Source organism: Chiroxiphia lanceolata, chromosome 13, assembly GCF_009829145.1.
Source record: "Chiroxiphia lanceolata isolate bChiLan1 chromosome 13, bChiLan1.pri, whole genome shotgun sequence".
Lineage (NCBI taxonomy): Eukaryota > Metazoa > Chordata > Aves > Passeriformes > Pipridae > Chiroxiphia > Chiroxiphia lanceolata.
Window position 1 is genome coordinate 18,241,506 of NC_045649.1, and position 72,089 is coordinate 18,313,594.

The 72,089-nt window shown below is 44.6% G+C and overlaps 1 protein-coding gene across 1 annotated transcript; it reads right to left on the reverse strand.

Annotated features, from left to right (window-relative positions):
• Positions 1-6,892: 6,892 nt before the first annotated feature.
• SLC7A10 (solute carrier family 7 member 10) lies at positions 6,893-48,361 on the reverse strand. Its single transcript, XM_032701549.1, is given in 15 exon segments — positions 6,893-7,195; positions 8,043-8,220; positions 8,571-8,720; positions 11,639-11,735; positions 12,745-12,848; positions 12,945-13,068; positions 14,675-14,765; positions 14,768-14,827; positions 15,766-15,891; positions 16,615-16,766; positions 22,810-22,828; positions 22,831-22,860; positions 22,863-22,920; positions 22,922-23,010; positions 48,208-48,361. Coding segments are annotated over 15 exon segments (1,500 nt in total). The 5' UTR covers positions 48,302-48,361; the 3' UTR covers positions 6,893-7,067.
• Between the last annotated feature and the right edge of the window lie 23,728 nt (positions 48,362-72,089).

Here is a 72,089-nt window from a genome sequence, read left to right on the forward strand (position 1 = left end):
AAGGAATAGGACTTTGGCTTTACTGAAATGTAACACAGAAGAATTAAATGGAAATTAAATAGAACTGGTTATTTTTTTTAATCTCTTCAGTGGCAAATTGGTTTTGTACTGTGCATTCCTGAGGCAGAAGATTCAAATTCATTAAGGGCATTAGTAGCAGGAAGGGCTTGTGACAAAATGTGTGATAAGCAAGAGTCATAGTTGCAATAAATAGATACTGCTCACTCACATTTTCCAAGGGCTTCTGTGATCAGAATTCATTTCATCAAAGAAAATGTCATTTTGAAAGAGATCTTGCTTTCAAAGCATTTGTAAAGATTTTGGGTACATTCTACCTTTGCAAGGCTATGTACTGTAGTCATTGCACTGCCAGGGTGGTTGGTTGCATCAAAAGCTACAGGTTTTAGTATCTTTTTTTTTTAATTGTCTAAAGGCAATTTTAAATAGATAGACTTGTATGTGTAAGGTTGTAAACTATAGCTGGGAGAAAGATTAAATTTCAGAGCTTATATTGTGTAGATACGAAGGATCTTAGAAATAAGTGCATATTTAATCCTGTTACAGAAAAGTAACATGCCTTAAACCATCACCCCCATAAGGCTCCTAAAGTTGAGATATGTACTTCAGAATACTGCTGTATTTTGGGAACAACACTGAACAGCTAACACAAAGAGTCTCAAATTTACTATTAATTTTGCACAAATAGGTGTGTTGCAGGAATGTCAGTACCTGGGTAAATCCCATAGTCTGCCTTAGCATGTGTCTGCCCTTCCTCCAGCTCTTGTAAAACAGGGAAACAACTGTCCTGGAAGGCACCTCGGTTCTGTTTCATACAAACTGCCTCCTTGTATTCAGAACTTCTTAAAATTATAAAAAAAGTTTGTAAAAAAAAGGTGCAAATATAACACTTTATTTACTATACAACCTAAAGTTAATCAGCTAGTAAACTTGTTAATGCTTTTATTTTAATAATGCTTTTCTGCACTCTGTTAAGATTTTTGTAGACGGATGGGAAGCAAAGTTGGTTTTGTTCAGTTTTGGTTTTCTTAAGATACAAAACTCCCCTGTCCAACCAGCCAAAAAAAGTCCTCCCTAAAAAACCCCTCTGACTAGAGAAGAATACCTACTGGTTTAAAAAGAATGCAAGCTCAGAGGCAGCATAAAGGGAAAAGTGACCCCCTTATGTTTTCTCTGACTGCTATTAAAACAAAGGGAATATTTCTGTTAGAAAGTCTGGCACCTTTCAGCTTGTCTATGACTCTGTAACATGCCTTGTACTTGTTTTCATGTTCTGTTCTCTGTGGCTGTTTTGTTTGTTTGTTTTTAATTCACGTGTTCTATATCTTAATTTGGTAATAAGATTTTACCAGGCCGTGTACAGGTTCAGGTATGGCCTCGTGTTTGCCAGTGTCTGCTGCTGCTTCCTGGACTGAGCAAGATGCTAAGCAAGGAGGATGCTGGGCATCATCATACTTTGCTCTTGCTTTGGATCCCTTAATTTTTAATAAAATTTCACGTGCCCAGAGCCTGTGGGTTTCTGACTGTCACTCCAACACCAGAGCTTGGGGATTCCTAAACTGTATTCCCACAGTCTTTTGCCAACCTGTGGCTCCATGTGTTCACATGAATGTGAAGGGGAATGGGTGTGGTTTGATTTGGTTTTGTACCTTTGGGTTTTGGTTTTTTTTTTTCTTAATCATCTGCTTTTTCTTGTAGCTGAATCTGGTGGAGGGGATGTCACTGTTTTAAATAACACATGTGAAATCTTAGCACTAGCAATTTGCTGTTGTATTTACTGCCCTTAAAATGTGTCTGTGCATATACCCCCGGTAACAAAAAGAAGCCCTGAAGTGGTATGACTTTTAGGGTGGTTAAAAAAAATAATTTCTGTAAGTGCAGCCTCTCCTTCCTGTTCCTGAGGGCAGTGCTTGTTTTGCTGATGCTCCTCCTTCCCCACCTCCTTGGAGGTACTGCTCTTTTTCAGGAGCAGGTGGAGGCTGACAGAGATTTTATGTTGACAGAGGTTTACCCTACAGACTTGGATCTTCATCTGCATTGAAGAGAACTGGACAGACTTCATGGCTACAGATAAATCTGGGATGACCCTAAAGTGTGGAAGGACACAGCTGGGTGCAGAGGGATGACACCTTCCAGCCTGGCTGCAGTGCTGTTCAGCTACAACAACAGTGGCAAAGCACTAAAGCTTCAAGCCACACCACCATCCCCTGATGGAATGAGGCTGAAATGGGAATAATCCATAAAATGGAAACGGAGTAATAAATGATACCCGTGTGTTTGCAGGTTTGTTGACAACCTGTGCAGTGCAATAGATGTGTCTTACAACAAACCAAGGGGCAAACACGAGAAGCCAGGAGGGAATTAAGTACTTTTTAATCAGATGTTTCTCTGAGAGGAAAAACTGCTTTGGTTATTTAAGATCTGTGGTCTTGGCAGGAAATTGATTTTTAATCTCCAGGTAGGTGCTGGGATTTAAAATCCAATTATTACAAACAGCTGTCTGAACCTTGTGTCCTGTCCTTTGTCAGTCTGTTGCCCTTGCAAACTCTTCAGTGGGCCATCCTTCCCTTTTCAGAGTCTGACTCTTGTGTTCTTGGCTACAGGAGTTGAATGGTAATTAAGGCTGAGGTGAGTGGTGGAGGTTTGTTTTATTCCCTCTTCATTTTATGTTTCCTGCTTTATGATGCCTTCTAGATCCCTTTTATCACTGTCTTACTGTAGGATGTTAGGGCAAGTTTGGTTTTGTCCTCTCAGCATCTTTGGTTTGTTTCCTAATCCTTTTCCTTTGATTTTCCTTTTGTTTGTCCAAGCGCAGAAGTTCCTCGTTGAAGACAGAGCACAGGTGAGAGGTGTCAAGGACCAAGGAGAGGAGGTTTCGAAACCAAAGAGTTTGGTTTGCCTGTGCTCACAACTGGAGTTGGAGACAGGACACAACTGCCTGAACTCTGAAGCCTTAGGAAAAGACAAATTCCAAGCAACATTTACCCTCTGTTTTTCTTTCAATTTTCTCTTAAGACATGTACTTCAATATCTGTCTTAAAACTCCTCAGCAGCGGCGTGACTGCTAACAACTCATTCGGTCCTTGGCACCAAGGGGCTGGAAAGGAAACATTTCAAAGTTTTCAAAGTTTTGAGAACTCACAGTAAGGGAGTGAAAGAGTGTCCAAAGGAGGGACACGGAGATGGGGAAGGGCCTTGATTTGAAACCATGTGAGGACACTGAGGGCACTTGGTGTGTTCAGCTGGAGCAGAGGAGACTGAGGGGAGACCTCAGTGCAGTTCCAACTGCCTGGGCAGGGGCAGAGGAGGGGCAGGGACTGAGCTCTGCTCTGGGGGGACCAGGGACAGCAGCCAGGGAATGGCTGGAGCTGTGTCAGGGCAGGCTCAGGTTGGATCTCAGCAAAAGGTTCTTCCCCCAGAGGCTGGTTGGGCACTGCCCAGGCTGCCCAGGGCAGTGGGCACAGCCCCAAGGCTGCCAGAGCTCCAGGAGGGTTTGGCTGATCCTCTGGGGCACAGGGGGTGACTCTTGGGGCTGGGCCTGTGCAGGGCTGAGGGTTGAACTCGATCTTTGAGGATCCCTTCTGACTCAGCACGTTCTGGGATTCTGTGAAATAACCTTGACAAACCCCTCTGAATGTGAAGCACGGGACAGCATGTTTGCTGGACATTGGTTGTTCATTTGTTGGTTTTCCCTCAAAGCTGAATTATTTATTTAGCTTCAGTTCTCCCACCATTGGGTTGTTCAGGGGAGAGCCATGGGCTTCCCAACCCACCCCAGCACCTCGCCAGGTGATGGTGCTGCACCTCTGGAGCCACCAGCTTCAGTCCTGGGGTGAAAAGCTGCATCAGGGGTTGTGTTTCAGAAGTGAGTGAGTGTGACTGAGGAAACCTTGTCTGCATATTTTTGGGTACATGCTTTGTAAAGATGCTTCCAAGACAAATGTATTATTAAATGCACAGTGACTCATCTGTCCTTCTTGAGGTGGATGAAAGCTCTGAACTGAAACAAGTCTCTTCCCTTGACCCTGCTGAGATCAAGCTCCTCTGGTTTATGTACTAAGGTGAATGGAAAACATCTGATTCCTTTATCAAGTTTTTGAAAGCACCTGGGAGTGGCCAGGCCAGCAGCAGTGCCTCTGCTTCCCACTGGTGCCCACTCAGCTCCTATTTCCTGTGGAATTTATCTTTCTGTCTTGCAAAGCCTGTGGCACAGTGATGACATGATCTGTTGCTGCTTTTCTCAATCCTGTGATAATGCAGATAACAATAATCCAATCCATCTTTTATTGACTTTTCCTTAGGCTGACTTACAGGTGATGCTCTGCAGGCTATTTTTCTGCATTACAGCCCCTAATATTTTATGCTATATAAATATAATAGCATATATATATATATAAATATATAGGCTTATGTAGTATTTCATTGCTATTGAAGCTTTATTTAAACTCCTTTCTTTTGGAAACAATTTACTTTTCCATAACAAGTGTTACAATATTCTCAGCATGCTGGTACTGTCAGCTGTCTCAAGGTTTTTCTTTTGTTCATTGGGATTTAAAATGCTACCAATTAAGTCTCCTTTGGGGCTAGTTGCTTTGTCTCTTGGAAAAATCCCTCTTATATGTGTTGGGCATGGTGCTAAATTTCATTTAGCATGTCAGTTTATCTCTCTAATTCCATACATTGATTGCTATGATTACAAATTCTATGCATTAGGCATTAAACTTTGCAAAGCCTTTAATGTCTGTGCTGTTGGGAGCAGAGATGAAGCTCTTCCTAAAAATGAAACACCGTGGAACACCTTTTGGGGCTTGGCAAGTAATTCAAAGATGAGCTCTAGTAAACAATCCTGTTCTAAATTCAGCCTTCTGATTTAAGGCCGAATACTGGTTGTTTTAAAGCATGGCAGTACAATCAGGGAAAAACTGAGTCAAATCCAGTTAACAACTCTGAGGCAATTGGTTCTTTAATTTTGCTTTTTATTTCCCTAAAGAACAGCCAGGCAAAGCCTTGGTAGCAGCTGCAGGACTATTGTTATTATTATTATTATTATTATTATTGTTGTTGTTGTTGTTGTTACCTTTCTCTTTGCCATACAGACTTGGCTCAAGAGCTGTAACGTTTCCATGCTGGCTGATCTCCATACCTTAATTGTTTAAACAAACAAAAACAAACCCACACTGAAACTTAGCAGTTCTGAAAGCGACCATTATTGCTGGTACTGTAATACATTTAATTTTTCCACTAGATAATGAAGGTATTGAAAAAATTATTCTGTTGGAAATTATACCATGGAAAGTGGATTTTGAGCTGTGGAAAATGAGACTCAGCCATGAGAGTCTCCAGCATGAGTTAAGGGTTCAGGTTTAGCCACAGGGCAGGTCTGCTGTGAATTTCTTTTTAAACAGCAAGCTGAATAGATATGATTTTCATTAGCAAGCTGTATGTTCATACCATTATTTAGAATGTGGAATCCATCTTTACATATGCACACAAAACCACACCTTTTTTTCCAGCTAAATATACATTTCAATCTCTTCTGATTAACAGCTTTATACAAAGAGAAGAATGCCAGTTGTGTTCCCTTCTAGTATCTACCATCTGAAAGTTCAGAGAGAGATGGATAGATATTTAATATATGGACAGATGTTTGAAATATAGATATTATTACTATAGATATTTTAAAATAAAAATATTTCTTAATAATTAATTGTGTTGGAAAGAGACATTCCTTGAACTCGCTCCTTATTTTGAGTCTATTCTTAAATCTTTTTAAAGTGTGTGGCATTTGACAAATTAAGAGATAATGAAATCCTTACTTTTTGTGCCAGGGCCTGTAACACACAGAAAGATACTTTTAAAATTAAATTCACATGGCTGTTACCAAGGCTACTGAACATGATGGTTTTTGTTTTCAAAAACTGCCAAAGAGCAGTAGCTCAGAGCTGTTCTCGCATTTTGCATTTTCAAGAGATTCTCTGGTGTGAAAGTGGCCATATTGCTGCAGCAGCAGATCTCTATATATTAATTAAAGTACATGAACGAGATTTTTTTTTTCCCTGGTGTATGCCACAAATAAAATATGCAAAACACTTTCTTAAGGAGCATCTGATGTGTGAATGGCTCGGGCTTGTTACCTGGGGAGTTGGTCTCTGAAGCAACGTGGCCCAAGCCAGCAGACAGGAGGAACATCGGGCTCCTTTCCCGTGTGTCCCTTGAGCCCCCACTGCTGAGCCTGCTGCAAACCCCTCCACGTCTCCTGTGGGCACCTGGGTCGTGCAGAGCTTCATGCAAGAGTTCCTGGATGGTGCCGGGAGCTCCATCCCCTCCGGGATGCAGGAACCCCGCTCCACCTCTGAACAATGCACTGAGATATGTGGCATTTATAGCACTGCTGCTGTGTATTTTTTCCCGTGTCACCACATGATGCCTGAACAGTCCAGCCTGCTGTTGGTGGTGAAGCTTTTGCTCCGAGGTCCCCCAGGGCAGGTTCATGCTCAGCACAGTGCCCCTGCCCCGCTGTGGCAGTGCTGGGCTGGCAGCAGGTGTGGGAAGGGATGATCCTTTGGACTGTAACTCTGATGCCTCGTGTGTTATGTGGGGGTTCACCCCACCCAGGTACAGTGACAGCAACAGGTCTCCTCACTTTCTCTTGATTTCTCCATTTTGATTTTGTGTGGGGAACTGCCCTACTTTTGAAATGCCTAAATTTGTATGTCTCTGGTGGACCCTCATGGCAACTAAAATCAGTATTCCAGAGCTGTGTCTGTGCTGCTTTCCAAAGCTGAGCAAATATGCTGCCAGAAAAAGAAAAACAACCAAACAACCAGCGCCTTATTTTATATTTTATTTCTTTTTTTTTTCCTCTTTTTTTTTCTTAGGGAAAAACTAAAAGCTACAGATGCCACGAAGGGTGTAGCTCATTTTACGGGCTTCGCTATTGGAGCTCTAAAAACATATATATCTTTTTTTTTTTTTCAGAAAAACTTTTTTTTTTTTTTTCTTCAAAAATCAGCATGTAAACAAGAAGCCAACTTCAGCCTCAGAGGTTGTTATTTCCTCGCTGCTCTTTCGCTCACCGGCCGCCAAGAGTGGGCCGAGGAGCCCTCCTCCTCCTCAGCAGCTCCACACTGAGGGTACACCACGAAACACAGCTTCTGCCCCCAGCACGTCAGGGACTCTGCGAGGAGCAAAGCACGGGGGGTTAACGGGGGTGTTTGAGCCCTCCCAAACAAAAGTGTGGTGCTGGGGGGATGCTGCACCCCCACAGCCCCTCCAACCCTTCCCAGCTGCAGCTCAGTGACCGGGGTTGTGAAGCCGGGGCAGATTAAATGGGGCAGATTTCGGGGCACCTTTCCCCAGCCCCTCACAGAGCTGCCCATGGCAGGGTTGGGATGGCACGGGATGGCTGCCAGCCCTGCGGGCACTGTGCCAGCCCTGCTGCAGTGGCCACTGGCCCCGGGGAGCTGCTGGAAACCCTCTGGGCAGAGCAGGGGCTGCAGTGTGCTTGTCTGAACGTCCTTGCCCTGCAGCAAAGCGATTACAAGTCAAACACAACCAAAACGTACCAGGCTTAGGTGCAGTTTTAGTTTTATATGTGAGGCTTTCTTATCTTTGGAGTTCATCACGTTCCCCTGGGGGGATGTGCTGGGGGCACAGCAGAGGAAGGCAGGGCAAGGGGGAGACAAACCTGCATCCCAGTCCCTTTGTGAGGGCTCATTTGGCCTTCATGTGCCTGAGGTGACACCCCTGTCCCTCTGCCCTGGGACAGGCTGCTGAGAGCGAGCTGACAGGGTGGGTAATAATTGCACAGGGGCACGAGAGGAGGCAGATGCACCCAGCAGTGAGCAAAGAGCTGCCCAGAGGGAAGTGCTGCCGGCCCACTTTGTGCCTGTGGCCGAGAGGGGTGGCCAGGCTCGGGCAGGCAGGTCCCTGGCTGTTTTAGTGCTGCTATGTCAGGGGTTCAGCAGACCCCAAGCACAGTCAGTGGCCCTGAGAGGGCAGTGAGGCACACAGTGCTGGCTTACCTATTAGCCTATTTACACACTTTGGTTTATTTCTCCAGTAGACTCCAAGGAAAAACACTGGCACTCCGGTTAAAATGATAATGAGTCCAACCCCACAGACAACAGGCTCCGAGTATAAGCTGAAGATCAGCAGAAATGCCCAAAACGCCAGGTAAGTGATGGGGATGAGGAGGTTCACCTACCAGGAGAGAGCAGAGCAGAGCACGACTGTGCAGAGCAACAGCAGTGGCTGACTGGTTGTGGGGGGCTGCAGGCAGTGCTGTGGCTTCAGGACCCCCCCACAGGTTGTGCCCCCATTCCCTCTACCACTGTTTTCCTCTCTGCCCATCCTGACAAGTTCACAAGAACTTGTGCATCCCACTTCTGCACCAATGGCACTCTGGGACATGCTTTGGGACCTTAAAACATTCATACTACTTCAAAATAAAATAAACTGTTATTCAAAACAGGACAGTGGAGGGTTTGGTGTTCCCATCCCACCCTTTGCATCACTACTGCAACCAAGAAATTTAGCTTTAACAGTGTCACCTTGATAGGTCTGAAGATTTTGGGTTTCCTCCAGCGTAAGACAATCAGGCCTATAATTGTCACTCCATAGCAGAGGTAGTTAATAAAGGACACGTAGTTGATTAGTGTGTATGTGTCTCCAACAAGCATGATGATAAGAGTGGCCAAGCACTGCAAAGAGAGGAGCACAGCCTTCCTGAGCCATTACTAGAAAAGGTAGCTTAAAAACAACAAGCCAAAGCAAAAATCCCATTAAAGCATTAAAACTCCTTTTGTTCATGGCCTCTGCTGGGCATCTGTTGCCTCCTGTGGCTCGGTGCATTATCCCTGAGCTGTGCCACCAGGGCTGAATGAGGATTTGGGGTTATTTGGAGCATGCTGAAGCCAGAGACCAGAGGGACTGTTTATAAATACCCTGGGGTGCTGGCAGAGCTGTCTCTGCTGCCCATGGCCAGGCAGGCAGGGCTGGGAGGACTGGCAGAGGTCTCACTCCACCCATTTCTGTTAAGTGTTTTAAAAAAGCTGTTGAGCCCTGTGGTGAGGACTCCAGGTGAAAAGATTTCTTGCAGACTTAACATGTTCTGTTCAGGGGACTCTGTTGTTGCAGATGGCCTGTATATTACGAAGCATTAGAGGTTTGCCCTTTCCCCTGTGGTGTGTGTCACAGCTGATCAGGACCATCAATCTTATTTGTGTTTGGCAACTGGCAGATGGACCGTAGAAATTTCCATACTTAACTTACTTTTTTGAACTCTATGTCTGTAGAGCCAGGAGAGCTGGCCTGGGGGCCAGGGTGCTGATCCTTGAGTCCCCCACCCAGGGGCTGAGCTGAGCCCTCAGCTGCACCACATCCCAGTGCAGTGAACACTGTCTGCTGGGGCCCAGAACCTGGGGGAAACTAAACATCCAAACCCCTCCAGAGAGCACTGGGGATTTTGGCCTGGTTTACTCCAGGCTCTCTTTTTGCTTATGTCCGTTCTTCTTAATTAGCTGTTTCAATAATAAAATCCTCTCAGGAAGGAAGGCTTCTGCACCACCAGCACCAGGAATTAAGCAGCACCAAAACCAAATGCCCCTTTGGTCCCGCTGTTCCCCTGTTCAAAGCCTGGCAGGCTTGGCAGGGGGATTTCAACACCTTGAGCAGTCTCACCACACAGTGGGTTTAAAATTGGACACAGTTTCACACTGGTGCCATTAACATGGTCTCTGCTCTCCCCTGACACGGTGTCACACACATGTACAACCCTCTGCTGCCACTGAAGGGCTTTGCAGTGATGTCACTCAGAGCACAAGGTGTGTAGGTGACACTGATGTGTCACGTCTGCTCATGGTGTGGGTGTTGTGGCTGCAGAGGGTGTGCTGCTCTCCCACAGCCTGGCCAAAGCCACGTGGGGCCAGTCACTCCCCACTGCCTTGCAAAAAAAAAACCCCAGTCTGTTTATTTTACATTTAGCTCGGCCCCTTGATTTTTGGAAGTAAAATAGTAAATTAGTAAAAACAAAGGTCTCACTGGTGATGTTAAAGTAGCCTTTTTCCATGTACAGAGAACCCTTTCTCCATGCAGGGAGGTGGGTGTGTTTCACTGGGAGGGAAAAGGAACCTGATGTATTAATTAGGTTTGCCTAAAGTCCAGCCCTGTTTGCTCCTGTAGCAAAGGATGAATTGATGTGCTGAGCTCCTTCTGGGATTTGCACTGTGGTTCAGGGGGGATGGTTGGAGCAGTGCAGGGGGCTGTGCCTGATGGATTGGTCAGCTCACTCTGGTCAGGGCTGTTCTGCAGTGAATCAGCCTCTGGGACTCAGTGTATCATTTCAGCCCATGTATTTTTAAGGACAAAGGAGTTCTGCTTCATGGGCACCAGTGGAGCACAGCTGCCCACTGGGATCCTGTGGTGTCCTGGGGCAGGGCAGGCACGGGCAGTTTACCCCGGACTCCCAACAAGCAGCAGTGAGATGTTTGTGATGGGGCTCTAAACCCGGGAATGCTGTAAAGCCTCAGCAAGATGTGTATTTTGTCACAGAATGGTAATTTTACAGGAGGCTTATTTGGTGAAATTTTGTATGGGTGTATTGTGCCAGAATTGCTGTTAGAGCCAGAAGACATGTAAACATGGATCTTCTGAGTGCATCTGGGGTGGTTTTGATATCAGTGGCAAACTTGCAGTTGGCAGCCATCGGTGCAGCCAAGATTGCAAGCCAATGCCCTTTGAGGAATTCCCTCACTTGGGCTCTGCAGCCAGGGACAACAGCACTGGGAACCATTTTCATCTTTACCATCTCCTATGCCCATGACATAAACCCCAACATGTTCTAATTTCACTGCCGGTAAAAGAACATGAAGATCTTTGTTTCAAATAATAACTTCTGTAAGTCATTAGTACTGTGGAAATTCACACTGCCTAAAAAGTGAGAGAAACCTTCCTCCCACAGCAACACACCAGCAACTGGACCAGTCCCATGGCCTCTCAACAGCTGGCCCATGAGTGTCTGATCTTTGCAGGTGACCTGATGTCTGCCTGATGTACCATTCAGCAGATGCATTATTCAGGGACACTGCAATCATTGCCTCTACTTAATTTTTTGGCCCATGGAAAAGAAATATGTGTGTCCCTCAGAGAGCTGCCCAATCACCCCTCACAAGGTGTCTTGGTTGTTGAGAGTGAGTAATTTTAGGAGCACTTTGTCTGCTCCCTGGGATCCACCATGTCTCCGGATTTGGTGGCAGATCTAAAGCAGCCCTGCCTGAGTGGGATTAGCAGTGACCATGGGGATCTCCAAATGCTTGTGGGAAGCAGGTAAAATTGGTCTGAGGAGCTCATCTTGTCTTAAATGAAGTAGGTAATGAGCTTACACTGCAGCTCAAGTCAGGTATGAGGGAAGCCCTGCAGGTGTCAAGGGGGATTATTTCCACTGCTTCTCCCTGGGGCAGTTGGACCTGCTCAGCTGGCACACACCAGCAGCACTCCAGGCCTGCTTTCTTCTCCTCTTCTGGGGTAAAATGGCCTCTCCAGGGGTTTTCCAGCTCTCCTCTCTGCGATTCAATGTTTCCAAAAGCAGGTTACACAGCGACAGAGCAGGGGCGACACTTACACAGAGGAGCAGGGCAGGAATGGGTGTGCAGTTCTTGACATGGATCATGGCAAGCAAACTCGGCAAGTGGCCTTCTCGGGCACCAGAGAAACACAACCTGGAAACAAGAAGAGTAATGATGAATCCACTGGGTGTGCAACAGGCTCTCCAGTCCTTAGCCATATAAACACCTCATCTCTTCCCTGGAAGGGAGCTGTGGCTGAACTGGGGAGACAACTAGGGACTGCCTGAGTCACCTGGCGAAAGGTATTCAAACTAGACCCCCCTTCAGTACACAGGCCTTGAGCAGCTGATGTTACCTGTGAAATGACCTGCTCTGAGGCACTGGAATAGCTCTGAAATCTGCCCTGTCCTGCCTGCTGGCCAGCACTGCCTCTTTACTCAGGGAGGGATGAGTACCCTGAAGGTTGTGTGGATATTTCCAGTGTCAAAAGGGTTTGGGGTAAGGTTGAACATGCCTAACAATTTAAATGCACTTGTTACACACGTGCTCCCAGATTTGTTGCATCTCGTTATACTCATGAAGTGCTGAGATAAATAACTTTCCCAAGGTACTTGCTTCCTCAAAAAACATAATAAAAAATTATAACTTTTAAATTAGGTTCAGAGAGGTCAGTTATTATAAATAGACTTTACTGTCTACAATCTAACAGACTATATAGATTCTGGCCCCACTACCAGCAGTATGCATGCAAAGCACCTTGCCTCCAAGTTTTTCCAGCATGGGTGTGAAAACACCTGTAACTGGGAAGAGCACCAGGCCCTGAAACTCTTCTTTAAGCTAAACACAGTCTAGCCGTGGAACTTTGTTGATGTAAAATTACTTTGGTTTCACACTAAAGCTGTGTTTGGCTCTTAATGTGAATTATTCCACATCTGCAGGCACTTCCAGTAACTTACATAGCTTAATTTGCAAGAGATTTCATGACTCAGTATTACATTTGCTGGTTTGAAACAGAGCAATTCATAACTGATTGTATCCAACACTCCCAACAACGACCTCGTGCTCTACAACATCCAAAATTAGCTAGCATTTCTTTAGCAAAGGAAATTAAAACAGCCCCTCCCCAAATCAGATAACGTTCATAAAATTGTACTCCTCTAACCTTGATGAGGTAAAAAGGTATCCATTTATTCCTCCAAATGTAGATAGGGCCACTGAGACTGGCATAACCCAGGAAAAATAGCCCAGTAACTTTTCACCAAATGTCTAAAGCAACAGAAGGCAAAGAAACTGAAATACACTGCAAAGCACAGAACCGAAATCAAAGTGTGTTCGAGACGTCCAGGGAATGGTTTTACTTACTACCGCCACAGCGTTGGAGGACAAGAGCTCTGGGGGTGACATGGCAGTGAAATAGGCAATGTTGGTGAACGTATACACAAATGTCACCAGTGGGATGGATATGAATATGGCACGAGGTAGGTTCCTAATAAAAGAATTGGGAGGGTAGATAAGCAATGACGGTCACGCACAGAGAGATCACAACAGCCCGGCCGACTTTGGGGGAGCTGGGGCTCGGTGGGGGGTTCTCTGGAGAAGTTTCCCTGCTTCCAGGGGCTCTCTGACCCACTGCAGGGTGGAGAAGGCTGAAAGTGCTACAAAATGCCATGTCTGCACCCTGGGACAACATACCACGAGTTCCTTGGGCTCTTGACTGGGACTGGTGCAGCCTGTCACTGAAAAAACAAATAGCCATTTCCCAGAAGTTTTGGGACTTTTGCCTTAAATGCTTTGCTTTGCTTTACCTTCACCTCTGCTGAAAAAGAAGGGGGTCCTGTTGTTCAGCTGCTGCCTTGGCCCGTTGTGTGCCACAAACCTGGTCGGTCAAGGCAATAGCGTGGCACTTGCAGTAGTACAGCTGTGCCTGATCTCCAACCCAGAGACCTCCTTAGAGGAGGGCACTTGGTCTGTTCTGTAACTAACAAGATAATGCAATTTTTCTCTGTCTGTCAGATTTGGAAAAAAGGTTTAAAAAGCATATTTAACCCTTCGTAAATTTGAACAGACTTAGTAAAGTGGGAAGTGGTTTTGGTTATCCAATTTTTTTTTATATTTAATTTCCCCTCAGAGGCTGCAAAAATCATTAAAAAAAGGCTATTTGTTCCATTTTCTCTTTATTTCTCACTAAGGCTGTAATTACCTTGTTTAAGTCATAACTTACTATTATTCAGCTTTGAAATTATGGTGGTCCATTAAAATGCTGTTGTTCATTAAGAAAACACATTATTAAGAAAACACATTTCTTTGTTTCTGCCAAGATCTCTGGACATGCATTTTGCCACTCACTGGTGTGCAGAGCCACTCATAAGGCTGCAACTTTAAGTCATTTCTGTCCAGGCTGTGTAGTAGCTTAAATTCCTCATTGTTTAATTGCTGTGTGCATTGGATGCCCAGAAATAACTAACACTCCAAGAGCTGCTCATGGCATTGGTCATTCCACTTCATCAGTTCAGAAATGTTGAAACACTTGAACTTTGCTAAACCAAAATTCCCTTTCCCTCACAACCTGCTTGTGATGAATCCTTTCCAAGGCCCTTCCCGTACCCAGGACCAGCAGTGACCCAGCGTCAGCTGCCTTGGCAGGTGCTGGGGCAGGGAGTGCTGCTTTCACTGCACAACTAATCTTCTCTTTCAGGTGTCTGTGGGAGACCCCCTTTGGGTGAAAAAGCAAAGCAACTTCCAGGATAATTCAACATTTTTCTAATAGAGGTGATTCTCCCAGTAGATGTTCGTGTGGTATCTCCTCAATGGTTAATTTTCTGCTGTAGGAGCACTGATGATTGAGTAGTGCCATAAAGACACTGCTTTGTCTGTAGGCTGCCTGGATTCAGTTAGGACTTTGTGCTGCATGTTTTTAATTTCAGTGTTTCTGTAGCTTGCCTGCTACCTCTTCTAAAGAAAAATCTTTCTCCTTTAGAAAGACCAGTCCCACAGACACAGAATAACATCTCTTGAAATGAATAATTCTATCAGGTGGCTCCAATGCATCAGCACTCCAAGAATATGTGGATGGCATGGAAATGGATACTTGCCTGCGGGGATCAACCAGTTCCTCTGTCACGTAGTTCAGGAAGTTCCAGCCACTGAAAGCAAAGGACCCTTGAAGAAAAGCTAAGCTAAATGCCCACGGATGGAGTCCATCCAAAAATTGAATGCATTGCTTGGCGTCAGCTCTTTGTAGTTTCCTGCACAGAGAGCGCAAGCAAGAGGTTAATCCACCCTACCTACCAGAGACACAGGAAAACAGTTAGCTTCTGCTTCAATTCTTTATTCTTTATTCCTTATCAGAATGGAGACTTCATGCTCTCCTCTCCCCATGGGCTGGCATTGCACTCGCAGTGCTTCCTGCAGGACGGGGTCCTGGTGAGGGATGTTGGGCTGTGTGGGCACCTTGTCACCACTCAGGGGACCCTTTGCAGCCTGCCCTGCCTGAGGCAGCTCCTTGGCAGTGTAATTCCTGTCTGCTCTCAGTGCAGTTCTCTTTTACAAGAGTTTGGTGTGTTTAGTAGAAATACTTGAAAATAAAATGTCTATGGGGCTGGAAGATCTGTCAAGATTGTAGGACTGTTACTACTGAGAAAACAAGGTTTTGCCCTCTGTGGATTTCTTCTTCCCTTATATGACTCATCATATACATGATAAAAAAAATTGTAAATCTTTCTGCTTTTCATTAAGTGGTGAATCAGTGAGACCTTTTTGCCCATGTGTAATCTTAAAAGTGATTTTTGTAGGGAACTGGATTAGTGCCTGAAATGAAGCAGGTATCTTCCTGCCCTGGGCAAGGCATTGTTTATTTCATTTTGGATCCAGAGTACTTCAAATTCAAGGAAAACACAACAGATTAAAAAAAATTAAGTAACTATCCTGAAAACATCCTCAGCTGCCCTCCTTTATTCTATCAAATCCCATGAGGATAAAGGGGCTTTTTTAAGCTGATATAGCCGATTTCTCCCTCTGTTTCAACGCTCCATCCTTTCCACAGCCCTGTGAGTGTACAGCCCTGCAGCTCAGCTGCATCCAGAGCACCTTCAGGGCTGTTTGTAAGGAGGAAACGTGCAGTAAGTGGGAAGAAATCAAGTCTATCAACAGTACCATACCATGTTACAGCTGTCTCACAGAGTACCTTTAAAGATCTGTATGAAGCCCACAATAATGATAAGGGTCAGGGCTAAGAGTTTTCCTGCTGTAAATATATCCTGGATGCGCGTTGCCCATCGCACGCTGGAGCTGTTCACCCAGGTCAGGAGAACTGGAGAGCAAAAGACTGAATTCAGTGAAATGAAATCATGTTTATTTAAGAACATAGAGCATTGGAAAACACAGACTGATGAGTGTGTTCTTGCAGGGAGCATGGCTGGGCACGAGGGTGAGGAGGAGCATTGCCTTTCCCCAGGGGAGTCCCAGCTATGGGAGCCATCAGCCCTCACTCCTCGGGTGCTGCCAGTCAGGGCTCTCCTCAGCTCCAATAACCGTGCCTGAGCTGTGCTCAGCATGCTGGGATCATCCCCTCCTCACAGGAACAGTGAACACCTTCAGCCCTGCAGCTCTGGGTTTGCTTTTGCTGGCTCTGTGAGTACTAACAGAGCTGGTATCATGCTGCTCTGCCTGCACCTCCTTTGGGAACGTGAAAGAAGACTAGGAAGGGCTCACAGGTGGTGGGTCACCTGTGCCAGGAGCCCATGGCTCTGCAGGGAGCACAGCACTGTCCCATCCCACCTGCTCACCTGCTGCCCCTTTCCCTGGGACCCGCTGCATTTTGGGTGCTGTTGTGCCTCACTCCAGGCCACCCTGCTTGTTGTTAGGCAAGTGGAAAGGGATGTAATATCCCACAGCAGTCCCAGTGCCTGTCCTGGGACCTCCCCACTGGCCTTTTGAGCTGTGGCCATGCCCCCAGCCTGGCTGGAGCACCCCTCGAGTGGCCCCTTGTGAAACCGAGTCAAGCTTTGTGTGTGTGTGAGGAGCAAATACTCACGTAAACACACCATGGAGAGGATCCTGGAGGCATTATAGGGGGGGATACAGTTAGGGAAGACGGGCTGCAGGACATAGTTTGAGAAGGTCAGTGCTATGACAGCCAAACTAGTTGGGTACATGATGAGCACCGCGCTCCACAGCAGCAGGAACCTGGAAAGACAGGGAGAAGCACAAGAAAGCAGCGCTGGGGCTGTGCTGCAGGAGGTGACACACGCTCAGCTCTGCAGCACTCCTGCTCCTGAGGCACCAGGGCTGAGCACCTTCATCCTGGTCACACACTTGTGACTGCCCTCATCCCCTCTCCCACATCCTCAGCACGATCTGCACTTTAAATGAAACATTGTGAAGCAAAGCTCGGTTTAGGAATGTGTGAAAGAGGAGGATTATGCCCAGCAGGCACGCTTTGATTTAACTCTGTGTGTCTAAAGGAGAGCAGCTCTGTAGCTCCTGGGCTGACACAGGCAGCAGTCCCTACATGGAAGGCAGCTCTGAGGGGTTTTGCAGGGCCTCCAGTCACAGGCTGGGTTTCTTGTCATCATTTGTGTTGGCTCTGTGGCCTGGGCCAGGGCAGGTCAGTGTGCAGTATCCTATGATGGGGTCACTCAGCTGGGGTGCACTGGCTTGGCTGTCTGCCTCCAGCTGTGGCTTAAGGGATGGCAAGGTATCCATGCAAATATAAAGCGTGAGATATTTTGGCTTCTCATTCTGGGAAGTAGAAAAAGAAAGTTCCAAAGGCAGCAGTGGATCTGGTTAGTGCTTTAAAATATTTGAAGCATTATTATCTCTGCAGTGAGAAGTAGTCATTGCAAGAAGTGAAGTCTTTCTTGCCCATGTACATGCACACACAGATACACTCACTGTCACTCACATCCATGCACAAATGTAACATACAGGGATGCCCAGCACAAATGAGGATTTGAAATGATATTTCCAAATAAGACAGGATAATTTCTATATTATGCAGGTTGCTCTTTAAGAGGCTGCACCCAGTGGGTGCCAGCCCCATAAATGTGCACAGCTGAGGGAAGCCCTCTCTGTGCCATTAATAAGCTGGAGGGATGGAGTGCTGCTTGTTGGATGCTCCTCAGCCAGGGAGTGAGTGTCTCTCATCCCCTCCTTTACTTTGCCTTGTTGCTTCTGAGGAGTATGGAGCAATTATTACCTACCAGAGTTAATTTGGTGAACTGGACTGATACAAGATTGGGTACCTTCCCACCTGACACTTGTTTTTACAGTAAACTAGGTGGGTTTTTTTCTTTCTTTTTATTTTGTCATGTTACTCCTTTTTTTCATGACTGCTAAAATTTTTTATTGAGGTTCAGAACAGTTTTCTCCAGTGATTGCTTTGTGCTATCTGGTGGTGTGGATGATGTACCCACTATCTGGGGTATCTCTGCAGACTCTGGCTTGCTGTATGAGTTAACTCAGCTGGTCCTCACTGAGAATAAATAGGACCTAAAGACTGCAATAGCAATTTACTGATAGGGTTTGGATACTGGTGGTGCTGAGTGACATCAGGTTGGTGTGTGCATGCAGTGTGGCTGTCAGCTGGCAGGGCTTGGGCAGAGATGCTGGGCAGAGACCACCAGTTCTTCCCTGACATGGTTATCTAGCCCATAAAAGTTATGCAGGCTGAGAACTGTGTTCAGCTAAAAATGTTAATGGGAAGAATGACACAATGCTGGCAAAATTGGCCCTTTTTTTCTATGGTGTAATATGAAGTGTGTAGGTAGACTGTGGTTTAAATGGGAATGGGATCATTCAATAGATTTCTGACAGTCTATTTGTTTTTATACAGCCTTGAAATGCAGGACTTGACAATGCCAATCAAAGTACAGGCATCACTTGAGCAGCGGGGGAGAAAGTTCAAACTTTCTCAAAAAAGATGGCAACAAAACAATAAGGAAGCTTGCCTAAGATGTAGGCCCACTTTTATCTTGTTTCTCCAGTAAGTTTTAACCAAAACCTGGTTCTGAGAAAAAGATTTGCACACTGCTCCCTCTGATCACATTCCCAGCCCTGACCATCCAGCCGTGGGGGCTGGGGCTGCACCACTGCACTGCCTTGCTCTTGCAGTGCTGATGGTGCTGTCCAGGCAGGATGAGGAGCCAGAGGCCCAGCCAGCTGGGAAGGGCTCTACCTGACTTAAATTGCCTGTGGGGAGATGGCCTTGGCTTGAGGCAGGAAGGTGTCGCCACGGCACACCTGGAATTTGCCTGGCTCTTCAAGCGGAAAGTGGGGGGAATTATTGCCCCTGAGGGTGTTGGGAGCTGAACAACTGAACCTGTCAGCTGAAGCTCACAGCCTTTCACAGTTACCCAGTAGTTGTGATTACAAGAACATGAGAAGTTAAATCTTTTCTTGCTGCCAAGAATTGATCAGATCTTTAGAAACGGCTTGAGGGAGATGGACGCAGAGAAAAAGATGCAGCTGCTCGTTTGGTTGGTTTGGTTTTTTGTTTGCTTGTGGGTTTTTTTGTTGTTTTTTCTTTTTTTTTTTTCCAGAACATTAGAGTTTGCATGAGAAATCTGGGCTCCTGCATGTGCTGGTGGTGGTGAGAGAGCAGGTAAAATAACCTCCCTGCCTGTATTCTGAGCAAACCACAGTTGTGAGTAGCAAGCATCAATAGCTGCTGGCTGGCTGGCCTCTGCTGTGTGTTTTGTTGTTGAGTCTGATCCAAAGTTCATTGAAGTCAACGGCTATCCTCCCATCAGAGTCTATATGCATGAGATAATGTCCCTAATTAGAGTCCAGCCTTGCCATTTAGGAACAGGCCGGAATAAGTGACAATCTATGGAGCAGTGGGCTGCTTTTGGGAAGGTGTGGCATTCATATGAAGTGCCAGTCCATCCAAAACTGAATTTTTTGCTGGTACCTCTGCACACTAATTTCCTCACCTGTGGAAAGAAATAAACAGCCTGGTTTGAATCTGGGTCTTTAATAGTCCAGTGGACTTGATGAAATCAGTTCTCCCAACATGTATTTGGGATGTGCCTGTACTCCCATGAGGGTCTTGCATTAGATATAAAATGTTATGGAGTAAAAGCAGCCTATGAAAATGTAAAATTAGAGTGTACCCTACTCGTGCATCATTAGCAAAAGAAAAGTGTTTGAAATAGATGCTGTAGTACAGCTCACTGTATCACAGGAAAAACAGAACTGCTTTAAGAAAGTTGGAGCCAGTTTGAATACTTTTAATGCTATTCTGTTTGCTGAAAGACTTACTGCCTCTGGAAACTTCAGATTTTTGCAATAACAACAAGGAAACATGGAATTATATTTGAAGCATGCTATACTTGCAGTTAGGAGTGACACTTAGCAAAACTTTGGCTGAAAACTCTCTGCTGACTGATTTTAGGAAGGACATATGTCCAGCCACCCGTCTCTGCTGGTGAAGCAGCTGTGTTAGCTGCAACCTCACTGCTGAGCATTCAGAAGAAGCTATATTGTCAGAAACACACTGGAGGGTCTTTCATGAAGCTGAATTTATTCATTGTCTTCTGCAATGAATACACATTGGAGCCTTTTATTTACTGTTCTGGGTAATGTTCTTTGAGTGACCAGCGAGCCCATGTGTGTGTACAAAGAGCTGTGCTCAGGTGGCTCCAGCAGCAAGGGCTGTGACACATCCCCTGCAGTTAGTGTGTCACACATAATGCTATTTCAAAAAGGGGGTTTCTAAATAAAGGGTCTGCTCTCTGGTACCAGCCCAGAGCCCTCCCTGTGTGATACAGGAGCCCTCCTCACCTCTTCCTTCTCCCCTGGCCGGAGGAGCCAAGGAGTGTCCTTGCTCAGGGTCATCTCCAGCCAAGGTCTGCCATCACCACAACTCCTCAGCAGTTTGTGCTGTCTTTGAGCTCCTGCCAGCTCAGGAGACGGCCCTGTCCTGCCTCTCTCTTTTATTCCATTCACCTTCTTACATCACACCTAAGCAATGTGACCACTGTGTTTTGGTTTGGTTTGGTTGGGTTTTTAATTTATGCAACCAACTATCAATACTGCCAGGCACAGAAGCTGGGCCATGTAGTACTCCACTGGCTGTTAAAAAATCAAACAGTATTCCTTCTGCCTTGTATGTATGCAGGAAAACACGATAAATGGGAGGATTTTGGGAGGCAGGACAAGACAACAGAAGTGGAGATGCTGAGGTCTGGGTGGGTACAGCACATGCTCTTACAACAAACACCTTATGTGAAATAGACCAAACCATCCAGAACTGGCTATTGGGAAAGTCACTTGGCAGATGCACTAAAGCTTTGTGTGCTGAGTTTGATGTACTTTGCTGCAGAAGGATTAAATCAAAAGAGAGAAGCAGTGGTTTTTTCCCTCAGAGGAGGCACAGTGCAGGCTCCCAAAGGGCCCCTTTAAGCTCAGAGCCCCATGTACAACCACCAGTGGTGAATGGGCACTCCCAAAGTGGGAAGCTGGAGGTGCTTGTGAGAGTTCCCCTAAGCTGGAGGCTTTGAGTGGTGGCTCAGAAAAGTGCAATCCCAGCCTGGCTTTACTGGAAAATATGACTGAGTCCCCCCCTTTTTACACCAAAACCTACCTAAAGGCTTCTTGCCTAATGCAACCCTTTGTCACACTAGTGCACAGCTGATTTTTCTTGGGAGAAAAGGTAAAGTCTCTACAGAGCAAGAATGGGAGCACTGCTTCCCTTCAGGTGACAGGTGGTGCTTTTTTTGATATTGCTTGAGCATTACAAACCTGGACACCAAGAGAGTACTGCCCCAGCAGAAATTCCTGCTCTGGGAGGTGACACTGTCCCCAGGCACATGCTGGGCAGTGAGTTATCACCTGGTGTGTGGTTTGTTACAGCAGTTGCTCAGCCTGGTGCTTGCTGGTACCGGGTAAATTCTCTGAACGTGGCACAGAGTGAGCTGAGGAACAACCTAAAGCCAGGTTTAGTTGTACTTGATTCCTAAGTACTCATTTTCTCCCCTAGAAAGCATAAATCTTTTGATTTTGTGAAATTCTGGTGGTTTCTGGCCTCCTTCACAGTGATGTTCCATCACTTGGGACTGTTTGTGAGGTTCTGTGCTCCTTCATTTTCCTGGTCCTTCCTTGCAGACCCTGTTCCTGGGAGCAGGTCACGGGGCAGCTGCTGCCTGCTGCAGTGTCCTGGGGGAGCTGCTTTACTGTGCAGCTCCTGCTCCTGTGAGGGAACAGACCTCGGTGAAGATGAGTTGGGGTTTGGTCAACCAAGGTAACGTTGTCACCTCAGCCTGTTCTGTGATGTCAGTGTAACTGTGCACAGCAGGACAGTTCAGAGGAGCGATTCCACCAGTGGAGAAACGCTGGTTCCATGAGAACCAGCACGAGGCAGTGGCTGGAGTTTGACAAGCACCAGAAATGTGCTCACCCAGCTGGCTGGATGCTGGCTGTGCCCAGTGCCAGGGTGACAGGGACAGCCTCCTGTGGGACAGAGTGACAGGCTGTTCTGACTTGCCCTTGCTCAGCAGCCAGCTCAACTGTTAGGAGCTTGTTTTCCCTCTCAAATGGAAATCCCCCCTTCACCTTTCTCTAGTTTTCATAACTAAGCCACCAGCACGTGGCGTGGCCTCTCCACTTGCTGCTGAGAGAGCTGGTCAGAGCATTTTGGTGCTTCTCTAGTGAGCTGTGAGTACAGGCTGACAGCTTAACTTATCTTGTTGAATACATAAAAAAGTACACACTCAAATATAAAAGATGACCTCTTCTCACTTGTCCCTTCCTACCTCAGCCATGCTACTCCACTAGTGGTGTTTCCAAAGAGAAATCATTCCCTGGATTAGCATTCCCTCCTCTCTGTATTTACAACTCTTGGTTATTTTGAGCAGCTGCAGTAAGTGAAGCTTTATTCATGGCAAGGAGCTCCAGCCCGGCCTCCCTGGTGGGTGAAGCTCTCTCAGGCACTGCTCATTCCCAACTGGCACACAGGAATGTCACCGGGACACAGCACCGCTCTTGTCTGCCATGGACTTCATTGAATCAGTGAGGGAAGTAAAAGGGTCCATCACCTTCCCTTGGGAAGTGCCACTGGGATTTCCGTGTAGGGGCATATTTGGTTTTCTAATGAGAACAGAAAGATTGATTTTTGCAAAAAGCGTTTTTATTGACATGATGTTTCTCTTCCAGGTCAGACGGGTTTTTCCACGACAAACACACAACATAAACACGTTTCAAAATTAGTTTATAGAGATGGGGTACTTACCCAGCTAACCCACCAAAATCTCGTGGACGTAGGAGTAATCCCCTCCCGATTGGGGATGGTGACTCCCAGTTCAGCGTACAGCAGTGAGCCCAGGCAGCCACACCTCCGCCAAGCACCCAATCACCAGGGCGAGCCCCACCGAGCCGGCGTGCTCCAGGACTCCTTTGGGGGAAATAAAGATCCCAGAACCAATGATGTTACCTGGAAGGACAACAGGTTTGCAGTGAAGTAAAAGAAACGAAATTTTTTTGTTTTTTAAAATTTATTTTAAAGGCAGACAAGCCCCAGCCCCCTACTCGGTTTCAGGTTTCGCATGACTGCACTTTATCTGATTACACCCTGGCAGAAGTGTGCCATTTATCAGCAATCAAGGATGGTAATTGTGGCTCAGCTCAGCTGAAGCACGGTAAGACTCAGGGGAGGATCCCTGAGTTTTTGTGGCATGGATTTACTCAACTGTCTGCTCTCACCCTGCCGTGGCCCAAGTGTTTTATCAAAAGGAGTTTAGAAACTGACTTTGTAGTGAAGATTTTTCATCCCCTTTAAGAGGAATTTTGAACAAGTTAAGGCCCATTTTCATGGGAGGTTGGGAGATCAAAGGAAAAAGGTAGCATCATCTATAATGGTGGGGCCAAAATGTGCACTTGCCACCAGGACAGATTTAAGAGTGTGCTTGAAAAAGTCACCTCAAGGTCTGAAATAGTAGAAATCCATTACATTTTGTACCTGCAACACCTGTGCTGCTTAGTCATCAGCCATAGATTTTAAAGGCATAATGTGGGTGACTGAAACATTGGACACTATGACCACTTGAGACAATGGGAGCTGAGACAGTGCTGGGGTAGGAAAGGAGTGCTGGATACCACAAGTGCCTTTGTTCCATGTGGGGCCAGGGCTGAGGGCACTTGGTGTTGTTCGTCTGGAGAAGGGGAGACTGGGTCAGACCTCCATTGAAGGAGATGTTTTTTCTGTCAGGTTTGAGATTTTTTTGAGCAATATCTGAGAGCACTGTTCCCAAAAGGATGTGAAGACCCTGCTGTGCAGGGACTCTGTGGCAGGCTTTCTCCTCTTTTATGAGTTGGTCTTAAAATCCTCACTTATAAACTTGACTTTAAAAGCGTTTCTCATTGCAGTGCAGTCACACAATAAAATATTGTGTGGTTGTTAATGAAGGTATTGTCACCTAAACCAGCCTCTCTGCAACCTTTTGAACCTGCATGTCACCAGATGTATGCTCTTCCTCCCCTTTGCTTATAAATGCTTTTTCATCTGCTAATGAGAACTCCCTGAAGACCCCCACTTAACCCAAATTTTGCTGTGTTTGGCTTCAGTTTTGTTCCTCGTGTTTCTTTAAAAGCAGGTGCTGGAAGTGCAGCTCATGCAGCAGGTGTGCCCTGGTTGTGCTTGTACACAGCTTGGTGTTTGCAGACACCTCGTCTCTGGTTTGGAATGGAATTAAGGTAGAAAATAAACAGCTCTGATGGCATAGGTGGCTGCTTCCTGGCCTCTGGAGAGGAGCTGAAGACAATAAGTCTGCAAATCTACAGACAATATTTGTAAGGAATTCCTGGTTTGTGTGCATGGGCTACCTTTTTTTTTTTTTTAATGTTCATGATGCACAGGTAAGGAGAAGCCAGAAATTAATGGCTTAAAGGAGATCAGTGGTTGAACTCTGGAAAACCTTGTCAACATTGAGATCTTTAGCTATGGAGGGAGTGAATCCCTGGGAAAGACAGAGACCCTCCTGGTGCAGCTGGGGTAGGCACAGAAGCACTTTCTATACATTAAAAAAAAAAAAATCGGATGAGGGATGTAGATTTAACAAAACTAGATCATACTAGAGTAACAGTAAGATTAATTGTGGTTATTCCTCAGCTGGAAGTAGCGAAAGGGAGCCCTAAGCACTGCTACAGCATTAATCTCAAAGCTTGTGCAGAAGGAATGGGCTTTGATGCGAATCAGTTGCACAGTATTTTTTTCATGCACTGATAGATTGCTCTGGGTCTTCCCTACTGAGAAGCTCCACGGCTGGAGTGCAGTGGTGAAATCTTGCAAGGAGATAGATGAGGAGTTAAATATTGCTAGAGCACATTTAATACTTTATTATACTTTTTATTTAATAGAATTTATGGGGCTTTTGGTCCTGGTTTCTGCTGCTGGGTGAAGCATTGCAATATATTTAACACCAAACACGTTTTTTCTGGAAGACTGCTGATGCCCTGTTCAAGAACTGTAACAATCTTGAGTTTAAGCTGAAAAAGAAACACCTGCCTTGGGAGTTTAAAAACTGTCTTGACAGTCTTGGTACTGCTGTGTGCTGTACTTGTAACAGTGGACTCATGCATAGGAGAAAGGGGCTGAAGATATAAAAGAGTCTTAAGAATGTACATATGCTACCTGTCAGCATACATACCCGTGGTCTCTATCTTTTAAAAAACCAATATACTGGAAACATTGTGCTTTGGGGAGGAGCCAGTGGTGTTTGGAGAGCATGCTGGCGTTCACACATGTGAAGTTCACCAAGTGCTTTTTAACCAAAATAGATCTGTAGCTTTCCACTGCCTCTTTGGGTGGGACAATATTCCCTTCTGGCAAGCCCCAGTACTGAACAATGGGAATTGCCCAAAGGCAGAATAACCCTAAATGAGGTCCCCTGGCTCCTCTCATGCCCTCTCCTCCTGCTCAGTGGCTTTCTTCAACTTGTTCAGCTTTGCTGCTGGTTTTGGCAGCAGAGAGCAGATGCCACTGCCCATCCTCAGCAGGCTCTCGGTGAGAGCGTCCACCCCCCTTTTGTTGTGTCAGGATGTGGAGGAAGGATACATCCAAACACAGCACAGTGTCCCTCAGCTGTTAAGGTGCAGGAAATCCCAGGTGGTGTCTCTGCAGTCCTGTGCTGTGTGGTGCTGGCAGGGTTGACCCCCGAGCTCCCCTGTGGGGTGAGCTGATGGTTTCTGTGACAGGCAGACCTGCCCTGGGCTGGGAGGGTGGGGAAATGGGAGCTGGAGCAGCAGCCTCCCTGGGAAGCAGTTGTGATCAGGCCATGCTCTGATGGACCCAGGGAAGGAGAACGAGTCCTGGTGAGATGAGGTGGCAGCAGTCACCTGGCACAGGGGTGCCACAGTGCAGTCTAAATGCACAGGCAGGTAGTTGCTGGTGTGTTTTTTTTAAATGCTTGCACTTGGCATTATCAAAGGCCTGAATATCTCTGTGCTTCCAGTTTCTGCCTCCAAGAAGGGGCATGGCTCATCCCTGCCCAGCTGAGTGAGGGCCATCAGCAGTGGGGCTCTTACTCAAACCCAAAACTGCTTTGGATTGATGGCTTCCTCTTATGGCAACACTGGCCAAGCGTCCTCCTCATCTGTAAAGTCTGTCTGAGCTGCAAACAGCAAACTTCTTTTTGTTAAGGAGAATATTTCTGGGTACATCTATCTGAAGGAGCAGGGGCAAGGACACAGGACAGCATTCGTCTGGATCGTTTCTTTCATACATAGGATTTTTGTTGTAAATTAAGGACTAGGCATATTTAAAGCAGTCTAACGCCCTCCATGGATGAATAAGTGACAAGGCAAAGGTTATCTTCCAATTCATGGTGGATTTCCTACAACTCTGCTCTTGCAACACGTGCAAAAAATGTATCAGTGGAAGTGCCACACCCCTTCTGACAACAAAATGTCTTATTGGAAACCTGCCATGAAAGTGATAAATGTGCCTAAAGAGGTACCTTCCCTTCACTTGGCATAGGGCATGTTTAAAATAGATATGGTGGAGATGCTGGAACGCTGCAGAAAATGAGATGTCATGAATTGCCTGATGAGCAGCAGTTCTCAGGAGGTCTCACATCCCTGAGCTGACATCCTCAGGCCAGAAGGCTCAGCAGTAAGGCAGATGTTTCACATGCACGTAGATATTTCAAAGCAAGTCTTGGTCAGCAGGAACTGTAGGGAATTTGGTGAGCAGCTCTGGGGGTGAGACAGAATTTGCTGGGCAGTTTCAAGGAACTGTCATTGCTGTGCTGGGTCAGGGATGATTCTTTCACTTACTAGTGCTGGTACTCCTGACACTCAGTGCGTGCGTTTTTTTATTTCTAAGATGTGAAGACAGGAAAAAAACTAATTACTTCTTGTAAAACAGCCACTTTCTCTGCTCCTTCATGGCCTCTACTAGAGTTTTCTGCTGCAAAACTACTCTTTGAACCAAAAAGAAATTAATGCTTGAATTTCATGTGTCCCTGTCAATGGGCATATCTTACAAATATAACAAAGAACAGGCTGTCTAGAACTATATAGCCAAAATGAACATGGGGAGAGATGGAGTCACATGAAACAGGGCAGGTGAAGTGTGCCCAAGGTGGGGAGAGAGGGATGATGAATGTGAATTTGTCTGTCTGCTGGCCCAACTCTGCTCCCTTGGCACGTGAAAATGTTTCTACTACAACTAAAAAAACCCAATCACTTTCTCAGCCCTGTCATATTCCAAGCCTTAAAAAAAAAAAAAAAATCAAAAAAAAATCAGTTTTTTGCAGGACAGAAGCTGTCCTCAACAACTGGTTGGTTAGCACCAAAGACCTAGAAAAGACATCCTGCAAAAATACTGACCACTGGACAAAACCCTCTTCCTGCTCTAGTCAGTTGAGAGTTTTCAAGAGGTATTTAAGAGCCTTGAACTTGACAAATTAAATTCTTTGGATGGGATTTTATTTAAATTTATTTTCTTATCCACTATGAGAATGGTTTTGTGTTGGGGGGCAAGGAGAAAGGTAAACCTTGCAGCTATGCCTGCTTGATGTTAGAGAAAAGCAGTTCGTTCTTTACTTGGAGAAACTTGCCCATAAAATTGCTCAGGAGCTGCTCACTGGTGTGAAAAGATACCCTGGCAGGACTGACAGAGCCAGCAAGACCTTGGGTGATCTGCGGTTGCACACATCACTAAGACCCCAGAGTGCTCTGCTCAGCTGCACATCACTGCTGGATGTGTTACTTGACTGCAGAGGTGAAAACACTGACATTTCGTTCCCTTTTTTTTTTTTTTTTTATTCCCCCTCCCCCCTTTCCTGTTTTCTAGGATGTGAAAAAGAGCTCTCACGTTGTTCAAAAAAAAAAAAAACCAACCCAAACCAAAACATGACACTGGGTAAGATCTCAGAAGTGATATTACTTCAGGCTGTTTTCACTTGCCTTCTGTGTTTTGTAAATTTAGACCTCAGATTTAGACAACTTTCTAAATGACTCATAAGGGTTAGGAACACAATTTTAAACAAAAGCTGAAGTTCTCATGGTATGTTATACCACTTATTCCGTCCTATTGTGAAAAGGAGGAAAAAGGCAACAAACACCTACAAAACAAGAGTATGACAAATACTGTGCTTTGTACAGGGAAGAGCACATATTGCAGCAACTACAGGGAGGCAGAGGCATGGATAACTTAGGAAAAAAATCCTATCATATAGGAATTTATGCTTTTAAATTGTTTTTAATACTGAGCACATCTTTGCCCAGCTCCACTCCGTATGAGCCTGGTGGTGCCCGGGAGGTTGCACAGACCCAAACCAGCTGCTGTAACAGGGCACTGACCCGGGGGTGAAGTGGGCTCAGTCTCTCCTGTGAGCCATGCTCCACCTCTGACCTAATGGAAGTGGGTCTCACACCTGTTTTGGGCTGAAGGGAATGCCAAACCCCCTGTCCTTTCAAACCTCCAGCCCTTTATCTAATTATGTTTAGGATCTTCTGTGACCTGGCCCTGGGCTGGGTGTCCCACACACACAGAGTGCAGATCTGCCCTGAGGTCAGCACCTCGTGTAGAGCTAAACCATTTGGGAACCATGGCACTGAATTCTGGGACTTGGGGCTTACTGGAAAACCCAGTGCTTTCAGTTTGCCTCTGGCTTTTGAACTGTGAGAGTGCATTTGGGGTCAGGTTTGGGTGTTTCTCAATGTAACTGTGAGAGCTGAAACTCGTCGTTTAACAAAAGCTGAATTCTCATCAAAACACTTCAAGAACTGCACTTTGAAGGAGAACAGTAAATATGACTGTGCTCGTGAGAAAATAAAGGGACCTGGTAATATGTGTATTAACCTGGTATTCACTTAGCATGCAAAGCCCTCAGGGCATCTCTTCTCTATCTCCAGCATACAATCAACAGAGACTGTAAAAATAAAGGATCTTGCAGCCTGTTGAATGTATCCATCACTTCTTTAAAAATGGCCTTACTGACTGTATGTATGGATAAAACCAAGCAATTTCCTGTGTGGTCAGCAAAGAAAGATATCACTCATGCTTTTTGTCGTGTGTGCATTTCTTTAAAGATCTGTTGTACATCTGAAATTCTGAATGGGTCTGTAACACAGATCAGAAATTTACCTACGTAGCTCTTTACCCTACAGAGTGAAATGTTAACAACAAAGAAATTCTGTGCCTTTTCTGGCTGCAGTAAGTCACTTTGTGAGTAGTTCAGCGAAGGGTTAGAGCAGGAAAAATTCCTAAAAAACCTGTGTGTGGTTCATGAACATGAATCCTGCCAGGCCACTGCTTTCATGGAGTGTGTTTGCTGTCCTCAGGAGATGGCACTGCACAGCTGGAGGTGGGGAGATGTGATGTCCAAAGGCAGGCAGAGGGAATGTCCTGCTTCCTTCAGCATGGCTGGGGAGGTGCCTCCCACATTTATCAAACGAGAGCAGGAATCAATAACACAGTAGTCAGTCACAGTGTCATCAAAGATCATAGTCACAGTTGTACAGTGGGGGTTTTGTTGCCACAGTTGTAACAGATGGTCTAAGACTTGTTTGACTATCAAGTCCAGCATCCTTCCTCAGTGCCAATGTGGCAATGTGAGACATTACTTGCCACTTTTTTAATGAAGCGTAGAAAATGAGATTTTTTTTTTTTTAATTTTCCTTTTAAATTAAATGTTTGAGACCAGCCTGGTTTCAGGTATGGCTCTCTTTTGCTACATTGGTACATTGTATCCTCAACAGCAGGTACTGAATTTTCACTGATGGCTGTGAATGTAATAATATCAAAAGTCTGCCCATCTTCTCAGGACTTCCCACCTCTAGGCAGAGTCATTTTTCAGGCCAACAGGATGACAGTCTGTGTCATTGCTTAAAACAGCTCTCTTATAACAAATGCTGAAGCTTTGCATCCTCCTGGGAATTATAAATAAATAATCTTATTTGAGTAGGAAGTACTGTAAAGAATTGAGAATCCTGTTTGGCAACAACAAGAAAAATCTTAGCCAAAGGAATCGTGCTTTGCAAACTGTTTAAATCCAAATTAAATATGAGGGGATTATGTCAATAATGGCAACGATGTAACTCATCGTGGATATATTTATTTATATATTTATTGAGAAAACTGCTAAATTAGCAGCCTCCAGTACAGCTAATTGCCCTGGGAACTAATTGGAGTTAAGCATTCCCAGCTGAGGACATTAGTGGCCGGTTTTGACTGTCACTGCCTGTTTGTGAACCCAGGGCATGACACATTCACAAAACCAGGCAAGGGGTAAAATGTGCAGCTCATAATTTTGGTGCTGACCGGAAATGTTGTGGCGCACAGCCCGTCCCAGTGGCTCTGTTTGTTCCCAGGGAATAAACTGGCTGCTCCCTGCCCTGGCTGACCTCGAGCTCTGACATTCCCACATGGAGGGGCACAAGGTGCTGCTCAGGCTCCTCTCCAGCTCATTAACACTAATACAAGAGATTATAAGTGCCCCTCCCCAATTAAAACACAAAGAGTAAACGAAATTCTGAATCAACAAGCAGTCAGGCCTGAGAAATTACCTGCGGGACTCTGCAGGATTAAACCTGGCAAACACTTCAAGTGCCTTTTCTTAACCTCTAGTCAAGCATGAATTTAGGCTATGTGGCAGTCTTTAAGTTATTTCATGCAATTTCTTGGATTTCTTTGCTTTTAAATAGCATTCAGAAAACTCTTAATAAAGGATCTACAAAGGATCTATAAAGCTTGGCATTAAATAACAGCCATTTAACTTCATATGCACGTAACAATGTTAGTCCTGTACCAGTAGAAAATGAATTACGGCTGCTCTGCCAATATGGTTGTAAAAAAAAAACCCCAACCAACCCTTAAAATGGCTACAAAAATAACAGTGATAATTAATGTCTGCAGCACTTAGTATTTAACAAAATTAAATTATCTTAAAACCTGACTTCAGTTCAAATATTTATGTTAAAATTCCTAGCAAGTAAGAACATGACCAGACATTGTAAACTGCTATTCCAGCATTCCAACTGGATTTTACTGGGTTAAGAACTTATAATCTGATTACATTACACCCAACTTTAAAGACTTTAAAAATCAGGCTTCTTAAAATACTGAAAAAAGCGTTTTCTTTTTGTGGTAGGTGTACAAAGAAGGTATTTGCATTTTGAGCACTACAGTACAGGCAGAGCGGAAGAGCTACAGTTTTATAGCAATGGAGGTGAAGAACAGAAACAAGGAAGAATGGAAAACTGAGTAAAGGAAAGTAAATATTTCAGGCATGATTTTACTAATAATACCTGACGTGGCCTCACAGAGGGTGCACCAGCCTGTTTTGGTACTAGGGGTTAGACATTGCTATCACATAAGGTACTGGGGAGATCTGTAAATTATTTAAATATCCATATATTTTAAAATGATGTAAATATATATATATATATTAAACATGAATCCCTCTCTATTAAAACGAGCCGCAGCACTCTGAGCAGGGCCCCCTGCCGGGCACTGCCGGGCGCACTCGGGGCAGGGAAAAGGCCAAGGGCCACCTCGCCCCTCGCTCGGGAAAGGGGCTGGAAGTGCCTGGTATCCGCAGCTGCAGCGAGGGTGGAACGTCCTCCTCACCCCGAAATTTTAGGGAATGTTACTGCGGCCAACACGTTTCTGGTTTGCTGTTCTCCCCAGGGATCAGCCAGTCCGTGATGCTGTGCATCCTCCCCCAGAGGGAATAACCTCTGCCTGCTCATCTTTGCTATTTTAAGGAAACGTAAGACTGATTTAATGGCAAAGATCACTGATGGACAGAACCAGCAAGTGGATACAACTGGGACATGCCAGCTGCCTTGTCATGATTTTGGGGGGGTGTTAGGCAGCTGTGTTGCAGTGAGATGAAAAATTCATGACCTATAGAAGAGCATTTGAGGCAAACTTGTGTTAACCTCTTCCCGAGACCCTTGATGTACCTGGGGCCATTTGAATAGTTGTTTAAAAGCAGTAAACTGCACATTTGGCTCTGGCTTAAGGTGTATAAACTGCTTAATGACGATGGTTAGTTTGGAATCCCTTTCCACCAGCAGCCTCAGAGGAAAGCAGTGCTCCAATCCTGCAAGATGCATTTATGGGACTGCAGTGCTTTGCTATTCAGCTGAAGCCTGCTGCTTGCCACAGGAGGCTGACCATGCTCAGCCCATTAGTAGCCCAACCTCTGCCAAGGTACCCAACAGCTTCAAACCACAAAAGCGTGGTGGTTTAAAATTTCTGCTTTTCTAAAAGGTATCTTCTATTTGTAAAACAAGTGATAATTTGTCGGTTGTTTTTCTTCTGCAGAAGCAGGTTAACCAAGAGAAACTTCATCAAGCCTCTGTCTTGGTAACATGGTGGTCACAAAATATTCTGCTGCTTCAACAGCATTCAGAGGACTGTAATTGTAGGAAGGGCTCATTTGTACTGTAAAGAAAGACCTCAATGCAAAAGATATGACGTGGGGATATTCTCAGTATAGCACTTAGAGTCAAATGCAAATGTTCTCTTAACCAAAACCAGCACTGGAAAATCTGATCCCATTCTCTGGCTTACAAGTATCGTGCTCTCCTGAGTATGCATGTGGGCACTCATCAGGTATGACAGATTAATTTACAAATCCGTGTGCCCAAAATTGCAGGGCCTAATTGAGCACCTGGAAGGAGACGCCGTTGTCCCCGTCAGTCAGTGCTGGTCCCCACCTGCTGGAGACTAAATATTTGGATGATGTGTGCAGAGGACAGATCTGCACTAAGGCAGAAAAATGGCCAGGAGGTGCCAGGACCAGGCCTCTCAGGAGTGTGAGAAATAATAAAGAAGGCGACAGATGTCTGCTAGTGCGCGGTTTTATTCAGTTTTATTTGAGTAACGCTGTTACAATGTGTTATATCAAAGGAGAAGTTAAAGCCTGTATGATAGGATTTTTGTTGTTCTAAATTGAGAACTCCCTTTTATTCTGCTAATCCTTTCACAGGCTGCAGGCTCTGTCTGCTCTTTTCAGGCACACAGTCCACTGCTTTATTTCCTGCTCCTCTGTTCTGACTCTTGTACTCGGTCTGATTTCTCCACTTCCTTAACTTCTGACTTGTTCTCCTCTTCTCTTGCCAGTGTTGGGATATGTGGGCTGCATTTCATTACCACGGAGAGCAAACCTCAGCCTGCTGTGCCTTGCCTCTGTGCTGCAATGATAAGGTAGAAATGTCGGGCAAAGCTTCTCCCGGGGACTGGGTGACATTTTCCTTGGGATGTGCTCAAAGTGAGCTCCCACACTGCTGCACTGAAAGCAGCCTGTGCAGCAGTAGGGCTGTGTCCAGGAGGGGCTTACAACCAGCTACTTTTACTGAGCTTCAATTGCACCTTCCTCTCCTGCCTTGTTCCCCGACATCAGGGACCTGGAGCAGGGTTTATGGCAGGGCAGTCAGGGTTTATGGCATCACTGCCAGCTGAAGATGAGGGAGTGCCCCAGAGAGGTGCAGAGCAGTCCTTCTTGGTGGTTCCCACTGCATCCCTGCTGGTAGCGTTCTGTGGGGAACAGGGGCTCAAATTACCCCCCTGACTGTGGGACTTCAGCACATAAAGGAGCTACAGTGACCCTCGAGTCAAAGTACTCTTGTGGGGTTAGAGATGCTTCAACCCTACCACTCATTTCCAAAGAGAAACTGAGTGCCAAACCTACCTTGGTGCTGTGAGAGGTTTCCCCTGTAATGTTCCTAAAATGCCTGGATTGCCCTGGTAAGAAAGTGCAGCACTGCACACTGATTGTTCCCTATAAACAGTGCAACTTTATGCTGTATTGGCCCTTGTTACCTGTCCAACACCTGGTTTCTGTGCTCTCCAGATCTCAAAATCCTGACTTGGAAATTTACCTGCAAACGGCAGAAATGTGTCCTTAAATCCCCTGATGTAGAAATGGGCAGTTTGTAAAGCTCTGCCCTGCATGGACACTGGGGGATGGGGGGATCTTCTCTAGGACACCGTGTGGGTGATTACTACCAAGATAAATCCTAATTTTAAGGAAAGCCATTGATAGTGGAGATAGGTCCTTTTGTAGTGGCTTAAGGGGCAGATGCCATCCCATCCAGCTGATTTAATGCTTGTCCCTTGGCTGAGAAATCCCACAGTGACAGCTGCATCTCTGGGAGGGCTCTCACGGTGCCCTCTACACCTGCAATGATTTTCAGTATCTACCAAGAAGAAAAGCAGTTACAAAATGCTGCTGTAAAGCTCACCAAGCCAGCTTTAAAAACAGCCAAGGAGTTCAGCTGTGCTGGGCAGTGCTGTGGGTCAGGCAAGGACAGTATGACAGATACAGCTATTTGGCAGCCCAGACTCTTCAGCCCTACTCATGCCAATGGTAGAGACCCTGGCAGCACCTTTGAAGCATAATTTGTTTCATGGAAAATACTGTGGGGATTTTCCCTTTTTTCTCCCCGTAACTCTATTCTTCTTGCTCATTGTGATTGTGAACAGATTACTCAGTCTGGAAAATTTATCAGCCGCCGCTGCCCAGTGGGAAAACCACTTCCTGTCCATCCCTGAAAGCTGCCAGCCCTCATGGAAGTACCATTTGCCTAATTAGAGAGATTAAACAAAATGGTGGTATGCAGTGGCAAGAGTTACACAGCACAAGAACACAAGCACACAGAAGGATTTTTTTTTGGTTAGACAATTCCAGGCTCTAGCAGAAGAAACCAGCCTGGAAGCTGGCACCGTCTCTCTGACCCCCACACTGCTCCACAGCCACTGTGACACCTCCCTGCCTACCTCACACAGCATCTCTGCAGCTTTTTGCTGTGAAAAATGTTCCTCCTTGTGAATGAAAAACTTTGTTTGCACGCATTGATGCCCTTGCAATCCTCAGTTTTGGCTACCAGGAACCCACACATGCTCAGCCAAGGGATGGGGGGGGACTCCTTGGGCAGCATCACAGGAAAGAGCAGGTCTGGAGAAAAGACACAGTCTGAACTTATTTGTTCAACTGCAAACAAGGCAAAACTTAATTTCCACTCTTGCCTCTGCTTTTCTCTCAAATTAGTGGGGTTTATGCTTTCTGCTCTGATCCTGCAAAGATGAGCCCTGCAAAAAGACTCAGGCCAACTGGTGGATTTTGGACTGTGCTTATGTAGCTTCTGTAACCTTGGGATCCATCAGGAAGAGCATCACTAAACTAGGCATTGCTTGATCCTTAACTTCTGAAGGGGTTTAATGGGAACTTAAGCATACTAAACTCTCAAGGTAAAGCTTATTTGTCAATATTAACCTGCACAGCCAAGTGCTTTCCTGAATTGAAATTCCAGGCAATACGTATTTTAAACAAAGCAATATGAAAATGGCAGTAACAAGTCATCCATAAACACCAACTGTTGTGTTTTAGCTCAGGTTACCTTACTGAGAAGAAAGATTGATCAGAATCCCCTATAAGCTCTAATGCCATTGCCTGGGATCTCACACAGCCTTATTTTGGATGCAGAAGAAAACAAGACATGAGCTCCTTAGCACTAAGTTTGCTGTTTCTGTAGGTTTTCCTTGATCAGAAATAACTCAAACTCTCAAATTTATGTTCTTCTGGTTGTAAATCTGTGTTAGCAAACCCTGTGTAGTTAGTTTTACCTCTGTCAGCATGGAGCATGGTCTCATTACATTTCTAAGTGGCTTTATCTCAATTTTAGCAAAGAATATAAAGATAGGCTTATGTTTTACTACACTCAACGAACTGAGGTGGAATTTAAAAGCAAAAAAAAAGGTATTTATGCTTCCTGGGGTGTGTACAACTATTGCACAATGATCTCTGATTTAAAGCTTGCACTGAATTTCAGGTGCACTTTGGTAACTAGCTCAGCCTGAGTTGAAATGAGATTTACAAATACCTATCAGCTCAGTCCACACTTTTACAGTCAGCACTTACAATGCTGTGCTGCTGTCCTCACGTACTTAGAAAATGGCACTGACTTCTATATTGACTCTATTTTTAAATATTTAGTTTATTTTTAAAGAATCAGTTTAGACAATTTTACTGATGAGAACTAGAATCTTCTGGATTTCCAAAAGAAACAGCAGCTTTTCTTGAAGCTCTTAAATATCTATGATCTGAGAATTTGGGGGGCTTGTAATACGATATCAAGAGGTAGCAATATTACTATATTCTTTCGTGTGTATGGATCCTGTGTTTGCAAATATCACAACTGTCTTTTGAAATTAAGAATCTTCAGAATCAGTAGGTTTCATGTTGCCCACTGATGTCTTTATACAGCAGGTTTATCTCAGCAGTTGACCAACTGTATAAAAAATTTGTCAAAAGAGTGTCACTCCTTCCCCATGGATGGAAAAACCTGTTTACAGGATGGTTTGAGCACACAGAAACATGGAATTAAATTAGCTAATCCTGCAAAATACATGTTAACACAGACCTGAATACCCCTGGGCCCTGGTTATAATACACTTTCTGTTCTAGTTTTGCAACAGATTGGAGATGTTTGATTTGTCTTGTTTTTATTCTTTCCCAGTCTCCTAAAGCAACAGACCTCTGTTTGAAACAGGTTTTTATAAATTTTCAGAAGTTTTGTCATTGTTTTGGTTTTTTTTTTCAGTTCTGAGCAGCTAAATCTCAGCCAAGAGGTCCTCAGAGTGTCTCAGAATCAACCAGGTTAGAAAAGACCTCTGAGATCATCCAATTCAACCCGTGACCCAACCCCACCTTGTCACCCAGCCCATGGCACTGATGCCACATCCAGTCTGTCCTTAAACACCTCCAGGGATGGGGACTCCACCCCCTCCCTGGGACCACTCCCTTCCAGTGCCTGCTCAGTGTTTGAAGGCCTCAAAGAAGAACACAGGGATTTCAGTGGACGGTGCATTTCCACAGGTGGTGTATTCACAGACCTGTCTTCAGGGAGGTCCTGCGAGTTGATGGCTAGAAGTGAATTTGCTCCTTTTGCCACTTGTGCCATTTTCCCTGCCTGAAATACAGAAGGATGATCCCTTCCTGCTGCAGAGGGAGACCAGGATGCTGCTCCTGTCTCCTGACTGTGTTTGGTCGACGACAAGTGTGTTGATTTTAGACTTGTGGTAAAATGAGTGTACAGGCCCCCTATAACTTTAATTAATGAGAACAGATTACACTTGTTGCCACTGCTCACTACTGTGCAACCTGAACACAGTCAGGCTCATTCACACCCAGCTTCACTGCAGTGTGACTGCCAGCCTTGCTCAGGTATGTGAGCAACAAACAATTAATGTGCTTTGTACCTCCCTCACTGCTTTAATTTAATTTAAGGCCTGATCCTATGAGGCACTGAAGTCCTCTGCTCTCGTTGCCTTCAGTAGGATTTGAGGGACTTGGGACCTGTTAAGAAGAGGGTCTTTAATTTTTCACACTAAGGGGAGCTATTCCTTCTGCACACACTCATAGTATGTACAGGATTTGGGGACCTTTTGTAATAGTCTGCTTAAATCTTAATGCGTTGCTAGGGAACTGGCTGTGCCCACAACCAAAAAAACATGTAGACATTGTGTCCTACTGGTTTCTGGCAGAGTTTACCATAAGAAATGGCTTTACTGCAATGGGATCTACTAGCAGGAGTACAAAAAAAATAGTTTGTCAGCTTTTTTTTTTAATTACAAATTTTTAATTCTGTCACACAAATGGAAATCCCTTCCAAGCTGAAGGCTACGCATATGAGGACACCACCAGAATAAAATACTTCTTTTCCTTATTCTTTGAAATATTGATTCAGCTATTTTTTAATTAACTTCAGACAAAGTGCAGTGTTTGGAAGCTTAACAAGCTTGGATAATCTCTGCTCTTTTATACTAACTAATGCTATTACTATTTTCAAGACACTTGTAAAAAGAGTTGATTATGTGTATTTCCAAAATGTATGGCTTTTCAAGTTTTCAGACTTCATTTAAGAGTAACAGAATAGGTGAAACTTTTGTGTTTAAGGAGTCCTAGAATGATATTTCTGATTTGGCTTCAAATACTTTTCATGGACATCAGAACTGTCTGCATTGGTTTAAATTAGTGACAAAACAAGGCTTGAGACCCCAGCTAACAATGAATAAATCTGCTATCAAAATAGGACAAAAAAATAAGTAATGGGGAAATGGAAATGAAATATAGTCTGAGGTGACCTCCCCTAAAACAAACAAGCAAATCCTGTCCTATTAAGTTCTCAGGAGAGCTGCTAAAGAATTTTGAAATAATCCAGAGAAGGAACTCAACCCTTCATTTTTATTCTTTTTGTCCATTCCTTGCAACTCCCTAAGAAAAAATGATCCCTTGGGTGTTTTGTACAACAGAATGAGTTTTTATGATATAAAAGCACACAGGTTAAAGCTGTAAGTCCTCATTCCTTGGCAGTCATTATCTTCACGTTTAGGGAGAAGCAGCTATTGATCCTTTCCAAGGCATGGGTGGGCAGGGAGGCAAGGAACACTCTTCTAGATTCATCAGCCTGCCTTGTGGGGCCTGAGCAGGAGTGATCTCATGGCCCAACACTATTAAAAACCCATCATATGTGACATGTGTTAATAGTGTTTTCTCCTTCTCTCAGGGTGGTTGCAAACAGATGGAAGACACTTAGGAATTACAGGAGACCAGCCAGCTAAGGATGCTTTATCTTGTCAGACCTGTAGCTCACAGCATCATGCACATGCATAGGAGTGCAATGGCCTTTTCACGAATGGCTTGTGTTGCAGAGAAGGCTTTTCAGTATTCAGACCTCAGCTTCTGTGCTCCACTGTCTGGACACATCTCTGTAATTAGAGAGCAACTTTTTCTAGCCTGGCTGCTCATCCCTGTGTGATTATCTAAGCCAGAGCTAATGTGGCATCATTAACAAGCCCATGAGTTGAGCAGTGTTACAGGTGAATTAGAGGGTTTGTGATGGGCAGCCTTGTGACATTCACTGTCACAGATCACATCATATTGGGGATTTTAGCTCTCTGATCCAGCGTATTGGAGAGAACGAGACTCTTCCCTAACTTGATTTTTCCTGGCTTTCGTGATTGCAGACAAGGTCCTTACATTGTTCACACATAATTCTTTGTGCTATACTATATTAAGATGCTTGGCCTGATCTAGATTAAGCGGCTTCATGTAACTGATGAAAGAGTTATTGTTTCTCACAGCAGAAAAACTGCCACTCATCCAGATCACTGACCTATTTCTTGGAGTTAGAAGTAACTGAAGTTTCCTGATTCCTGGAATCTTACTGATTTTTAATGCTATGTTTTACAGTATTGACCTTCTAGCCCCATATTTCAAGTGTGATTACATCAGTATTTCAGGGTCAGATAAAAAATTTCAATGTAACTTTCAGATCAGAAAGATTTTAGTTTTCTGTAAGTTTTGGTACTATTCTAAAGGAAGTGATAAATGAATCGAAGAAATTCAGCTGTGGGAGTTATTCCATTACTCAATGACACAGAAATTCCTCAGGCTTAAACATCATCAGCATATTGCTCTCCACCTTTCTGGCTCTGAGATCCAGTGGAATTTGTCTCTATTGCCTGAAAGGGATGATGAACCATGTCCAGAAACAAGAATTTAAGCAGCTCAGCCTAACACTAGATTGGTTCATTCATTACCTTGCAATCAGAAAAACAGAATCTACAAGTTCCTGAAGAACCTACAAGTTCCTGAAGATGGGAACAATTGTAGACAACTACTTTTCAAATCTTGCTTTTCAGCCCTGAATTGCAGAGGCCAGTGCCAGAAGAACACATTAGGAGAATAAACTAATACTGCATAAAGAGATTTTGTGGAGGCTGGCATGTGAACACATGTATTTACCACTATATATGGCTTTCCTCAGCAGGAGAACAGGGCTTGGATATTCTGTATGCTCTCTCATTATACAGAGAGGGATAGGAGCATTGAAAAAGGAATTAGGATGCTGAGATGCTCAGTCCATGCTGCATTGCTGGCTCCCTGCTCTTCACCATGGAGCATCTGCTAAAGAACTCCTTGGGAGACTTTTGGGTTTTTCAGGACCAGCAGAAAAAAAAAACAAACACTGTTAGGATGTTTTATATTTGGGGCACTTCAGTAGTGACAAATGCCTTCTCATTTTATCATGCTGCAATCAAGATGACAAAAAAGGGTGGCAGCGAGTAGAAACTCCCCCTGCAGCCCAACAAAAAACCAGGGGCTCAAAAGGAAAAGTTTGGCACACAAAAAGCTCCAAAGACAAAAAAGTTAAACCTCCAGCAAACCATTTCTGCCTGTTGTGAGCCTGCCAAAGCAGGACAGACTTTCTCAACAGAAAAGGCTACATTATGCTAGAAGGAAATGAGCTGCAGGGCACAGGAAAAGGGAACACGAGTGGAGATTTATGGCAGTGCTGAAAGCAGGCACTGTACTGCCAGATCAGGAGTAAGACACTTACCAAAGGATGCTACCTTCGTTTTTATATCTATCAAGGAAGAAGGAGTTTCTGTTGTAGGGTATCTAAACTACCAGCATCCATTGCAGAAAGCTCATTGCTTCAGCCTTGTGATCAGAGTCATTGTGTCCCAGCCAGAATTTTCTATTTTTTAGAAGGTAAGAAGGAAAAAAAAACCCCAAACTAGCAAAAGTCACCTAAACCAAAACCATCAACCTGATAGTTAATGACCTGGAAATAGAATTGATACAATAAAGTACATTTTTTTTCCCCAAAATATTTTTCATCAGGCCCAACTACTGTTTCTGAAGATGATAAGAGAAGGATTCATTCATGTTCACACTTTTTACTTTGTCTTTTTGCTGCTGTTTTGGTTCTTGTTCTTTGTATTGTACATGTGGGACTTCACATGCTGAATTCTCCTGGACACAGACTGCAGCAGAGAGGCACATGGACAAACAAAACCCTTCACTTTGTCCAGAAATACTCAGTAAAAACAAACAAACAAACAAACAAAAACCTTAAGGCTTTTTTCTTTTTCTTTCTTTGTTTGTTTGGGTTTTTTTGTTTGTTTTGGGCTTTGTTTTGTTTTGTGTTTTTGTTGGGGAGGTGGTGTTTGTTTGTTTGTTTTATTTTGTTCTGTTTCAGCCAGGAATTTCTCATTACAGCTCCTTTTTGCCTTCCTCCGTAAGTTTAGTTTCAGAGGTAAACTGCCAGCCCACAGAAGCTGCAGAATCTCCTTGGATTTTTAACAGTTTAATTTGAGCTTTGCCATACTTTTTTACTCTCAAATGAAACTGTAGCTTGTTTTCAGCTCCCTGAGCTCAGGGGAAAGGCCACCCCAAACAATTCTGATGGAGAACTGTATGTTGGAACAGTCTCGAAGAACATGAGAACATGGCATTGCCCCTAAAATATCATGCCATAAATGTAACTTGCATTTTGGATGGGCATCTCTAGGTTTCTTTCTTTCAAAATGCAGGGTCTGACCTTTCTCAGCATTACCAGCCTCCCTTTCATACTGGCTATTTCATACACCAAATTACAGACACCTCTCAGCTTTCATGTACACACGGAACCTGGACATGTAATTTTCAGTAGTATGGAAAAAAAATTCACAAGTGCTTCAAAAGACTCTTTGTGGTTTCTCACTAGTAAGGAAGAAGTGCCATTGATCTTGAACAAAAATCGACTGCTGACTTTACCAAACCATAATTTGCATTTATAAGAGAACAAGATATTGAATTACATTTCTCTACAGTCCACAGACAGATCCTGAACTATCACCACGAAAAAAAAAATCAGTTGTGCATTTATAAATATTTTGTGTGTTATGTCAGCAGGTGCCATGTGGAACTGGATGCTCAAAAAGATCAGTTAGCAAGGTGTGTAACAGAGATAAGGAAGGCTTGCTCTTTGTAGAAACACTTTTTTTGAGAGAGAACCATTGAAGTGTGATCTGTATTACTCTCACAGGTCAGTGAACAAAAGTGTGTCCTGAAACTTCAGCTAGCTATAAAAGTGAAATGGTCTCACATGGACTCAGAGAGGGAGAAAATTCTTGCTGCAACACCACTGTTTTCTATGATCCCAGGTGGGATCACAGAAATCAGAAGAAACCACCCAGAGCTGTGGATGGGTTTTTTGCCATATTTTTCGTACATCTTTCTTTCTGCTGCAGCCCTTGAACTCGGGTACTACTCCAGTGAAGTCCATTGTGTCTGACTAGGAAGGATTTCCTAATGATTTGGTAAACAGATGGATCTGATGGGTGCCAGTTGATTCAGTGACCAAACCCCAGTCTAAAGCAGTGGTGGCACATGGAACATGATCAGAGAGGATTCCCCAAGCAGCAGGAGTTAATACCCATTTCCACTTCAGTTCTTGTATGTTATGAAAAAGTACTATGAAGGCTATTCCCACTTCTATATGTTCTCCTTCCCCAACATTTACCTAGCAAGACAGGTGGAGAGGAATATACTGGTGATGTTCAAGCCTGAGGAATTTCTGTGTCATTGAGTAATGGAATAACCCCCACAGCTGAATTGCTCTGACTCATTTAACACTTTCTTTAGAATAGTACCAAAACTTGGAGAGAACTAAACCTGTACTAGGTTTCTGCCTATAAAGACTGTGGGATTTAGGGCATTTTAGAATGGGAGGGGACATAGTGGTAATGAGAGAGCAAACTGACACACAAGAAGGCTGGTAAATGGTTTTCTGCTAATGACAAGGAGGAAAAATCCCACTGAAGTGCTGTCCTTAGAAGTGATATTTCTGCAAATGCTAATTCCCCTGTACCTGCAGAAGCAAGTGTTATATGTAAGCATGTCTGCTGTAAGCAGGTTTTCAGCTTGTGTGCACTCTGCTGAGAGCATCCATAGGGTGGCTGACTGAAGGGGATTCACAGCCACCTGCTGATGCTTCCCCAGACACACTGCTGGGATGTTGCCCATCCTCAGGAGGGGTCAAAGCTCTGATGCTCTTGGAACAGAGCCAACAGGGGGAATGATTTCTCCTTCTCTCCCCTGCGGAGGAGCATCACACCTGAACAAGCACGAGGACAACTGACAACTACAATTCTGTAGTAATAAACTTATTTGTCTGATTTCTCACTGATCTGTCTTGGATCACATATTTTCAAGTGTCTAAACCCTGAATTAACAGGCAAAAGATAAAGCCAGTCAGCTATGGAAGAAAGTAAGTGTGTGCTGTTTTCTGGGTGATAGGGATAGATAATTCCAGAAAGTTACTTTCAGAACTAGCAGCAACTGAGCATATTGCTCACTGGTCAGCTGGACAGTTTTGATGCTGTCATTGGGCTTGAATCAGGAACCACTTTATAAGGGATCTTACACCAAACTTCTGTGTGAGCAGAATGAGCACTGCAAGCATTTTTTAAGCAATACCAAGTCAGCCAACACAGATAACTTGACTGGCTCTGCTCAGCAAAATAAGGAGATGTATTTAGTTTTAGCTGACATATTTTATTGTGGCTCAATCTGTAGGTCTTCTAATAGGCCTTATATAGCCTGACACAAAATAATTCATGAGTATTCAACAGATTTCATCATAATGCAAGTATGACTCTCTGGCTACATTCATGCAGTTTTACAAGCCACATAAACAAAAGTTTTAAGAGATACTGAACTGTTCTATGTAAAGTTACTTGGTGTGCATTAAACAGTCAAAAATCTCTTGTTACATGTGTTATACATGCAATTTGTGTATATAGTTAAATGTACATTTCTAATGTAAGAATGCTGGATTTCATTATTCTGACCAAAAGAACCAGGCTGGTATCAGATATTAATCAGGCTGCTCTTTATAGTTCTTGCAGTTTTCTAAAGAACTATGGAATGCAATAGAAACTACATGTAGACAAATCATGGAGCTTCTTACTTAGCTTTTCATCTACAGAGGCAAATCTGTCAGGAAGGCACTGGATAAGAGGTTCTTGGTATAGCTCATATGCCTGCGCTCATAGAAAAGACACGTGCAATAATCTTAATTACATATATAGCTCTACCAGTGATAGGGAAAGCCAGCTATGTGTATGTACATAAAATAACTGTTGATTTAAATACAGCATTGATTTCTGTGTCTGATAAATAAAACCTAGTTTGGGTTTCAAACAATTATCTAGTTATTATCTAGTGGATGATAAAACATGTACGGCACTACTTTTTAAGCTTCATCTGGGTATTGGCAAGCTTGATTTGTGGGGTAATTGAGTACTTTAGAAGATTATTAATGTCTGGAGCCCCATGAGAGATTTGCTTTCACTGTACATAACCATGTTTGAGACAGAGCAGTTTGGGTGCTTCTACAGCAAGTCTCAGGCACTTCCCAAAATTCTGTGGCAGAGATGTGGCCAGAAGGGTTTGTTACTTCTACTAAACACTGTTCAGTTCTGCAGGCATTAAGTATCAGTCTCTTTTTTAGCGTTAAAACAAGAGGGTTTTGTATTTAGTACCTGCATTTACATAAGAATACTCCAAAGATGTGTCCTCTGCCTCGATGTGAAACAAAGTTTGGAAACAGCTTTCTTCTCTAATCAGGCTTGTTTGTATGCAAGTTAAAAAACATAAATAATGAAGTAATGAAGGACAGACAGGCTGTGGGAAGGCTAAGCTGCTGGAAGAACTCAGGAGACTGTTCCATGGGGTGGATATAAGACAGGCATATTATATTCCTAATTTGATGTACTTTGCTATGCTATTTTTTCTGAATATCTTCTGTTAGATGAACTGGTATATCTAATGTCAAAGCCTTTCAAACCTCTACAAAGAGAGGATAAAAATTTGAAAGGATGAGTCTTGTGAGTATATTTAGACAGCATAGTAAGAAAATTGTCCTAAAATTTGAAACATGGCAAGAAGATTGGAAAGGAACACCTGTTTTGCAGGGAATTAGCACAGGGTATGGGAGCTGCAGGGCAGCTGGCAGGATGAGGGCTGCATCTGCCCTCCCTATTTCCTGAACCAGTACATGCCCCATGTTCCCAGGGCAGGCTGAGCACCTCCTTAGCCTGTCACGTTCAACCTGGATGAAGTGATGTACCTGCACCTAAAGGTTGGGTTTATTTCCTTGATTGCAACTGTGATGGGGTGCTAATGGACTACAAAATATCCAGAGACCCTGACGTTACTGGAATACTCTCAAATATGCCAGATAATCGTGGTCCCACCTCCAATCCTTCTCTTTCACTTAATTTCATTGTTTTCTGAGTGGTCCCCAGCACTCCTCGCCTCCAACCGCAAATCATATAATGCTTTATTTTAAACAAGCAGAACTAGTGTATAGAAGGCAACCAGCAGCTTATTAATAACACAACATAAATAACAAAATAACTTAAGCTCATATTTAGAGTATTTTCCAAATACTCCCTAGTGTTTCCTCTTATTTCCTAATTACTAGAAGATTATAATTCTCTCCATCCATCCTCCAGCTGATTAGAATTGTAGAACAGTTTGCTAAACCTCAACATTTGGTGTAATGCTGGCAGATCACAGCATCAAACTTCTGTTTGAAAATGCAAAAATACATTCTTACATTTTCTATATCTGCAGCACTTTCATACACTGTTTGAATAAAGGTAACCTGCAAGAACATATAAAGAAAAATAAGAAAGCACAATTGTCTTTTAGCTCTATGCAGAACAAGAAGAGGGTTTTTTTAAAGGCAATTTCTGTTTTTCTTGGGGTTCTCAAGCAACATGACTTTGCTTTGGGAAGTGTCAGAATTTGATGTCTAAACCCTTGTTTCCCTCCCCAACTCATAACAGGAAATTCAATATGTTGGCTGACATAAAAGTCCTGGTCTGTCATCATTTCCAAAGGCTATGACACACCAACTGCACCCATTTTCCCCCCCACATTCAACTATTTGGAAATAAGTCTTATCCCAATGTTGAATTTTATCATATAGAAAATTTGTGAGTTGTCTGGTTGCCTAATTCCAATTTGGATCAATTAGTTTATTTTTTTTTTGCTGAAGGAGTCTTAAATAAGATGTCACTTATTTAACTCCACTAATGGCTTGCAGTGTCCTCTGACTCGAGGCTGTCGAGTTTTGTGTAGTGACACCTACACAGCTATACTATATCTTACTATGTAACACTTTGTTACTGAAGACTTTGTGATACCTGATGTAATTTCACACATCTGCACATGGACAAATCAAACTCAAAAATAGGATTCTAGGGTTGTGTTTCAAATGTCTTTTATAAAAATATGGGGGAACTTGTAGAAGAATTTTTAGGCTTCATGTGGCAGAGCAGGTAACCTTCTTTAATACCCAAGCCACTTGAGAGTACTAGACTTTATCATAAATGTCAATATTCTTTCCTGCTCAAATGTCCTTGATTAAATGAGGGGCTGTTTCTCAAGATTTAATTTGGACAAGTGTTACATAGATATATTCTGCTTGCAAGATGTTGCAAATAAGTCAGGTTGATGAAAGGCTGACGGCAAAGGGATCTGGGAGAGCAGGGTAGCAGTCTTGAGATACCATCATCTAATACCTAATAAACGACACAGCTGCCATAAATTTTCCCTACAGCCAGCAGCAATTCAGACAACACCTAACCCTGGAAGTGCCTTACTTGCAGCACTGTGCTGCACTGAATACCCACTAGTGCTCCACTCTTACACAAGGTCATCTGTGCTCCACTGAGATCCAGAAACCAGATTTTCCCCCTTAAATGTGCTGCGGGATTCAAAGTAAAGGTATGTCTGTACACCTAGAACACATCTTCCCACAAACTGCAGGTACAGATTTTAGTATTTCACTACGGGAACCACATGAAATATTTTCCTTTCATATAACAGCCTTGCCCACAATGCAAGAGATCCTGTTCAACAGAATGGAAATCTCTCTTTTTCTTTTTTTTTTTTTTCTTTTGCAAGACCCGATCCGCCTAAATTGGACGTAAAAGGGACACGAGACTAAGAGCAAAAAATTGCAGTAGGACAGTGTGGTCATCTACAGGAAGCCTGCAGTAAAGTCCTCTTCCAAAGGCTTGGTGACATCAATCACAGAGACACAAAGGGGTGGCCCAGCCAACTCTGCCACTGAACAGTGTATTCCCACAGATGCAGCAGCCTCTGTTGTGCCCACTGATGCCATGGGCCTTGACCCAGCTGTCACTGCGAGTCTTTCCGACAGCTCTCGGTGAAGGTGAACGCTGGGTCTTCCCACGGCGTTTCGAGCTCACTGGGTGCTGGTACTCACCTGGGAAACCGCTCCTTCCCCAGGCTCGCCCCGCTCCTCCAGCCCGCACCGGGATGGAGCGGGGCGAGGGCCGAGCACAACCAGCCCCAGTGTCCCGGAGCACAGCCTGCCCCATGTCCCGGAGCACAGCCTGCCCCATGTCCCGGAGCACAGCCTGCCCCAGTGTCCCGAGCACAGCCTGCCCCATGTCCCGGAGCACAGCCTGCCCCATGTCCCGGAGCACAGCCTGCCCCAGTGTCCCGAGCACAGCCTGCCCCATGTCCCGGAGCACAGCCTGCCCCATGTCCCGGAGCACAGCCTGCCCCATGTCCCGGAGCACAGCCTGCCCCAGTGTCCCGAGCACAGCCTGCCCCATGTTCCGGAGCACAGCCAGCCCCAGTGTCCCGAGCACAGCCTGCCCCAGTGTCCCGAGCACAGCCTGCCCCATGTTCCGGAGCACAGCCAGCCCCAGTGTCCCGAGCACAGCCTGCCCCAGTGTCCCGAGCACAGCCTGCCCCATGTTCCGGAGCACAGCCAGCCCCAGTGTCCCGGTGCTGCTCAGTGACGGGAGCGGCGGCTCCGAACCGCAACCCGGGCTTGCGGGACAAGGCACCGAGCGGGGCGGCCCCGCCAGCGATGGCACCGCTGCCAACCCGCGCCACACACCGTGCGGGTCCCGGGACATCCCGAGAGCGCCTCCCGAGAGCCCGCGCTGTGAGAAACACCTCCCTGCGGAGAGCCCCGGCCGCAGGTACAGCGATCCACCTGTCCCAGCCTCAGAAGTGAGCGCCGCAGGAGCCCCAGCAGCTCGCGTGCCATCAGCAAAGACTCCAGAACGACCTCACGACTTCGCGTTCTGGGGCGGAGGGGGCCGTCACTCCCGCTCTGCCGGCACCTCCAGACGGACCGTGTGTGACAGCGGTACCCGCTGTCCCGCAGCCCCCTCGCCGCTGCCCGGCAGCGCCCTGTCACCTGCCCGGCACCGCACCGCGCCCCGGCACCGCACCGCACCTCGGCACGCCGCCGCTGCCCCCCGCACCGGCCGAGCGGAGCGGGCCCTTACCGATGATGATGGCACAGGCGCTCACCAGCCCGATCTCCTTCTTGAGCGCCACCCGCCCCGCGCCGGGCGCGCCGCGCTGCTCCCCGCCGGCCATCGCTGCCCGCGCTGCTCTGCCCCGCCAACGCGCATGCGCCGCCCCGCGGGCCGGGCGGGGGGTCCCTGAGGGCACACGGGGGTCCCTGAGGGGACGCGGGGCTCCGCAGTGCCCGGGGCTCACGGGGCTCCGCAGTGCCCGGGGCTCACGGGGTTCCGCAGCGCCCGGGGATCACGGGGCCGTGTGTTATTCCGAGGGGCCGCGGGCACCGCGGAGCCGGCCCGGGCGCTCGGTGTGCCGGGCGCTCTGTGTGCCGCCCTCGGTGTGCCGGGCACCGCCGCCACCAGCCCGCCCGGCGCCGCGCCGGGCTCCCCCTCACAGCGCCGGCTCCGCGCCGGCCGCCTCCTGGGGCGCTTTTATTCGTCGGGGCGGTGCGATAATAATGTGGAGAACAAACTTTTTACTGCTTGTCATCAGTACGAACAAGCGCGGTCCCAGCCAAGTGCCCGAGCTTGGTCGGTTTCTGTGTGTTTCACGTTAATTTCTCCGCTCCTCCTTCCCGCTCCCGAAGCGGGTCCAGCCCCAGCCCGTGCCCGCACCGGCTCCTTCGCACCCGAGGGGTTCCCACGGCGCCGGGGCTGGTTATCTGGGGAGCTCAAGGACATAATAAGTGTTTCCTCACACAGGGGATGGAGCACAGACGTGTCTGTGATCTGTGTCTGCTCGCAAATCCTTTGCTCTGTGAACAAACTGCCCTCACAGGAATGTCGGTGAACGAGGTCTCATCTGCTCTCAGATGAAATCAGAAAGCTGGTTTGGGAACCTGGGCTCTTCCCCCAGGCTGTAACAACCAAGGGCTTATCGGTGGAAATCCCTGGTTTGTTACTTGTTTATGAGAAGAACACTTTCCTGAGAGCTGTTCTGTGCTCAGAGAGGAGCCCCATGTGGGTGGCCCATTCTGAAAATGCACAGGATAGAAAATTTTCATAAGAAGATTAAGTGGTAACTGGCAGAGTGTGGGGCAAACAACGAGGCAATGGAAATGAGTTTGTGGTGGGGTGGTGTCAATGGGAGAAGGAACATCTCAGGGAAGGAAGGTAGGAAGTTTCTGTGGTGACATCAGTCTGATTATCTTTGACTTTAGAACGAAAAGTATTATCTGAAAATTGGAGAGTCATTTGAGAAAATCCATGGACTATTCTTAGAAAGCTGATAATTGTAAGCGATTTTACCTTATAAAGCTGCTTTACACTGCTGCTGTTATAGAAAGGCTAATTGATTTTCAGAGGTTGAGGCTTGTTTCCTAAATTGATCTATTGCTGTTTTTCTAAACTAGCTGTCTCACTAACCACTTTTAAAATGTCCTTTTATTGAGTTACTCTGTATTTTTTATATATTTTACAAGAAGAGTCACTTTCTGAAATATGTAAACATTACTACTTCTCTCCTTTCAAAGACAGGGAAACAAATGCAAAGATACTGGAAACAAAGTTTCAGGTGTTCAAAAGTAACCTGATGGATTATTTACGTGGTTTAATTGATTGCTTCCATGTGGTTTAATTGATTGCTTCAGAGCTTTGTTTTGTCCTGGTAGCAAGTAAAGTAAGTTCTGGTACGTCTGCAAGTCGCTATGTGTTAGCCTTATATGGACTTCATAGTTTCTTCTGTGAAAGTTGTCTAAAAAAATAGATTGAATTTCATTAAAAAGTACAAAAGTCAAGAAACATATGAATGAATGAATGGTGTTGCTGTGTTTCTAGCTGTATTACTGAGTTCCAAGAGCCTAACCACCAACAATCTGTTAAACGAATGACCACTTAGAAGGATAAGACTGGACTTGGTTTCTTGGGCTGTGGTAGAAATAGTGGTTTGCTCTGAAATATGTATATAAACTTTGTGGTATTGTGAGGAAGATAAAAATCCCAGTCCAGCCCTCTTCTGCTGATTAGTGAGCAACAGAGCACACTGGCTATGGGATGATGAATACCAGAATTCAATTAACTCTAATAATCTTCTTTAAATCAACTGATCAGTAGCTGCAGGATTTTTTTTTTTTCTTTTAAACATTCTGGCCAGTTTAGAGGGCTTTGCCAGGGAAAATTCTAGGAATTCACAGAGTGTGCACTCTGTCTTCTGATATAAATATTTTGTTCTGCATTTGTTCCTCCTTACTGAAAGCCACAAGGAACAACAGAGTGACTCTATTGATATGTTTTCTTGTATTTTACTGGTAATAAGAAAGGAAGAACCTAACAGAAAAGCACCAGAAACCTCTCCTTAGGAGTGGTAGTCAACAAACCATGAAAACTGTGAAAAGCAGAGGGACATTAAGAGCATTCTGTCTTCCTATCCAGTTTCACATCAGGTGCATTTTGAACCAAGACTAAGAGAGCTGGCACCAGAGAACCATGGAGCGAAATCTCAGCTTCATCCCAATGAAACCTTTGGCAGCAGAACCATTAATGAACTGTCCCCTGTCACTGGGGCTTAGCAAGGCCACGAGATTGTGTATTACACCTCACAGTTTCAGCACCAGACCCTGACTGTGACTTTCACCCTGGAGGGCAGCATCCATGCCATGCTCATACCTTTGTGTGGGGCTATTCCCAGAAGGAATAGCAGCCTTCGTGGTTGGGCAGGGTGTGCTTCCATGGGACACAACAGAGCCCTGTGACAGGCCAGACCCAAACACTCAGCTGCCCACCCAAGCAGGGACCTTACAAATGTCCTTTTGAAGGGATCTGTACCTTTGCCCCAGGAGTAGAAAATAAAGGTATGTGTTTGCCTTTGTCTCAAGATACTCAGCATTATTTTGGTGGGTGCTTCTTTGTGGTATCTCTGCCAGAATGTATTTCCTACTGCAGGCCATGAGCTTTTGAGCATTTTAGCCTGGTTACCTGGTGGGCAAGGGGTGTCTTGGTGGTGGAAGAGGATGGTGGCTCTGCAGCAGCAGCAACAGCACAGCCCCTTCCTGCCACACGAGACTGAGCTCATGTTGTATGCATTAAAGTTTATGGGCAAGGGGGTGCAGCCAAGAAATCTGTTCTATAACTAAATTTAGGATTATAATCCTGGACCCCTGTAGAGTAATTAGTTTTTCTTATTTATCCTTGGAAAGAGGATACATTTTTTACCTAAATCCGTATAAAGACCACTGATTTACTCATTCTTTCCCCAGCGTGTGCATAATAAATTATTGTCCTTTTCAAAGTTTTAAGTGTTTTACTGTAGCTGAACAATTAAGCAGGTGGCTGTTTACAACACAGGCTTTCTATATGCCCACAATATCCATAACAGAACACAGGAGTGTAAAACAGCAGTGGGACAGAAACCTATTGGAAAAGACAGCAGTGACAAAAGTTGCCCACATTAACTGCCAAAAAATGCTCTTTCTTTCTTTCCTTTTTTTTTTTTTTCAGGCTGAGTGCCTGCCTGCTTCGCTGTGTTTTTTGCATGAGAGTGAAGAGAGGACTTTTCTCCATTTGTGGCAGCGTTAGGTGCTTATTCAGGTTGTGTATTCTGCCCCACTGTGAATATAGTTTCAAAATGAGCAAGTCAGAGGGCATGTACATTCTAATTAGTAGTTATCTGAGACAGCTCTCGGAGCAAAGAATTCATTTAAATCGTTTTGGATCTGAACATACTGTATCTACTTGAATGACGAAATGTTAGTAAGCAAAAAAGCCAAAGTTCTTTTTAGGAAGGCAATTGCTGCATAGCAACTGCACAGAGAGGATGCAATGAAGCCTGCATGTGTTCTCTTTTGTTGCCATTTTTGTCCTCGTTTTCTCCATGTTCTGAAACCTACAGAAATTATTGAAGCTGTTGGAAAGAGTTATTTCATTCATTGCTACTTATGCTCCAAAAAACCAGAAGCAATGCAGTTTGAGGTTTGTATTTTGAGAAGACATAATGAAGGACATTTAATACGCCATTTTTAAAGGGGTGATGTAACTGAATGGTCTTTGATGTATGGGAAGGGGGCAAGGTTAAAGAAACATAAAGATTCTCCATGATAGCAGACACTCTTTCCAGTCTCACTCTGTTTTTGTATCCATCTAAACAAATTTCTATTGTCTTAAAATATATCCTACATAACTGAAACTTACAATAGTTATTAAAGCATAATTCGACTTTGAATTTAATGGGGTCACCATAAACAGCAGATGGGAAATAGTTACTTGGAAGGGTAACATATCTTGTGGTGAATCTTTAAACAGAGCAATTGGGCTGACCGGTTTAGCAAAAGGAAATTTGGGCAGTAATGGGATTGTAAAGTGTTTATGAATTGCTAATAGACTTGAGAATAAGGTTTTTATGTTGGATGGTGTCTGTGGGAAGCCTGTTATGCCAGTACAAAATACAAGTTACTTGTTGAAAGCATCCCATTCTCCATCACCTTACTCTGTTGTGTTCAGTCTCTAAGATAAAGGTGGGAAATGGTGTTCTTTGTATTTCTAATACAATTTTCCATTGTACCTCTGTGTTTTCAGAAAGCCACAGTAGAGGAAGGTGCATTAGGATGTGACTCCTCTGTGACTCCCCAGTACATACACAAGAAAATGGGGGATGTACGTTTGAAAAGGGAAGGCAGAATCTTTTTCTCTAGTTCAGTAAAGGAGGAAAATGCCCACAGTGGCTTTTTTTTTCTGGGCAGCTACCCTGCTCTGCAATAATGGCAACAGGAAAAAGGTTCCCCCAAGTGTGGAACTGTTCTGAAATACAATAAAGAGGTTAATTGATAGAATCATAGAATATCTTGAGTTGGAAGGGACTCTTAAGGATCAAGTCCAACTCCTGGCCCTGCACAGGACAGCTCCAAGAATTACACAATGTGCCTGAGAGCATTGTCCAAATGCTTCTTGAACTCTGACAGTCGGTGAATTATATCTCCTGAATTCTGTAATTTATTGCATTTGTGGGGCATTGGGAAGAGCCATAGCTAAGGCTGACTGGGCTGACTGATGCCATTCTTTCATGGTCCTCTGCAGGATCTGGGAACTTTAATCCCTTAATTTAGGAAGCTCAGGAGATTCTTCAGGCAGTTGTCACTGTGTTTCACAGAATCCCAGAACATGCTGAGTTGGAAGGGACCCACAAGGATCATCCAGTCCAACCCCTGGCCCTGCACAGACCCATCCACAAGAGTCACCCCCTGTGCCCCAGAGGATCAGCCAAACCCTCCTGGAGCTCTGGCAGCCTTGGGGCTGTGCCCACTGCCCTGGGGAGCCTGGGCAGTGCCCAACCAGCCTCTGGGGGAAGAACCTTCTGCTGAGATCCAACCTGAGCCTGCCCTGACACAGCTCCAGCCATTCCCTGGGTGCTGTCCCTGGTCCCCCCAGAGCAGAGCTCAGTCCCTGCCCCTCCTCTGCCCCTGCCCAGGAATTGGAACTGCACTGAGGTCTCCCCTCAGTCTCCTCTGCTCCAGCTGAACACACCAAGTGCCCTCAGTGTCCTCACACGCCTTCAAACCAAGGCCCTTCCCCATCTCCGTGTCCCTCCTTTGGACACTCTCCAATGGCTCAATCCCTTCCCTACATTGTGTCCCCCCAAACTGCCCCAATGTTGAGGTGAGGCCTCCCCAGGGCAGAGCAGAGCGGGACAATCCCCTCCCTGATGCCCCAGGACAGGGGTGTCCCTCCTGGCTGCCAGGGCACTGCTGACTCAGGGACAACTGGCACCACCAGGACCCCCAGGGCCCTTTCCCGGCTCTGCTCTCCAACCTCTCATTCCCAGTCTGTCCGTCCATCCGGGGTTGCCCCATCCCAGGGGCAGAATCCAGCACTTCCCCTTGTTGAACTTCCCATGGTTGGGGATTCCCAGCCCTCGGATCTGTCCAGGTCTCTCTGCAGGCCCTCCCTGCCCTCGAGGGACTCAACAGCCCCTCCCAGTTCTGTGTCATCTCCAAACTTGCTCAGTGTCCCTTCCAGTCCTACATCCAGGTCATTGCTGGAGATGTTGGAGAGCACAGGGCCCAGGAGCTCTGTGGAACCCCACCAGTGACAGGTCACAGTCTGATGTCACCCCAGTCACTGTCACCCTCTGTGCCCGACCCCTGAGCCTCTCACCCACTACAGGATGTGTTTATCCAGCTGTGGGCTGCACAGTTTGTCCAAAAGGATCCTGGGAGAGACAGGATCAAAAGCTTTGCTGAAATCCAAAAAGATCACATCAACTGGCTTTCCCTTGGCCACTGAGGTGGGTTGGGTCTTGTACACAGCAGAGGCTTGCTAGTGTTGATAACTCCCTCCATGGCCTCCATGAAGGACAGTATTTTGACAATGCATAGAATATTCAGGGCCGGCTGCTTCCCTCCCTTTGAACAGCAGGCTTTTATCTGTAGATCCTGGTGACTGGAATGTTTGCTGTCTTTTAGGTTAATACTTCACAAGAAGTACTATGTTAGACACATGGATACCTGTGTAAAAATTCTAAATTTCCATCTACATGAAGTGGGCCATTGTATGCTCGAATTGTATTACCCCTTCAGAGACATTTCATGACAGCTCATAAGCAGATGAGTAAAAGTAGATTATGTAGAGAGCTAATTGTAGGTTGTTGAATGAGATTTCTGGAGTTAGAGTTATTGAAAGAACCCAGTTTGAGTTAAGCATTGGTACAATTGGTGTGTTATCAGAGCACACTGAAATGCAGTGCTGAAAGGACCTGAAACGGGGGATAAGTTTCAGAATGAGCACTTGTTTTATGTGGGTTTTTAAAGGTCTCTGACAACACTGTAGTATTTCAACATTTCACCACTATAACAACCAAAAAGCTTTTCTTAAATCACCAATCTAATTTAGATTGCCTGTTGACTTAGGTGTCTAGCTTGAGGTTCATTGTAAGCTTTTATATCCTTTACAGAAGGAAGAGAACTCCCAGGTCCTTTTCCTTTGCATTGCTGCCTACCACATCCTTCCCTGTTCTACCTGTGTGTGCTAGATCCTTTCTTTCTTCTTGCACTTTTTCAGCTAAATACCAGCACCCTGACTTTACACCATTTCGCCAGTCAGCTGAGATCATCCTCAATTTTATTCCTCACTTCTGCACTTGGTGAACCCATGAGTTTTTAGTCTGTTTGATCACTCAAAATGAATTATATTGGTTCCTGAATAGATTCCAGGGGACCCACCTTGAAATTTCTTTCTGGTTTGTCAGTGCCTTGTGAATAATTACCCCAAGAGGGATAGAGATTTTTTTATTATTATTTTTTTAAACCAGTTACACAGGTTGCATGACCACTGTCACTTGGCTCTTATTTAATATCATCTTGTTTATGAATATGACAATTATGAATATAAGTTAAAAGCTCTAGTTTAAAGGAAATTAGTTAATATCTACCACTTCCCCTTTATCTTCTGAAAGAAGTTCCCTATTGGACACAGAAACCACAACTCACATCATCTCTTCTTTCCACTTCTTGTCGGAGAAGTGCACTAGATGGCACTCTGGGTCTGTAACTCAGCATTTTACAGTACATGTGATCTCAATTGTCTCCTCTGATGATTATTTTAAGTGCTTATTTTTTGAAGTTTGGCATCTAAGTTTAAGATTGAAATTACTGTAGTAGTAACAGTCTTTTTTAAGTGGGTTTGGGCTCATGCTGTCATTGAAAAAAAAATCAAATAATCCTTCAGTCTACATTGCAAAGCACAATTTTATGTCATGTGCCACCGAGGGAATGAGCCAGCTCTGTGAGGGCAGCTGGGACAGTCCAGTGTTGGCTGTGCAATGCACCTGTGTGTCCATGGCTGATGCATGGAGAAGCAAAATAGGAAGAGCAGAGGATGGTGAACATTCTGCCACGTGTTCTGCCAGTCTGAGTATGGCTCAGTTGTAATTTAGGTGAAGGTATGAAAGTACAGAGCTTGATCAGGCCAACCATTGTCACCACGATCCACAGGTCATGGAAAAGGTATAATCTGTGTTAAAGACTTCAAGAAACGTTAGTTCTCCTAATTTCATTAGCTCTGGGATTCTGTTTCTGATTGTGTTTAAATTGCCTGAAACTACACCTAGTGGTTCATTTCGATAGAACAGTGTGACCACAGTTGGGATCTGCTGAGCATGGTGTGACCACAGCTGGGATCTGCTGAGTGCTCTGTAGGCTCCTGCAGCGGTTTGGGAAGTGAGGATTGCACCCTGCTTTCTCTGGGGGCCCAGGGCATGTCTGTGTGGCTGTGCTGGTGTGCTTTGGGCTTGCACTCAAGGTGCCAGGGCAGAAGAGCTTTCTGCATGTAGAGGGCAAGTCAGCTGCCAGAGGAGATCACTGGACTGCTAGTTCAGTGATTTCCGCTGAGACATGAGGGAGCACACTGCTGCCTCCTGCCTTTTTGGATACTGTCCTCCTGATAACTCATGGTGTCAAGGCAAAGTCACAGTGTTTAGCTTAACCTGTCTTGGCTTTGCTTTCAAAGGGCAATGCTTAGGATGCCAGTTAACTTCACTCATCCGGGATTTTAGAGCTCCCTCTCAACTCTTCCTGACCTGTGAAGACTTCTGAGTCTTCCAGGACAAAATAAAACAAGTTAGCTGAGCCACCTGGCAGTGGTTTGAACGAACTTGTTTGGCTTTGCCCTAGAACTGACTAGAAGTGCTTACACAGCCAGTTACTGGGACTCAGCTGTAAGGTGTTAACAGCAGAGAAATACAGAGGAACAGCCTTATAAGAGGCCTGTGAACTGTATGCCCTGGGTGAGAGCCTTTACATGAGCCTGTTGGCTTTCCCTTTAGGAGACAAGGTGTGCTTCTGTGGCCTGCTCCATGGAGGGGTTCTATAGGAAGCTGTCATGTCTCAGCTGCCAGCTAGAGTAATTCCTGCAAAGGTGTGCTCCTTACCTGTGCAGCACACATGGCATTGCTGTGCCTGAAGGTGTCCAGTGGAGCCATACAATGTGCTTTGTAGGGTTGCTGTAGGTGGAGACTCTGCTGTAGAACCTTATTTTGTTATGTGCTTCGGAGAATGGGGAAGGCAGTTTGGCACACTAGGTTTTCTAACAGTGGCCAAAATACAAAAATGCACTTTTTTCACATTTCTGTTAGTAAGTTTGTGCATCTATTGTACCATGGAATAGTAAGGAAATTATAACGCTTCTTACCTGTACAACATTATCACTTTTGAGAAGAATAACAAAGAACATGTATCATGCTCTTCACTTAATGTATAGGTGAATATTTACACAGAGAACTACAAATAAAATAGATTTTCCCACTGCAAATCTGTCTACGAGATGAAGGGTTGTCTTATAGACAGAAATTTACATTTGGTTTAAGTGCCTTGTGCTTGGAGTTCATACACATCCCCTCCAGTACCTACTTATTAAAAGAGTTCACAGAAACTACACCGTAAACCTGCTGGAATAATTTTTATTAAATCATTTTCTCTGGTAAACAGGGAAAACAGAGCTGCAAGGAAGTTAAAATCTGGGCTTGGCTTCCCTACTAATGGCAAACTCAGGCCCCAAAATTTGCTGAGACAGAGATGACAGGCTCTCGCAAGTACATTGGGTCATGCACCCACCCCTCCTTTCTGGTTGCTGCAGGGTACAGGTGCACTCAGACAGACAGGACTGCATTACTTTTGAGCTTTGCTCACACCCAGGCAGAGCAGGAGGGAGCTGTGGGTGAGATGTGGGTGTGCAGTGCAGTACACCTGTCCCACTCGAGTGCACCACACCAGCACCACCAAACCTTTCTTTCCCCAACCATTTTCCAAGAATATGGACTGCCAGAGTACTGCAGCACTGCTGGATTCCTGTCAGTACTGAGTGGCCTTTTCTTGAACTGTCAGCCTTGAACAGTTCCCAGGAAAACCAATCTGTGAGCAGGGATGCTGTGGGTATGTAGGGCTGCCAGTAAGCCCATTCACTCACATCTGCAACGTGCCCCAGCCCAGCAAACAGTGAATGATGCTCAGGCACTGGTGCATAACGTGATCTAAGACAAATTTCTTACCTCTCTGACTTGGTTGCCTATCTCTCAACTAGAGGTTTCCTTCCTGTTGCAATCTGCCTGGAGACTTGCAGTACGTATTGCGTTATCCTTTGGTATCATCAGTGATGGACTTTTTCAAGTGGAGAAGGCACAGGATGCCTTTTCTTCATGTTAGGCTTTGACAGTGTCATTACAGGGGTGGGGGATTTGCTGTGCAGTGCATCATCCCAAACATTTCTGATGATAGCATCAGATTTTTCTCCTGCTTGCCCTTTTCCCTAGAAAGGGGTAGGCTCTTTGGGTGTTGCCTGACAAAATTCAGGAGGTGGGTGGGTGCAATGAGATTTTCTGGCTGCACCTCTGCAGGGTTACTGAGAGGGCAGAGGGCCCTCAATCCAAACGGGGCAGCCTGCACAAATGCAACTAGAACCAGAAGATTCTCCAAGGCAGCATGTTTCTTCTTTCTGGAGCAATTTGCCAACAGAGAAGATTATACTGGAAGCAGCTGGACTGTTCTCTGAGTGGTGCATTTGGCCAATCATCTGTCATGTGATCACATCAGCCTCTTGGAAGGATGCAGTGTCAGCCAGGTGTTGGTATGCACGTGCTGTCTGCACATCACCAGAAGGAAGTGAAATGGGAATTTGTACACTCTGAACGGTTGTTGTCCCTAACAGAAAGGAGGACCAGAATCCAGAGTTTTACTTGTAATCTTGCTTTTCTGTCTTCCAGTAGTATTCTGTACGTTCACACAACAAACATTGCTGCAGAATGCCTCTGTGCTGCTCACCCTAATTTGAGTGGCTTCTTTCTGCCTCCCTTCAGTACTCTGCCTTTATTCCTCCTTTCCTGACACCCTGCATATGTGCTTACATGCCCCCTGACCATCTTTATCCTCCTTTCAAACTTGGAAGATGTGGACAGACATACCCATAGCACGACTGCAAATTCTCATTTTCTTGGGAAATCTTGCTCGAAAGTATCCGAGTGCAGCCAGTCCTAAAGCACTGGGGTGCAGGAATTCAGCACTACATGGTGCACAGTGTTGAAAATATTGATAATTTAGACCTTGTATCACTTGTGGAACTATTGGTAAAATAGACTGTTCAGCAAGTGCTCTTAATGAAATGTGCTTAAGTGCTTTGTTGAACTGGAATATTGGTCAGCCTGACATGGAATCTTTTCAGCTGGAAAGTCTCAAATTGTGGAGTTAAGTCCTGTAGTGTTTCAGGAATAGCTCAGGGAGCTGCTGACAGCTCAGACAAATTGGTGCTTTTCTACCTGAGTTGTTGGCCATTCAAGCTGAGCTCAAAGCAAATCTCTGGAGCTTTGGGGAAGCCAGTGACAAATCAAAGGATCTTGTTTAACTTGGCTATGGCTGAATGCTGCACTTCCTTGTGAGGCTGAGTATATTCCTTTGATTCACATATAACATCTGCTTCTTTTCACTGACAGTTCCCGAGGTGACCTCTGGAAGGAAGGGGAGCAAATATTGTTTTCTGAAATGGTGGTGATTCTCAATGGGGCAATGGCAGGTGTGTGCAGAAGGCCAAAGACAAGTGTGCTGGATGAACACCTGCATGCTTCCCTGGCTGAATATGTCTGCTTTACCTGATTGCTCCTTGCTTACCCAGCAGTGATTGCTGGTGGCACCATGTGGTGCATGGATTGCAGGCTGCTCAGCCTCCTAAAATCTAAAGGGTCTGGTTAAATACTCTGCAAGGGCTAAGACCAATGTGTACCTAGGTGTTCCTGCTGGTACTTTAAGCTAAATGCTACCAATACTGAACAGCATCTAAAGTGCTTTCATTTCTGCTGGTCTCTAGTCACACGATTTTCTATCTTCGTATACACGTCTCCTGTGTCTTCCTTCCAGTATACCTACCATGCCTTATGCACATTTTATCTTATGTGGACAAAGTATACCTGGACCTGGGTAGTAGTTTTGTTTGACTAGAGGCTTCCTGTAACTGGCAACCAGAGAGCCTAGCCCACCCCTGTGGCACAAGCTTTTAAAGTCCCATTATTGCTCTGAATCACACCTTCATCTCCACACCCTGAGTCATATATTAAAATAAAACTGTGGGAAATAATAAAACCCAGTTATATGAATGCGTTTTTTATTATAAGAGTTCTTAAATTTTTTTTTTTATTACTGCTTTGAGGCCAACTCATCATCTTTTGTTATGTTCATTACAAAAGGCTTTGCTCCAGTCCCTGTTAACTTGAAGGGAAAGGAACACAGTGCACAGACAGAAGAGCAGTTCCTTGCTGGCATCCATCCCCTGTCCTCAGCATGCCTCACAGTCTTTGCCACAGGTTCTCTACAAGAGCCCTCTGGGGCAGGTTGTGTTACAGGGCAGATTGGCCAGGCAGGTTTGCAGAAGACAACTCAGAACAGGGGGTCACATCGAGTCCTCTTTAAGTCTCACCCCCTGCTCGTGGTCTCTGTTGTTCCAGGTGCTGCTGACACGAGCTGCTGTCCTTTGACAAGCAAATGTGAACAGTTTTCAGCTTTGCCAATGCCATGTCTGCTTTATCCCCAGCAGAGTGGGAGAGAGAAGTCTTCCCCAGCCACAAAGAGGCAGAACATGAGATTGGAGAGGGGAAAAGAAACTAGGAGGCAAAAGGCTTGTTTATATTTGCTAATTAGAATAGTAGATTGTTCCTATTTAAAAAGGAATACTCTACAAGACCATGTTTTTGTTAAATAGGTGGGGGAATGGGCTTCCTCAGGCTTTGTAAATTAAAGTGTTTGTCTGTTGACTGAAGCTTGAGAAATTCCTTTTCATCTTTTAGATCATACTTGTTGATAGTTTTAGATCATGCTTATTGATCACATCAGTACCAGAACTCCTTGCTCAAAATACAGCACATAATCCATGCCATTTTCTCTCACCCTAAAAAGTAGCTGAATGTACAGAAATGAAGTCCTGAATCAGTGCTGCACTGGCGCCTGGCATCACAGCAAAAGGATTCCTCTGCATACCTCTGGCTACAGTTTCCAAACTCCCCCTCCCCCCTTTTATTTTTTCTTGTCATGTGTGTCTGCTTTCTCAGCCTTAGCCTGTGCTTTGACAATAGTCTGATATTCAAGATCTTCCTCTGTTGCAGGACATGCTGTTTTCCACCATCCCTGTCACACACTTATCTGGGTAATCTGAATTTCTTTTGGCTTTTCAAAGAGCAGGTGCTTGAGACTACAGCCTGAAGCTCTGATGGAGCAGGTGAGTCAGAAGTTGGCTTCCTGCTTACTCTGTGGGGAGATGCTAAAGTCTTCATGACAGACTTGCTGTAGCTTTTTTTCTGAATTTTCTTAGAGGCAGACTCAGAAAATGTTGTTATGATGTGGGCATCTGTTAATCTAAAATTCTGCTGCCACCAAACTTGCGGTTCATAGGGGACCCAACAACTCTCTGGTGTTGAGGACGTGTGGTGGTGGATGCCTTCCCAGTAGTCTTTTCATATATCTACTCCTGTCTGTTTCTGAACATGTATTAAATAATGCTCCATCATCAGAAATCCATTAAATGTTTCCTGGCTGACCATCCACAAATCATTTAAATAACTTTCTTTTGGTTTATTGAATGTCTTTTGAGACGTGTTATTCTCTGCTTAATAAACCATGCAGGGTCTTAAATTGTGCCAAATCTTCTCGATCTCCAAGGAGGGCATGTATTTTAAAATTATTTTTACCCATAAACTCATTAAATCACAAGAGAATTTCTGCTTCACTGTTAGGAAATAAATAGAAGTTCATGTCATGTAATAAAAAACCCAACAGACCAGGAAGGGGGCTCTTGAAAGACACAATAGATCAACAGGATACCTCCATGTGGACCAAATGCCTGCAAGCTGGGAGTCATCTGAAAAAAATGTACATGATGGTTTAAATCTCTGGACACAGCTGTGAAATCCCTGAAGATATTTTGTTCCCTGTTTCTCAGTAATTCAGGTGACTTTTGTAAGGTTAATGCTTGGAGAGCTCCCATGGAAACAGAAACTAATGATAGGTAGAAACAGAGCTGGGGAGAAGCGTGTTACAAAGGCTTCATAAAAACCCCTAATCCATGAGATCCAGCATATACTATCAAGGATATTGAACAGTGGGTTTGCTCACTATACAAATATAAAGCTGTTACAGGCCCCTTTCACTAACTGGTATTCTAAAACTGTGCATCCAGCTCCAGTGTCCACCCTTTTTGGTACTGAGTTATTGTACTAGGATATGTTATGAAACTGAAATACTGGCTGCTTCACTCTTTCTGCTTCTGTGGTTTGTCAGAGCTTCTGCATTTCTGAAAAGAAGTGTATTTTTAAGGGAAGAAAACGATAGCTTTGAAGCTGAGTGTTTACCCACAGGGTCCTTTTGTTTATGTGAGTAATCAGCGTGGTCCTGGGCACTCAGTATCTAACATTTTACATACAGTGAGTGGGTGAAGGACTTATATCCATGACAGTCATGCCTGCGGGAAGATAGAACAACTGGGAAATTCAGTTCTTATAAATCTATAAAAATAGCTATGAGGTGTAATGTACTGTAAAGCTGCCCCATTAACACACACTGGGCTGTCTTGACATTGTTTTGATATGCAGTAACAGCTTTATGGCTGTTTCAGAAGGTGTTGTAAAGCTTTGTTTCAACATGGATAATATTCCAAATCCAAATTTTGTTTCATTTTTATGTGGTTTCAGAAAACTAAAATTAACTAGAGTGCATTTGCATTTACCCTGCTTGTCACAATTACAAGGCAGGTGCAGAAATAATGAGAGTTGGTTTCATTTAATAGCAAAGATTCAGCAATGTTTGTCCTATCCAACTGCCTTTTTTTTTTTTTTTTCTCTGTATGTGAATTGAGAACCAGAGCTTGTGATGCAGCATCACTGTCTTCACTTGACTGGCCTTTCTTTGTCTCTCTTTCCTCATGTCTCCACAGGGTCTCTCAGGAGAGCTGGTGTAAGTCAACCAACACTGAGGAGCACACATGGAAAGGGAGTCAATGCCCAAAGCAGATGGAAGCAAGGTGGCCAGGTGGGTGTTGTAAGGTGACAAACACCACTGCTGTTTCACTCTGGACACAGCATCTCAAGAGGAGTTTAAAGGTCAGTGGTATCTGACCCTTTAGTTTGCCTTTCTTCCCCTGCAAACAAGCTCTGGACTGCTCCTTCCATACCTAGGCTACCCTTCCTCCTCCTCCACCCCTTTCAGTGGAAAAGGCTCTCTTGTTATCTTTGTGCCTTACATTCATTATTCTTTTCTTCATAGTTTCCATCCCCTTCTTGACAAGGAGAGGAGGAAGAGGAGGTGAAAAAAGCCTGAGGGGACTAAAGCCATGATAAACCAGGTTCCATGTGAAGACATGCACAGTGTTCCCCTCTTAAAGACAACAGTAGACGACTCTCAGGGCCTCTATTGTGTTACTCCACCATCCTCTTGTGGAGCAACAAGCTGTGTTTTGCAGCAGTTCCCAGGGAAGAGGTAGCTCAGAACCCACTGGAGAAGCCCCGTGGTGTGATGGGCTCTTGCTTGGACCTGTCTGCATGATACCTCAACAGGGGGAAAAGCAGTCCTAAAAGGGGGCCCAGAGCAGAACAGTGCCCACTCTAATAATGACTTATTTTACTTTGAGTGACAAACTTGCCCCACTTTGTTTCCCTGGGAAAGCACCATGACCTCTCCTCCTGGGTGCTTTTTGGTGGTGTGTGTCTTCTGCCGTGGTCAGAAGAGTGAATTTCTGTTCTGTGACCCAGCAGGCTTGACCAGAGCAGCAGTGCCTATCTGGCAGCTTTCGTGCTCTTGTGCTGGTTGCATGTGAAGTTGCTCAGCTCAGGCTGATGTTCTTGCTTATCTCCATGCTGGCACCTGTCTGCCACCCTCAGCGTATCACAAGTGATATCACTTATAGGGCTGGGATTTCCAGGGTGGGGCTTCAATCCTTTCCTGATTTTTCAGTTGCTTGGCTCACATCAGCAGAGAGGGGGTTTGGTTTATTTTGGTCTGTATAACTGAGAGCTGGTGAGGAGACACAGCTCCTGCTCTTTATGAAGCAGTCACAGAAGGACAGCGAGAAGAAACGTTTTTACTTAAAATTGCTGCTGTGCGTTCTGGAATTATCATATACATGTCTTTCCTTATTGTTTTAGGCTTGTGTGTCTGTCCAGCTGACACTGGCTGATCTATCCTGGGGTTCAGACCTGCACAGCAGTGAATGGCCAGGTTATTGTGGAGAACTCAAGCTCCCTAACAAAGAAGTTAAAAAAATAAAGGTTCCAACAAACAGTTGGCTTAACGTTACGCATGTATGTCCTGTCTTCAGGTAACTTGTTCAGTGCCAAACATATTTCTGCTGTTTAAAATAATATCAAGTTTGCCTTTCAGGGAAGAAATGCCTACTGGGGGTAAAGTTTTCTTATGACTGATGTCGTATGAGGACCAAATAAATTCAATGTCCAAAGCCAATCATGCTCAGTGTTTTAGTTCCAAAGATGGCAGAGGTTTATATGCATTTAGCCTGTACTTCACCTTGTTAGAGAAATAAAAGTGAGGAGGTCTGGATCTACATTTGGTCCTTAAAGGGAATGGTTTTAGTTGTAGTAATGGAGTCTAGGAAATTTGCCCAATTTCCGTTTGTTCTCTTTCTCATCCCTGGAAATCCACTCAGGTCTCTTTGTGAGCTTTAAAATGGGGATCATATGTCCTTGTTTTCTTGTGGGGAATATGACATCTGCGTCAAGGTGGTTTTGGAAAGATAGCTGAGAATGACCAAGCCACCTTAGAAATTATGGCCTGCAGGTTATGAGGCTGCTGTGATGTCAGTGATGGCTATTTTGTGTGCCTGTACTGAAAGAGCTTGTTACATCAGAAATATCAAAATACTTCCGAGATTGACAGAGAAGACAATACAATCTCACATCTTTTACCTGACTCTTCTTTATGCTGCTACAGTGTACATGTAGCTGATAATTTTTCTTTTACATTATACCAGCAGACAGCAACTCTAGCTGAGAAATGTCATCAAAACTGTGTGGATGGGCAGAAAAGGTATGAGTTCTGAACAGAGATTTTAAGTGAAGGGCATTAGAAATTAGTCTCAAATTCTTTTACAGCATAGGTAGTCCTGATTAATATCCATGTTTCAATTTTACTGGTAATAACAAATAGATCACCCTGATTATTTTGCAAAAGAATGCACAAACAGGCGTGTTTTGGCCGAACTCTGCAATTGTGATGCCAGGAACCATCAAAGATGGAGTGAGTTTGAGTCTGTACGTTGGGTTCTGGTCCTCACAATGTTTGTGTGCATCTCCTCCTGTGCTGGTGAGAGAAGGGCTGGCCTGTTCCTCCCTTCTGACAAGAGAGACATTGCACACATTCTTTTCCCTGTGCTCAGAAGTGAGCTGAGGTCACTGCTTTGCTATGTGAGACAGCTTGCATTCTTTTCCTGCACTCTTCCATGGATGTCTTTCAAACAAACAAACCAACCAACCTGAAACAAAAATCTAACCCTTCCCTCTGCAAACCCCCACATTTGCCTAAAGCAGGCCTATTTCTGTTTTCTTTCTGTATGAAACAGTGATTTCATTGTTGATAATGCACTTGAATAAAGTCTACCTGCTTTCCATTAAGGTAATAAAATACTTATTCCTTCCTGGTAACCCAGAGTTTTAGTGGGATTTCATCTGCACTTGCACCACTCTTCACCAGAATCAACCTATCTCCTGTATTTTCCTTGGAGAGGGTATAATATGGGGAAAGCACATCTGAGGTTAGCATTCTCTCTTTTTTTACTTCAAACATTGTTTTTAATCCGATTCTCATACAGGAGCACACAGTAGTCAGAAAATCTGCTTTACTTAAAGGCAAATGCAAATAAAGTTTGATTATAAGAGAGCCAATTTAACTTTCCTAGTACTGGCCCTATTGTGCCTTGATTTTTCAAAGTTTTAATGTTGTAAGAGTTGCAAAAGTTTTCACCTCAGTTTGTTTGAATTGACTTTCACTTTTGGAATTCCTCAGTTACTGTGAATCACATGCACTGATGAAGGTTTTTGGGTTTGTTCTTTCCTTGTCAGCAGCACCTCTGAAGGAAAGTTCAGCACGTGACAAGTTTTAAATGTTAGAAGAAATTCCAGTGAAGAATTGAAAGGGGAATGTAACCACGAATGGAAGAGTTACTGTCAAGAATTTTGAAGTATAACCCCCCACACCCCGATGTGATTAACCTGAAACTGTTTTGAGACCAATGAATGCCACTGAAGGATCTAATTCAGTAAATGGTGGTTAATGCCACGAGATGCTGGCAAACCAAGTGTTAAACTCAATAAGACGTATTTGGAGGATTAGGCCCCAAATGTGGTTCTCTGGTTTCATCCTGAGCTGTGGGTGAGTAGGTGTATGCTGTATGACAGCAAGGTTGCTGTAGTAATTATTCATTAGCTTTAAATAACAGGGTAATTATGAAGTTAAAATTCATATACCCCAACACACCCTTTTTTTGCTAGCTTTTCAATTTCTGAAGAATGCCTACAGCCGTCTGCTTTTTGTTGTAAAACAGGGCACTGCCCCTAGTTGTACATGGTTGTTTCTTTGATTTTTGCATGCTCCTTGCAAGAATGTTAACTGGGGTGAAAAGGTGACATGAATCAGGGAGGCAGACACCAGAAGAGAATAAGAGCTCAATTTCTCCTATGCCTCCAAGGATAAAGAAGATCACTCTGGTGCCCATACACACATGTATGCTGCACACAGGACTGCTTTCTCCCCGAAAATTCTCAAATTATCTGTTTTTTTTTTTTTAAATTTCTGTTAACTTCTATTCTAGGGCAAAAAACTAGCAGGACAGAGGTGAAAAAGACAAGTGGCAATGTTTTGGAATGAGAGGACCCGCTCTGGTAATCTGTATCCTAGATATTTAGCCATCAACTGCTTCTGGGTGGCAAGGCCTGACCAGTGAACTTGTGTTACACAGGCAGAACAGGCAGACTTGGAATACTTCTGAAGAGAAGTTCAGCTCCAAGAATCAGCTTATCTCACATGGATTGAACTAATTCACTGTATTCAGAACTGTGGGCTGAAGCCCACAGAAACGACCCTGTCCTTCTGTGTGTGGCTGGGGGCTGTTGCCCATGAGATGCTGTGGTCCTGCCCCTCAGGTTCTGTGTGGCAGCTCTGATTTACTGCAGTTGGGAAGGGCTGCTGCAGTGCACGGGGTGCGTACTGGACAGCACTGCCACTTGTAAGGTCCTCTGCATCCCTGTGGTGCTGTGCACAACCACAGACCAACACAGCCTGTGCTGTACCCCCATCACCCTGCCCTACACACCAGGGCCTTCCCCCAGGAAATGGGGTGGGTGATTCAGCCAGGGCAACACAATCACAGTGCTCTCCCAGCCAGGTTGTCAAGGAAAGGTGCCACTGCCAGATTCTTTAGGCCTCTTAAGCTGCTCAGTTTTGCTGTCCATGACTGCTGAGTGCTGCAACCATCGGCCAAGGGTTCATCCTCTTTGCTGCTCCATGAGCATCATACTGGGAATCCCAATGGAACGTAATGGACCTTGTGCCTTGAAAAGTGTACATGGTTCAGGCCCTCACACAGACTATGGGACATATGTTAGATATCTTACATTGCAGATAAATTTTCAGTGCACTGGACTGGTGGGATAGAAGGGTCACCAAAACTACTGTGTCTGCCTTCAGATGTACCTTCAAGACCCAGTGTGGTAGGTGTACAAGTTTCGAGCTGGCTTCCCGCCAAGTCCCCCGAAACTCGACAACAAGAACCCGCCTCCCAGAGAGGGAAAAAGGGAAAAAAAAAACCAAGCAGCCAAAGCTATAGCAAAATATATATATATATATATATATGTATATACTTTACATATGAGACAGATACACAAAAGGAGAATACCACACACCGGGGGGGGGGAGGGGGGGGGGGGAAGGGAGAAGGACAAAAAGGGCAAGGACCGAACAAGTCAAACGGCCAGCCGAAGGCAAACTAGCAAAAATCTCACCACTTCCCTTCGAACAGGCAGGATGACCAGACACGGTCCTCGGCTCTCCCCTCACGCGTGGCAGATAACGGCAGTCACTGTAGGCCTCGGCTCCAGATAAGCCCGACCGAAACAGGGATCCACCGTTCTCGAACCTCGCCGGAGAGGAAGAGAGCGAGATCCCTCCCGCTGGCTTTATTTATACCTCAAGTTACGTAAAGGAATAGCATGGAATACTTCCATGATCACTTTTCTAGTTCCTTCCTGGCTACAAGTTGGTCTCCAGGAAGGCCTAGAGTGAAACCACCACAGTAGGTCTGCTCCAGGACTGAGAATGAGCTTCCTGAATGAGATCAACAAGAGGGTTCTGAGTTTGTGATCCCAGATTTGTGCTAACTATGAGACTAAGCCCTAATGCTTAATGCTCTTGCAAATTTTGTTTGCCACTGGATAATATTCACAATTTAGTAGCAGTTAAGTGATAATAAATTTTGAATAAGTCACCTGATGAGTTAGGCAAAGACTTATGATCTGTGGAAGTTGCCTACAACATTTTTCTGTTCTGGTGGAGAGGATGTGAGCAAAGACTGTTATCTGAAAAGACCCATGTGGACCAGGATGCTGGTGTGTTCCAAAATCCAGGGCTGTAACAGTTCTAGTGTGGTAAGAGTCTCGTGCATTCTCTGAGGTGAAGTGCTGATGAGATTCCAGAGGTGGACAGACTTGTGGTAAGGGAAGAAATAAATTGCCAGAAACTTGAACTTTTGGAATAAAACTGTTGCTGTGTTGGGAAGTATGGAGAGCAGATTTGTGAGACCAACTGTTTGAAACCAAAATGGTAATATTGGATAGCTAATTCTTGGAGTCTAATGGAGGCTTTTTTTCAACTTTGTTGCTGAAGTGCCTGAGTGCCCTAGCCCAGCACCTGGGGTCTCTTTATTTATTCTGAGATACTCTATTATGTTGCAAAATCTGGTTTTAAAAATGTTGAAAAATAAACCAGTGATATGTAAGCCATTGGGTATCTTCATGGGCCACAAATGGTTTTCATGTTAAAAAACTCCGAAACAAATCTACCCCTGCTAATTTAACCTCAGCAAAAAGCCCTTTTGTACTGTCACTGAATTAAAAAAATTAACAGTAAGAGTCTGGGCCTGTAAAGAAAGGAAGAGCTCCTATCCAAGCAGTTTGATACTACAAAAGTATTTGAGACCTTATTGAAATAAGGTTAGTATCTCTGTAAGAAATGCACTAAATAGTGTTTTACACAATAGGAAAATGGAAATGGGTACAGAGGCAGTTAGTAACAGATAATCTGTGGTAGTATAGCTGTTTACATTAGACCAAATACAGTAGCTAAGCTGTACACAAAATGCCATGAGGAAAAATAGAAGGTTGTCATGGTTTGACCCCAGCCAGCAACCAAGCCCCTCGCAGCTATTTGCTCACTCCTCCACCAGCAGAATCTGGTGGAACAGCAGAAGCTGGAAAATTGTGGGTTGGGATAAAGGCAGCTTAACAGGGAAGGCAAAAACCACTCACCAAACCAAAGCAACACAAGGAATTAATTCCCTGCTTTCCATGGGCAGCAGGTGCTCAGCCATCTCCAGGGGAGCAGGGTCCCACCACACGCAAGGGAGACTCGGGAAGACAAACACCAGCATTCCAGACATCCCCCCTTTCTCCTTCTTCCCCCCACTTTATATACTGAGCATGATGCCATGTGGTCTGGAATATCCTTGTGGTCAGTTTGGGGTCACTTGTCCTGGTTGTGTCTCCTCCCAACCTCCCGTGCACCCCCAGCTTCCCTTTGAGCACGGCAGTAGGTGAGGCAGAAAAGTCCTTGGTTCTGTGCAAGCCCTGCTCAGGAATAACTCAAACACGTCTATATTATTAACCCCATGTTCAGCACAGATCTAAGACAGCCCCATCCCAGCCACTGTGAAGAAAATTAACTCTACCCCAGCCAAACCCACCATAAAGATCAAACCCACACAGACCCTTTTCTTGCCCAATGCTGTAAGCTGCACATGTGTGACATGTATCTAAAAATATATACTTTGCTCTCTTTTGTGTGTTCCTTGGTCCTCACACTGTCACTTCATAAATAGAATCTGTAAGTGCCCATTGTAGTAAGCCTTTGCTTATTTTGATTTCCAAACACTGTTATGGTTTTTTTTCAACAGTACTCATCTGAAAGCATCTGGGAGCCAAACAGGTCTTTATGGGAAGTGTCTTTACCTGTATTAGTGGATTATTCAGCCAATGGCCTCTGATCCCACCACAATTTTTGCACCCTAGTTGAGAGGCATGTAAACATGTCAAACACAACTTCTGAGCCCTAGACACTGAGGCCTTTACATTTGCAAAGTAAATCTTGAAATTTTGGGTGCCTAGATTTGGGTGATGATGACCATAGTGGACAACCAGGAACACAGTCCTCTTCACAGGAACTGTTAGTGCCCTGAAGGACTGAGAGTGAAGATATCTTGGGCAGGATACCATGGGCTAACACTTCTGTGGATCACTGATCCAATTTAGCCCTGATTCCTACAGACTGTTGGTGTATCAGGCACGAACAGGAACTTTTCTCGTTGCCTTTCAGTGCTCTGTGTTAACCATAGAGTCATTCTTCTTCTTGTGCTGCTCTAATGAAAAGGTTGACATGCCAATCCATTACTTCAGAGGTTAATGGCTACATGGAAAGTAATATAGCAGGCCCTTGTGGCAAAACAGAAACCCTATTACACTGTTTCCATTCTGGTCCCCTCAGTTTTGACAACTGTCCCTGCAAAGAAACAAAAAAAAACTTTTTGTGTCTTGATTTCTCTCAGTGACACTGGTCAGTGAAAATAGGATTTTTCCAGTGGAATGAATCCAATTTTTGTGGTCCTTTTTCCTTGTCTCTTCATTAAAAAAAAAAAAAAAGAACCAGTATGTGGAAGTTTCAATTATTTTGTAGATGGAAGTGAATAAAAATTGGATTACAGACTCTGAGAAATTGAGGATTGTAAAAGCAAAACTCTCATAAAATGAGTGTCTGCTTATTAAACAGGATTAGCTCTGTCATGCAAGTGTTCAGGTGTAGCAAGCACAAGTAGAAAACAAGCAATCTTCTGACCTTTGAAGAATGGTATCCTATCCTACTCCTTATGGTGTCTACCAGCATAACACTACAGTTTCAGGTAAAAACTTAAATATAAAAAAAATACCCCTCCCCCCTTAATGAAAAGACTGGACAAAATTACAAAATACATTTTAAACAGCTGCTGCTAGAGTTAAAAAAACAAAAAAAAAAAAAAGAGGAAGGTTTTATTGCTAAATTAGGAAGTAGAAGTTCATATGAAAGACGTTTTCCTCAGGAAAAGATTGGTAAATGTGAGGCAAGGTGATCTGCTATTGCAATATAGCTGCTTTCATCTCTCACCTCCTTCCCAACCCCCTGTCCCAACACAGAGTTCTGCCAGGATCACAGTTTTTCTGTCTGACTTATGCACCTAGAACCCAAAGAATAACAGTAAAGAATGAAGTTCTGTGTGATGGTCTGGGTGATAAGTGAGGGTTCTGTAGCAGCAATGTCTTTGTCATTAGTGACAGCTTATTGTTACAGTAGTTTTTCCTCTGGTTTTTTGTGTGTATTGTTTACTTGTTCATTCTGGAATGCATGCTAAGGTTTTTCTGTTGATGATTCCAGCTACTTGGTTTAATTAATTACAGTTTGCTCATAAGCCACATGAAATAGCTGGTCTTCAACTCAAAAAAACTTAGGAAGAAAGAAAAAACCAAACATCCTTATGCTTGTGGGTTATATGGGCAAGATCCAGGAGTTCAGATAGCCAGTGCTAGTTATTTCTTTGTGAAAAAGGAGGCTCAGCAAGGAACTGTTTCATACTTTTCCATTCTATTCTTTTTCACCAGGGTGCTG